Source organism: Gastrolobium bilobum, unplaced genomic scaffold (assembly GCF_033153095.1).
Source record: "Gastrolobium bilobum isolate Gb01-03AN ecotype WA unplaced genomic scaffold, APGP_CSIRO_Gbil_v1 utg814, whole genome shotgun sequence".
Lineage (NCBI taxonomy): Eukaryota > Viridiplantae > Streptophyta > Magnoliopsida > Fabales > Fabaceae > Gastrolobium > Gastrolobium bilobum.
In genome coordinates this window covers 1-72089 of record NW_026897615.1, presented here as the reverse complement: position 1 = coordinate 72089, position 72089 = coordinate 1, and the positions used below count along the sequence as shown (strand labels likewise).

Genomic DNA, 72089 nt, shown 5'->3' with positions numbered 1-72089 from the left:
ACATTTCTCCAGGTCGTGTTTTCACTGTAAATATTTCAAGGGTGTTCGGATGAGATGGTTTAGTGTTGAGAAAATATATATAGTAGCTATAGGCAAGTAAAGAGTGGGATAAGCCTAACTTGTATGCAGGTCCATCCACTAGACGATCTATTGTTATGAAATAGGTAAAGTGTGAATTTTACAAGTGTCACAAAACGTCATCACAGATATGTTATGAACTGTTTAGGGAATCATCTCACTGAATCATGTATTTGATTCAAAACAAAGGAAACATGAAAAGGAAACAATTTTTAAAAACATTTAAAGTGGATAAATTAAAACAAATCGAAATGCTTTCTAGATATTCAAAAAACCACTTAATATATTATGCATACCAAATAAAGTATTTTCTGAAACTCGAAGCTATGAAAACCACTTACTGTAATAGAACAAGTGAATAAGGTTACAATTGTTCTTAAGAATCTTACTTGATAACACAAGTTAATAGGGTAAATTCATCTTTGTACATATAACGAGTTATAATATTTTTGCCATGAAAAAAATATCACACCTAAGGATATTATATTCACGTGAGAACTAATATGAAACTAAGCGAGAAAGAATTCACGTTGAGAGCACAAGTGAATAAAGCATATTTGCATCGGCAAATATCACATTTTTACATATAAAAATGTTCAATCAAACAGGCTTTTGAAAGTTCTCTAAGCTAATGAAGAATAAATTTTTGGCCTTTAAAATTGCACTCGTTCATAACATATCCAGACAAATCAAAATAAATTATCACAAGAATAATGATTCAAATAATATGTGCTCCATACATCGATTGAATATAACAACAACAAAATACATGCAAAAAACCCCACAAAATACAAACATTTTGCTTTCATTGAGAGTTGAACTCAAGACCTCCCGCTTACTAAACGGGTGCTCTAACCAACTGAGCTATGAAAGCAGTTGGCACATATACCTTGGAGTTTAAAATTTAATCAATAGAATCTCTCGCGTGTAAAGTCAGACCATTCTCTAATGGTCTACTTTATAATTAAGGCTATTAACTCCTGAATATGAATCTTTTTCTTCTTTCGTTAGAGAAATAAAGATGAACATTTTATTAGCAAAAGAGTGAGGCATTTCTCACTTTATATTATTCTTTAGCTATTGTCCTTGGGAGTTTAGGGCAAAAGCTTATAACTCTGCTAATCGTTTGGCCTCTATCTACCGTTGCAGCACTTCGAAATATTATACAAAACTTGCCCTCTTGAATATTGAATATGTGCGCCAATTTAATTGTTTTATTTAAATATATTTTATTTTTTAAGTAAAATAATTATGTAATTATTTGTTTGCTAATTTATTATTTAAAACCTTTATTTGTGACATATGATAATTTATTCTATTTATTGATTATAACGTGTGAATTTTTTTTCCTTTTTCTTAATACATGATAGTTTTTTCTTAGGAGTAAGAGTAAGTATACAGATGTATTCAGAGGCGGATGCAGGTATGGGAGAAGGGGGCAAGTGTCCAACCCTTGAATTTTGATATGAAAATACCAAAATATCCTTCACTTACAAATTTTATTCCTTCTATCTCTCACTTTCTTATCACACATCTATCTCATTCTTTTCTAATTTAAGTGCTACGGCACTTTGTGCTTTTCTTCCCTCTTTTTCTTTCTATTATTTTCTAAATCCTAATTCCACTTACTCACATATCAAACTACAATATACACCTATATATAGACTTTACTTACCGACTTTTTCTTCTATATAATATAATATTCTAAACTTTTGCTACTTGGACTTTTCTTTCCTTTGCTACAAGTCTACAACTTTCTACATCTTTCTTCAACGACATGTTTTGTTTCATCTTTGCCAACTTGTCTTCTTTTTCATTTGTTTATTATTATTTGTTGGCAACCCATCTTGAGTGGCGTAGATTCTTCTGGTAAATGGCAAGTCTTTTATTTATCAAATTTTGTAGATTCTTCTTGAACGGCGGTGGTAGCTTTCTGGTTGCTTCTTTGATCTTCCACGCCTCATAGCTTTAGGAATTTTCTGGTTTAGCAACTCCTAATTCTTCTATGATTTTCTAGATTGGTGGTGGATGTTGCAAAGTCAAATTTGATTTCTAACAGAAACATAGTTTGAGCTTGTTATAATAATTATATTGTTTCGCAGAGATTCTTTCCTTCGGAGATTGGAAATGATGTGGACAGGGCTCATGCTGTGGATCCAGCAAAGAGTGCATTTCAGGTGAAGGCCATTGAGGCTGAAGGAATTTCTCGTACCTTTGTGTTGGCCAATTTATTTGCTGTTTACTTCCTTCTCCCTTTGTCACAGCCTGGAGTCAAATCTCAACCTAAAGATAAAGTAGTTATTCTTGGTGATGGAACCGCAAAGGTTAGATCCCATTTTTTTGCATTTCAGGTGCAGATGTGCCCACCCTTTATCAAATTCCTGGATCCGCCACTGTATGTATTATGTCAGGATTGATTACAAATATATATATATATGTGTAAGGATTAGTTGTGAATAAAGTATTGTGTGAAAAACAAACTGCTTGTTTAATTGTTTTTAAATAATTATGAAAAAATTAGTAAAATTTGAATATGTTAATTTATAAGTGATTTTAAAACAAAAAATCATGTTTTTATTATATTAAAATAATCATTTCTCACATATTACATTAAATAAAACATGTGAAATTGTTGGATTTTTTGTTGTTGTAAAAACGGAGGGCCAAGACCCCAAATAGCAAAAAAAAAATTACAAATAATGACACAAAGCAAACGACTTATAAACATCCTTCAACAGGAGTTCCCTAAGATGATGAGAGGGATTAGAATAAACAATAAAATTCCTATCTCCCTTGTGAGGGCACGTAGCAAGCCAGTGAACGCAAATATATTATTCTCCCTATTAGTACGTTTACAGCACACAACCTAATCCTGAGAAAGCCACTTGCGAATCTGGATGACAACTCGAGAATCTCTGGGATTAAGCTCACTACCTTGGAGAAGTGAAATGGCATTCAAAGAGTCACATTCTAGTATTGATTTTCTAGCTCCAATACCCCATGCCAACTCTAATCTTTTTAGAATACCCCACAGTTTCGCGTCCAGGGGATTAACATAACCAAGCTTTTGTTTAAAGCCACCAAGGAAAGCACCATTATGGTCTCTTATGAGACCCCCACAACTAGCAAATTTTCTAAGATAATAAGAGGCCAATCAATGTTAATCTTCAACCAACCTTCTTCTGGAGGGATCCAATCCATATCCATGCAGCTGGATAAACTATCAGCGCTCTTCTTCAATTCACCTCTAGCTGAATTTATATGGGAAATAAAATCAGAAATGTCAAGCTTACCTTTATGGGATCTTCGAAAATATTCATCATGGATGTCTTAATTATGCCAAATCCAGAGATACCAGCATGTTGGGATGAAAATATCTATCCAATTAGATTGCCCAGTATAATTCCAAGCTCCACAAACATTTCTTTGAAGTCAATCTTTAGTGTCCAGGGTAAAAAACTCGATAGGCAGACGACTACCAAACCAATCCCTCTAAATATTATGGGCATGTCTACAGTCTCGCAGAACATGGATGATAGTCTCCTCGTTGTTTGAGCAAATGTTGCAAATATTGGCCCCTTTATTCTATTTACTCATTCTACTACTAACCGGGAGTCTGTTAAGCAAAGCCAGCCATATTGTAGTCTTCATACGTTCCAGACCTCTCCAAGTCCAAATTTTCTTCCAAAGAACATCAACATGCGTCTTTGGAAAGCCCATCAAATTTGTATATGCAATCTTTACTAGAGAAGAAAAGACATGGTTTTTCAACCGTACTAGCCTGTCCTCTGTGTGATAGCTAGGCCAGAAGGATGACCCAGAATCTTGGATGCAATTTCATCATTTAACTGTACTGGTTGTCCCAAATCCATTGAGGAGCCATATCAACAATGATTTTATGAATATCTATCGTAGGAATCTGAGGTTAGGCAAAAGAGCTAAGGTTCTCATCCAACCCCAACCAGTTATCCATCTAAAATATGATTGATTCACCATTTGTTGGAAAAATTATTTGATTAATAGTAAAATGGTATTTGTCTAACAAAAATGACTTTTTTAATGTATACAAATTTGTATAACAACTTTTCTTATCCATAGAAAGTCATTGCTAGATAAAATACTCTTTGTTTTTTGGGTGTAAAAAACTGTTTTGAAAAAAAAAATTAAGCAGAGTTGTTCTATACTAGACAACCTTGGGCCCGAATGCAATTAAACTCACAGGCCAAGGGCTAGTTACATCAGTCTATAAGCACAATGTATGTGTACTTCCATTATTGATCGAAGCATGATCCTCGCGATATCCTCTTTCCAAGTTGACAATGGAATTTGTCTCTCTAATCCTATTAACAGTTTAGCAGGGCTTGTTCATTAACTTTTCTCTAATTCAGTATGCTTCTATATCTATTATTCAACACTTGACATTTAAATTGGTTGATGGTGCAATTTCTTCTGTCTTTTTCATAATGGCTCCATTGTGTACTGAAATATTGTGGTAACAAAGGATGAAGTATCTCAATGCATGATTGTTTAAGGCAATGGTATAAATTAGAGTTCAAGGAGAGTCATCATAACAGTCACATAAGATACTATGAAAATGGGAGAAAATGTGTGAAGGTTATTGTAACCCTAGAATTCGTTAGAGTAACAGTTCATAAAGTATATGATAGCAAGTGTCTCTCCTGTCTAAGATGAGGGGTTTATATAAGTAGGGGAATGTTCTCTAATGATTAGAGTCTGAGGAAAAAACTGTTAGCCTAGGCTCCACTCTTACAATGAGACACGTCACCATCATGCATATATGATGGTGAGCTGTGCAACGAGAGGAGAATTCCCTAAGGTGAGGTTCACAAGCTCACCTGTGGTTATGGGTACTATTGGACTGGACCCTTAATGGGTCTTGGATGGCCGACCAAACTTATTGGGTTTGTGTGGATCAACTAGAACAAGTACTTTATTAGACAATGAGAGATGATGCTTGAAAGGATCCCAACTCTCGATTCAACGAATGATTGAGGAAAAATGTGCAAATAAAAATGCATATTATGCCTTTATATGTGGAGGAAAATATCACATCGTAATTTACCTAAGATCATGGAGACACTAACAATCATATAAAAGATCTTTGCATTATTTATCAATAGTTATTTGAGAGATTCTGAACCTTAATATGGATCAAGAAACATTGGAATTAATTGTCTATAGTTATCCGTGAGAATTATCATATAGTCGTATGCTTGAGAGATATTAGGTTGTGTTTTGGATTAAGAGATATTTGAATTAACCGTCAGCAATTATTAATGGAATTTATCATTTGTTTGAGAGATATTAGGCCTAGGCGGCACCATAAATCAAAATATAGGACTAGATCACCAATAAAGAAATAAGCTTCCCGTATACCAAAGGCACCCTAACATTCTTACCAAACGCCCTCTTAGTGCGTATCATTGGTTTGAGCATGGAAGATGCCATTACAAATGTTCCTACCACTTATAATCACCTTTTGCATCCTCCGTATGCTCTAGATCAAGTATTGTTTAATCTATGGAAGCAAAAACTCACCGCTAATTATGTATTATCATAAGTGACAAGTAATTATTTCAAATTACAAAGTTGTAATTTAAGAGAATGCGTATGGAACATTGATAAAGTTATTTATTGATAACCAAGAGATCACGGGTCCAAATTCACAAAATAATATTTTTGTAAAAATATAAGGATGAAGTTCATTTAACTGTATCCTCCAAAATAAAAGTTTTTTGAAATTATATATATATATATATTTTGTGAACAAAATGCAAAAAATATTATATTTTGTTATTTAAATTTTTTTTACAACTACAATTAATTACGTAATAATTTGTATATAAAATTTTCCATACAAAATAGCATTATAAAATTTATAAATGTGATAAAAGTTAGTATAGTAGATTTTTTTTTCTTAACTCTCTTTCACAAATAGTATAATATTTAATGAAAACATTAACTTAAATCCTAAATCATAATAATTATGTTCGCCGTAGATATGATAAATAAGATTTTTTCTCCTTCATACATATGTTATTCTAATTAATATATATTAAACTAGAAAATAGATAAAAAAAGTATTCCCCATTTAATTGTGTTTTCATCTTATCCTTTAATACAATATTAAAAAAAAATATATTTTCTCGAATTACATGAGATAAAATAATTTTATGCATATACAAAAAAATGGATGACATTATTAAATTAAAAAAAGAAAAAAGAAAAAGAAAAATTTCCCATATTTTTTATATACGCGCGAGATAATTTGTGTCATATAATATAAGAAGCTATATTCCTGCTAATGAAGTTACATTTTTTAATAACTCGTTCTGAAAAAGGTGTAAAAAATAATAAAAGTCAAGTTTATTCAATACCAACACACCACTATGACATGCAGCCTAATCTGACGAATGCACTTTATTCCAGTATCCAAAGTCCAAACCAACAATACCGACGTGCGATGCACCTATCTATATGTAGATTTTAAAAAATCCTACTCTTCAAAAACAATTTATTTTATATTATTTATTTATAGCTGGCAACGCATGCCTTGAAATCAGTGTCTTAGCCAGAGGAGAGAGTGACCATTTTGTCACATTTAGACAAAAAAATTACCAGACTGTCACGCCAACAGTAAATTTTATCAAAATGCCACGCGGCATAATTCGCTACTCAATGTAGCGAATTATGTATGCAAGTAATTCGCTACACAGTGTAGCGAAATATGCCACGTCAGAACAAAAAATGTCACATGTCAAATTTTACAAAATTCGCTACCCTATGTAGCGAATTTTGCGAAGTTTGACGTGTGGCATTTTTGGTTCTGTGCGTTCTGACGTGACATATTTCGCTACACTGTGTAGCGAATTACTTACATGTATAATTCGCTACACTGTGTAGCGAATTATGCCGCGCGACATTTTGACAAAATTTACTGTTGGCGTGGCAGTCTGATAAATTTTTGGTCCAAACGTGACACTTTAATCACTGTTTCTAGCTAGAGGTTTACCAGGCCTAAAGTTATTGTACCGAACCCAAAGGGCCGCTTGCTACATATTCGTCGTGGTTACGGCGGGCAAGAGGATGTTTGCATTTTGTAAAGAGCAAACATAGGGGAATGCAATGTTGTTTTATTATAAAGTGAAGAAATGTCATATATGGCATAAATAACATATCAATAAGAAGGTTACCATCAATAAATTGTTTAAAATTTATACAAAACGAGGCAAAACTAAAAACCGTTTTAAAAATGTGAATGAATAATTTTATTAAAATTGTTATATTTTTAAAAGATAGCTTATAATTATAATATATATTGGTATAGCTAATAAGTGGAGATCAATGAACAAATTATTAAGGCTGAAAGATCCTTGGTTCAAATTCTATGCAAAATAATTTGGACTAATACACAAGGTCTCCGTATTTTATGCTATGAAAGAGATTAATTTCATCTAAAAGAGTGAAGATATTATTGGAAAAAAAAAAACTTATTAAAACGTGAATGACAATTTTGTGGAAATATGGTTACATTTTTTAAATATATCTTGTAATAAATATTGAATTTTTTAAATAATCTTTAATTAATTACTATAGATAATCGAACATATGAAGATTATAACACTGTAGCAGATTTATAATAATGTTTAATTAATCGTATAATTTAGTAAATTTAATATCTAATTTGTTATAGTGTCAGATTCATTTGCAGTGGTGATGTTGACCCCTTTTTGCAGCGTTACCCATTTGCGGGTTTGCCTTTTTTGTTGGTCAAGTTGGTTCACCATTCACCAAGTTAGCAAATTGCGTAAGTCGCGCAGTGTTTGGGACGAGATAGTACTTATCCCGCACGGTCTGACCGCATTATAATGATATTATTTTTGAAAAATATATTTAAAAAGGTAATTTTTTATTATAAATGTACTACAGTGGTCAAAAAGTCCATCATCTATTCATCTTACACATTATTTTACATAATATTATTGGAAAATAATTGGGATTTTTGACCATTATAATTTTTTTTTAATAATTAATTACCAAATTGATCTTATTTATAAATTATTTCAAAAATTTAACCTCTCCACAAAATATAATACCAATCTGCCCCTGTTTGACCGTTGATCTTGAAGCCTATCCGGGTACACCCCTACCTATCCGGGCATATTTTGAAATTTTTTACCTATCCGGGTACACTTCTCCCTACCCGGGTATATTTCGTGAATCTGAAAAAATGCTTGAATTATTTACCCGGGTAGAACCCGGGTAAATATTCATATCTACGCGTGCACTCATTGCTTTTCAAGCCACAGACCTCTTAGAAAATCAATGGCTATTTCACCTTTTAATGGTGTGTTGGGAGATGTTTATGTTGATGACTTTATCTCAAGTTGTGGCAGTGTGCTAGGCTTCACAAAACCTTCTGGTGTGTACTTCAAAGATAGAACTCATAAAGGTTGCCTGAGAGCTAGTGTGAATCTAAGAAGACCACAACCTTTGTATGATCCTCTGAATTTTGGATGTTCCTCTTTTCATGGACCATGGCTGAAGAATTTCTCTACCCCTTCTTCTGCTTGTTGTTCAGTTGGGGCTGCACATGATGTCTCATTTGATGGCTGCACTCCTGATAAGCAACTTGCAAATTCCTCCGTTTCGCATGACCAATATGTGATTGTTATTATTTCTTTTTTGAAATTCTGCTTCTGCACGAATTTTTTCACAAAACCTTCTGGTGTGTATTTCAAAGATAGAACTCATAAAGGTTGCCTGAGAGCTAGTGTGAATCTAAGAAGACCACAACCTTTGTATGGTCCTCTGAATTTTGTAAACTTTGACAGTAAGGGTGTTAGAGAAGGCTCACTCAAGTACAAAGGCCAAGGGTTCATCAACAGCTTGTATCATTGCCCTTACTGATAAGGTATTATATTTTTTTATTGTAAACTTTGACAAGAAAAATAGGTTTGTCCATTTGTGGGTGATCTTAATCTTGGTAGCACGTTTCATGTCTACTGAATATTAGATGGTTTGTTTTCTTCTCATATGTATCAACAGAAAAGTTTTCTACAATTTCACTTACCTACATCTGGAATAGTGAAAACCATGATCATGAATTCATGAATCACAATATAAATATTTGGTTGACTTAATCAATATTACTTTAGATGTTGCATCAGCCCAACACTTTTGTGTTTCAAAATGCATGCTATTTGAAATTTCTCAGAAACCAAACTAAGGCCGGTACATGTAGAAAGTAGAAACTGCAAAAAAAGGTATGATTATTTACCCGGGTAAATAATTCAAACATTTTTTTAGATTCAAGAAATATACCCGGGTAGGGAGTGGTGTATCCGGGTAGGTCAAAATTTTCAAAATATACCCGGGTAGGCTTCAAGGTCAACGGTCAAACAGGGGAAAATTAGTGTTATATTTTCTGGAGAGATTAAATTTTTGAAATAGTTTATAAATCAGGTCAATTTGGTAACTAATTATTAAAAAAAGGTTATAATGGTCAAAAAACCAAAAATAATTGTCTCATGTTGCATGGGATAATTATCCCATGCAACAGAGATAAAAAAAATAGAGTCCACTATTTTTTCTTTTTTTTTTAAAAAGTAATGGATGCCACAATCTTATCCCTGTTGCATGAGATAATTATCTCATGCCACATGAGATTAATAGACCCCAATATTATTTACCTAAAAAGTTATACACAAATAATTTAATATTTTTTAATAAATTTATGTGTTATTCAATAATTTTACATGTTAAATATTTAATATAAGTTTTTACAATTTCAAACAAGTTGTCACTCTCGGGTATATATATATAATCTTTTGACACGGGTGTCAAATTTTGAAATTTGACACCAAATTTTAATCGTTGATTTTCGTCAATCAATGATTTTATTTACTGAGAATTAATAATTAATTAATGAGTTTTATTGACTAAAATTATGACCATTGATTTATGAAAATCAACGGTTAAAATTTAGTGTTAAATTTTAAAATTTGATATCAGTGTCAAATGATTCTGTTCTATATATATATATATGAAGAAGGTTATAGTTACAACTTTTTTTTTACAACCTCTTACAACCATATACCATAACCGTTGATTTTCGCAAATAGAGGAAGGTTGACCAACATTCCTATTGTCATGCATTCACCTACGATCATTATATAAGATTCAAGCCTATATAAAGTATTAAAAATAGATAATTTATTTCATGATATAAACTCATTAATTAATTATTAATTAATAATAAATGACAACTGTTGATTGGCGGAAATCAACGGTTATGATATATGGTTGTAAGATGTTGTAAAAAAAAAAGTTGTAACTATAACCTTCCTATTTTTATTTTACTCATATATTATAAATTGGGAAATGTTATACTTACAACCTATTTTCGTTTACAACCTCTTACAACTAGGGGTGAAAGTGGGCTGAGCTGGGCCAAGCTTTGCCCCGAAAAGCCCAAGCCTACGTAAAAAAATTTCAATTTGGCCTGGCCCAATCCTAGTATGAGTCTAACTGTTAGCTTGGTTTGACCCGTTTATAAAAAAACAAATGGCCTGGCTTGACCCGTTAGCCTGTTAATTTTTAACTTCCAAGCAGAACCATGAATCAACTTTACAAAGTACTCAAATTCAGTTGCTACACCAAAAATCATAATTTCAACGTTCAAACAAAATCATGAATTATAACAAAACTCATACAATATGCACTTAAGTCATTTTCGAAAGCAAAATGCTCAAACTAAATAACATATATTTCATCAGATCCAATAAACAAATTCATACTATGTAAATTAAAATAACTACATGAATCCAACAAACAAATCATGATGCTTGTAGTAAGTATAACTCTCTCAAAAATCTTTTAATATATTCATATATACAATCTAACATGTTGAGATGTTGGTTCCTCTTATATAAGAAATAAAATGAGATTTCTATTAAAATATAATCAAATATAATTAAGTTATAAATGATTGCAATTGATTAAATTTATATCTTTTGTTTTTTCTTCAAGACATACTTACTCTATTTTATTTTATTTAAAATAAATAGTACAATATAGGTTAGCCTGTGGGCTTATAGGCCCGACATTTTGAATGTGGGCCTACGTCCTTTTTATTAAACAGGCTTTTTTAAGGCTCAAGCCCGGCCTATTATACAAAATATACTAGGTCAGATCTGGCTTGATGTAGGCCGAGCCGTAGGCCCCTGTAGGCCGGCCCGGCCCAGTTTCACCCCTAGATTTTCGTCAATTAACGGTTAAGATTTTTGCAAATAAAATTATTTATTAATTATTAATTCATAATAAATTATAACTATTGATTTGCAGAAATCAACGATTAATAAGATATAGTTGTAAGAGATTGTAAACGAAAATAGGTTGTAAGTATAACCTTCCTCAATATATATATATATATATATATATATATATATATATATTGTATATAGTATATTTTTAATATCATATATTGTCGTTTTACTTCTAATCAGGTTAGTCAACCTTATCGATTACTGGGTCACGGCAATTATATGAAATGGTAATGGCGTTCATATTGGACTGTTTGCTTTTGCCTGCCATTTTGGACCGTATATGATGTGGACTGGAGTTATTGAATCATAAATTGATATCAAATCCACTTGCATCATTATTGATTCACATTCAATTCACTTGACGCCCGGGCAATGACTTGGTCTTTGAAAGAGACCCAGTTATATAAACATTATTAAGAACTTCCAAGTATAATTTTATCTAAGAATGTGGCGATTAGGTTGAGAAATGTTTCACTTCTTGATGATTGTAACCTATAGTTTATACTTTCTAAGGACAGTTGCACAATAAATGGTGGCAATAACCCGTAGTTAGTAATATAGTTATTAGAATTGAAAAAGCGATTTAGTTACAAGAACGCGATTGATTTTGTGGCATTACCTGTCATTTAGTACGGCTAACTAAAAGCAATGACTGTTTTTCCAGTAAATTCGGATAAATATTAATATGTTTGATTTATAAACCGGATAAGGCAAGATGGTTGCCGAAATTTTTTGACTACACAAATTTGTCGCACAACTTTGATAATTTGAGTAAAATAGAACATAGATAAAACATATGTGAAATAGAATATTAAAAGATGTTAACCATTCTCTTAATTTTAAATGATATAGAATTATGTCATTTTAATTTAGAAAAATGCATAACTTAATATTTTTTATTTAAATTTTAAATTATAAAAAAAACATTCATTTTCTCTCTTATAATTTTTATTATTTATGTTTTTTTTTTAATTTAAAATAATATAACTTTATGTCATATAAAATGACATATTAATGTTATTAAAATCGATTCGGTCGTTGATCCGATCAAGGTATCAAGTCATTGGATGAACTGCATGACTCGATGATTATATGTAAATCTATAATTTATATTAAAAAAATTATAAACATACTTAAATAGTTGAAAAAATAATTAAATTCTAAATATTTTAATATAAAAAATAAAAAATTATACATTATTGTTTAACGTGCAATTATGTCATATCACTGTATTAAAGATATTTGTTCATGCAGATTTTTCACCGGAAGACATGATTTATCCAGTTTTCCCTCCAAATCTAGCTTCTTTTATAACATTCCTTTATAATAATATAGGGAAAATGATTTTTGCTTAAAAAACAAAAACGTTGTCTCGACTGTAGAGAAATAATAGTAGAGAGAGAAAGCATAAATTATTTGAAGCATGGCAGACAATAATTTATGCTTTTAAAGCATAAATCATTTTCTCAATAATATAACATCATATTTATTCGACAAAGTATATAACGTATAATTTTCTGGACAAAAATAATTTAATAAACTAATTTTATAATGTATGCCCAATCATTTACCCAACTAATATTATGATAAAATAATTTTATACCTATATACAACCAGTTCATTTATTAATATCGATTTGAACAAAAAAGGATTCAATTAACTCTAACATTATATTGGTTTAATTTTTGAGAAAAGTTTACCGGTCCCTCTGTGATTTGTTTTAAAATTATTTATGTTCCTGTGAATTTTTTCTTATCACTTATGACTCTATGATTTGTAAAATTATTGAAAAATCTCATACATAACACAGCACGATTGCAAAGCCAGTGGAATTGAAAATTAAGGATTATTATATAAATATATTTGAATTGTATTTTTTATTGGTAAATGATTGAATATAATTGCAAAGCATACCAATCCAGAATTCGTCACCCAAAATAATACTAATAAAATAAAGAAGGTCGGTGATTTATAGTTACGGACAGATGTTAACGACTGCTATTTTATTGTCGCATCCCGAATTGCGAGAGCACAAATGTAAACGACATCTTCCGTGCAGTTGTTGCCAACCAAAACGACCCCACACCTCACGCCCAGTACAAATCAGGTCTCAACCCTCGCCCTCAAGTTCCTGTCTCTTCGCCTTCATCGCTCGCCAATCCTGCTTCGTTGACCTGCAAATCTCTCTTCACCGAAGCAAAATCATGTGGTCCTAACTTTGAGATCGGTGAAACTCAAGCTTCGTTTTGGCCACTGCAAGGTTAGATTCCTTACTCTTAACTAGTTCTCGTTCTGGTGTTCCATTTCCAACCCTTGTTCAGTTCTAAATTCTCAGAAGTAGTCCTGGCTCTTTAACGGTTCTTCTATGCTTCGATTTGTTTCAGATCTAGTTGAATCTCGACCTCACACCTGTGATTCGGAGCTCCACTCACTGAAATCCTCTTCAGGTTTCAGGACTCTGTGTGCTTGTAGATTTGTTTCAGGATTTGTTAGGTTTTGAGATCTGAACGGTTTGGGCGTCTTTTGTTTGCAGATCTGGGGGGTTTGATTGTGGATTTCGGTTTTGTTCATCGGAAATGTCGATTTTACCGAAAGGGGATTCGGTTCAAATCAGGGAGGTTTGGAACGATAATCTAGAAGAGGAGTTTGCGTTGATCCGTGAAATCGTTGACGAATTTAACTATGTAGCCATGGACACTGAGTTCCCAGGGGTGGTTCTTCGCCCTGTGGGTAACTTCAAAAACATCAATGACTATAACTATCAAACTTTGAAGGACAACGTTGACATGTTGAAGCTGATCCAATTGGGTCTCACCTTCTGTGATGAGCACGGAAATCTCCCTACTTGTGGCACTGAAAATTTCTGCATCTGGCAATTCAACTTCCGGGAGTTCAACATCAGCGAAGACATCTTCGCGAGCGATTCTATCGAGTTATTGCGCCAATGCGGAATTGACTTCAAGAAGAACAGCGAGAAGGGGATTGATGTGAACCGATTTGGGGAGCTTCTCATGTCATCTGGGATTGTGTTGAACGATGGTATACATTGGGTAACATTTCACAGTGGTTATGATTTTGGTTACCTCCTTAAGCTGTTGACATGCCGAACCTTGCCCGATACTCAAGCTGGGTTCTTTGATTTGATCAAGATGTATTTCCCAATGGTGTATGATATCAAGCATTTGATGAAGTTCTGCAACAACCTCCATGGTGGGTTGAACAAGCTTGCGGAATTGTTGGAAGTGGAGAGGATTGGTGTGTGCCATCAGGCTGGATCTGATAGTTTACTCACTTCTTGTACATTTAGAAAGTTGAGGGACGCATTCTTCAACGGCTCTACTGAGAAATATGCTGGTGTTTTGTATGGTTTAGGTGTTGAGAATGGACAGACTAATTGAAAGATAAAAGTATAATTTGTTGTAGAGTAAGTCTAAGTGTGAGTTTTTTTTCTTTTTCTTTTTTTACTCGTGTACACTTCTGCCAAAAAATGGTTGTTGTTGTTTACTTGTAACATTTCATCCTTGCATGAACTGTAACTGAAACCTTAGCTGGTTTTGTTAGCTTTGAGTTCTTTGTAAATCACTTCAGTTTAGTGCTTCAATAATAATTTATGATGATTCCTTTAGTTTGTGGCCTTCTGTTTCTTGTGATCACGCCCCGTGTTTCAATCTTGTTGCTTATTACCAGGACAGTTTCAATTCTGAACATGTTAACCAAATCTGTAGTCGGAATGGAAAGTCATGTGTAATGGTTCTGGTTGAATTGCGGAAGGGTTGGACCGTACAGATTCTTCTTTCAGAATAATCCGAGGTTTTATTATTGGCTGTATTGTCTAAACTGATTTCTGTCTATTTTGTCGTGTGCTCTGCAACTCTAGCGCCTTTGGCTTGTAATCGACCATACAGATTTCTGAATGTAGTTGAAGCGTTGCGCGCTATTTATAAATTGCTTTTCGAAGACAGTATCAACGAAGATGTAATGGTTACAATATTTCATTCCGAGGTATTGTTTACTTTGCATAAGCAGTTTTGCCGCACTATAGAGATGGTTATAAAACTATAGAAACTTATAAGAAATTAATAAAAATCAAAAGCCAAACGAATAAAAACTATCAAAATCTGTTTAAAACTTAAAAGAGAAAATGTAAACCATTCAAGTAGTTAAGGACCATCTAATCTATTTTCATCTTTCTTTAAGTGCCGCATCAGTTTATTCTTGAATTCTTCCTTATAGGCCCCTTCATCAAATTTTAGGCGCTTCTTTGAGACATGTCTTTTGAATATCTTAATTGAATGTCCTTAATTGAGAATCTGAATTGAATTATCATCAGCGATTGCATTCTCAACCCCAGCTATAATGAGTTGTGATACTTAACAACTGCTATGTTGTAGAAACCATTATTTAAACCCAGCTGCCGGAAACTTCTCGTGCTCATAGGCCAAAAACAACTATTCACTAATTTATTTTAATTTAATTACTTTGAGCGGTGATCTAACCTACTCAGTTTTAAACCGTAGTGACTTTTTCTCCATGGATTTTCACTTATGAATTCAGACAAATCTAGGATTAAAAGGTCCGTTTCAAACTGATCGAACTTGGCCTTTGTATTTTGGGGTGATAGCTTGGTGTTTGTGGAGGGAAAGAAATAAGGCGATCTTTGATCAAACTAGCACATCAAAGTATGGTCTCATTAGGCGCATTACCTACACTTGTGGTAATATTCAATTGGCTAATGAAACCCTTATTAAGATTAGTCATCAGGAGCTTAGAAGAGAGGAACGTCTTATTCACTGGAATTTTTCCTCTGAGGGTTATGGTAAACTTAATGTGGATGGTTCCAGCATAGACAGTGGGCAAAGGACTGCATGTGGTGGAGTCATAAGGGATGCTGCTGGGAACTGGTTTTACAAAATTTCTTGGGAGTGGTACTTCCACTTCAGCGGAAATTTGGGGTTTTTTGACAGGTATGGATCTGGCTTGGCATAAGGGATTTAGGAGAGTCTTTGTGGAGGGTGACTCCAAGATGGCTTTGGAATTTATAAGAAAAGGGTGTGACGTAAGTCTTCCTCTTTCTGCTTTAATCATCCGAGCTCGTAGCATGCTTCAAAGAGACTGGATTATTCAGCGTAGTCATACTTACAGAGAAGGCAATTTTGTTGCTGATTGGCTTGCTACTCATGCACCTCATAAGGATGGACAATTGATTGTGCTGGATGTCCCTCCAACGACTTGTTTGGAATTGCTTCGTAATGACTTGAGAGGAGTTAGTCTCCTAAGATTGTGCCCAGTATAGGGCTTTTTTTGATGTTGCTTTAGTTTCATTGTATTTCCAAAATAATAATAATAATAATAAAAAAAATAATAATAATAGGGATATATTATTTTACCTATATATTTTTTTGTCTACTTTTACTTATCACTCTCCAATATCGTTAGATCAAAATTTCAACTACCTTTATCATTTATCTCTCCTATTAATATCTAGCTATTCTGATCTAATAGTGTTGGAGAATGATAAACAAATATAGGCAAAAAAAAGTAGGTAGAATAACTAATCCCAAAATAATAATAATAAAGGGTGTTGGAATTTCCTTCCTAAATTTAAATTAATATTGGTAGCTACACATTCCAATGCTAAACTTGAACCCTTGAGCTTCCAATAATAAAAAAACAACCTTACCTCCAAGACTTACCATATAGATAATAATAATAATAATAATAATTTTTTTTATATATTTAAATCATTTAATAAATTTTAATTCTATTTAATGAATTATAATAACATCTTCATTTATTATTTTTTAATTTTGTAATATAGCATAATTTTTTTATGATATCAAATTAATAAATCTAAAATATTTCAATATGATATTTAAAATTAAAAAAAAAAATTAACTTATAAATGATTTAAATAAACCAAATTCAACTTTTATAATTTAAAATATTTGTTAATTTAACCCATTCAAATAAAAGAGTTAAGCTCAAGTATAATTGTTTTCATTTTTCTTTTCAAGCCTACATCAATTAAAGTGTTCAACTTACTTCCCATGAGTTCCGCCCATTTACATTGTTATCTGTCTTGATGCATTTATAATTATGATATCTTGTATAGTATACTAAGGAGTTAATTTGTATGTGCTAATGATATGATCCCGTTGATATAAAACATAATATCCAATAACAAGTTTGGAATCCCCGTGAAATAACTATACCTAAAGTAAAAAAGATAACCTGTTAAATTGATCTATTAATTAAGAAGATGCTCCTCCGAATCAAATCTTAATATAGAAGAGTTGTTTAATTCGATTGCATTAAATTAACGTGGAGATGTACTCTTAAAATTGCAAATGACCAATAACACATTAATCCAAAAAAAGGTTAAGAGTGACTGACATATATATATATATATATATATATAACATTGACTGACATATATTTAGTAACAAAAGATAATAAATTTAAAGTTTGTTACTATAAACAAATATGAATTTGTTAAGCTGTGATTTGGTTTTTGATTAAAAATAAAAAGAAAAATTATTATATATAAAGTAAATTTTTCTCGATATGTTAGGAACTCAGAAAATAATTTTTTTTGATAACTAAAATAAATTAATAAAAAATATTCAATTCTTAAACGATTTAGTTGGCACATCAAAATATTATTATTTTCTCATAATTCAAAATATCATACTAATTCCAAAAGATATTTTTCTTTCATACTTATATTACATATAATTAACAAATAAATTTTTAAAAAATTATTTGATTTTTATTAGAAATCTGTTATTATTTTTTTTACACAGCCAGAAATGACAAAAGCAAACCCTATGATGCTTAATTTCGTATTTCCTAATTTTGAGAGAAAAAAAATAAATTAAAAATTGCATATGTGCTTTCGTCATTACCAATTTTTTAATATACCTTATCATGTAATTTCACCCCGAAAATTTCAGTGCTTGTCTAGTTGTTTTTCCAAATTTTCGATATAAACAGGCTCCGTGTGGCTGTTAAATCTCGTCACTGTCCTGGTGAGTCTAACATCTCTGTTTCTCCCTCAACGCCTGTTTTTTATTTTCATTTTTTATTCATTTTCTTATTTTGTCAACTCGTAGGCTTGGGTTCCCGCGAAATTCCGAAGCCCCTTTTCTCAGATCGCCGCAAAATCTTGCACTCTACGGTACATCTCACTCTGAATTTTCTTTATACTCTTCAGCTAGATCACTGTTAGCTAAGAAAATGGCTGATTAGCTTTATAAATTTATCTTGTAACCATTCTGGAAATGGTGGATGGGTTTCGAGCAGTCTAGGGTTTCTGCTTTGTTTTCTTGAATAGGAAGTGTTTAAAGGTGATACCATACTTGTTCACCAATAATTAACAATAATATGCTGTTGTTCTCAAATCGCTTCGTTTGTTAAGTGTGGGATTGTGAGTGGGATTATATACACATTGTTTTAGCATGTTCTTATTTTTACCGTTTTGTAGCTGTATTGACAATGGTAAGTGGAGTTTTTAGTTTGAAATTTTTTTAGTGTTTTGTTGCTATTATTTTACTGTTCTGGAACGGTGAGGCGCACATATGACTAATTGAAGCATGTCTGCGTACACATCTAGTTACTTATGCCCCGTTTTTTACATTTATAAAACACATATATACTGTACATTTATATATCCATTTTCCCTGTTGTGAGGAATTCGGCAATTCTTCATATGTAGACTGACCTGTGACGGAGAGTACCTTTGGCCTGGTTATTGATCTAAATATGGAAGTGATGAATTAATTATATGCATGTTTTCGTTACTTAATTGGATATACCAAATGAATTTTTCTACTTTTTTTCCTCCCGATTCTTACAATGCATACAGTCACATTACCGAGAACAATTGAATCATAATCTTAATTGAGAAAGAAAAGGAAATAATTTCAGAATTCTAGTTGGAGTAGTATGGAAGCCCTTATAATTTTTTATATTTTTTCAATGAAAGGGTTTTTACTCAAGAATATATTTTTTATCTCAAGAATATGTTTCAAATCACATGCCTTGGAAAATAATGTGTCTGATTTGATATTTCGACAATTAAAACTTAAAAGCAACCCAAGTTCTCAACTTTTCTTTGAATGGGTTTTAGAAATTTCTCTAGTATTACTCATGCACAGTTATTCTACACCTCATTGATTCATATCAAGGAATACTTGGAAACAGAAATTAGGGATCTAGGTTTCCACTAAATTAAATCACTTAATGAATGTCGAAGGACTAGAATTCCCCCCCCCCCCCCCACCCCGCAAGATATGGATAGTTCCTTTTAAAATTCATCCCAACATATTCTGTCACACAGAGTATGCACTGAAGGCATTCACAAACTTTTATTTATGTTCAAGCAACAGCTTTGTTGGAATTATGTGGGTAAAGCATTCTTTTGGAGAGAAAAGATACTAAAGGATAATAGTTTTATCCCTTGATTTAGGGCTTCTGAAATTTTGATCCCTTTGTTTCTGATTATAAGCTTATTTCATGGGCACAATGTTAACCTAGTTTGCCATGATTTCTTATCCCTTGGATGATTATTGGTTCATTATGAAAGTTGGTCACTCTATGGAGGGTCTGGTTGATAGAATTGACAGATTGTTCTTTCTTCTTCCTGTACACTTCAATATTTCTATCTTTTGAGCAGAACATGAGTAGCTTGGTCGAGAGGCTTCGTGTAAGATCTGATCGTAAGCCAATTTATAATATTGATGACTCGGATGATGATGCTGATTTTTTGCCAAGAAAACCCGGGACAACTCAGGAAAAGTTAGAGAGGATTGATAGAAGTGATGCGGTATCTTACTTCCTCTTTGCTTTAACGATTTTCATTTGAGCTTGTTATACTTATTTCTCTTCAATCTTGTTTACATCTTAGGTATTATAATGTTCAGCGCATTGATCCGCGCTTCAGTTGGTGACTGATAGCTAATATTTTGCTGTAACACAAGAAACTCATATACTTGTTTGTGTTGTTTCCATGTATTGGGATATCTGGTCTAGTTTGAGATGTCCTGATAGATTTTAAAGATGTGGATATCTCTGACATACCAAAGTTATCAAATGCGGATTGCGGCAATGTCGCGGCCAGCCCCTAATGCTATAGCGGGTTGCGGTTGCGAAAATAGAGAAATAGATATATGTCAGAAATAATGACAAAAAGAAACATTTTTTAAAGGCAGAGATAACAGAAGTGACAGAGAGACGTGAATAGATTAAAAAATCCTTAAAATTTTTCTGTTATACATTTAAAATTAGGATAAAATTGACATTTTGCCTTATGACAACAATATGGCTGTGATTTGGCCGCAAATGCGATCGCAATGGCCGCTATTGCGTTCTGGTGTTGCGCGGTGCGGTTTCTTGCGACGAGACACCGCAATGCCTCTACGGCGCGGCTCGCGACACTATTGCGGTGCAATTAACTACTATGTGACATACTATTGATTGGTGACAAGTGTGGTGGTGCTAAATTTCCCCTTAAACTTTTCATTCTAATCCTGTATAATTTGATATGAAATTATAATCACTGATACTCGTGATTAGGTATGGCCAACGTAGTGATGGAAAAGGCACCCTTAAGGTGCTAGGAAGCTTTGATGGCTTGAGTTGAGAGGTGACAATAAGCGTATGCCTATTTGAAGAAAGGCATTAACACTAGAAAAAGAAGTAAGCAGTAAAATATTTGACTATTTTACATTAATTCCCATATAAATTAAATGCTCAAGCAGCCAAGCATAACATTCATATTTCATGGTAAAAATAAAAGATTAAGATGTTCAATTTACTAGGCTAAGTAGCTTGCTGCTAAGAGTTCCAAAGAGTGTCAATTTATTGTTTTAATCATCTGATGATATTACTCCCTTTAATATCAGACTTAGCTAGTTAGACGGCTGGGCTTTTTGGTTTTTTTCAGCTACCGATAATGTGCTAAAGGCATGACTTGTCTTAACTAGAGGTGCGCCTAAGTTGCTAGAGGTGTGTGCCTCATTGAAGGGGCAGTGCCTCAACCAGCAAGAGGTGCTGATTCCTCTAGCTTCTCGCCTCAGCATCGTAGGAGTGCCATTGACTACCCTGGATATAGCATGTTTTGCAACATAGGTTTAACCCTTTCTGAGAAGTAACATTGAGTAGTCTTCTTAGCTTCTTTGTAATGATCTGATAATGGCTATCTAAGAATTAAGGAGTTTCTTTATTGGATGTCAAAAGTGATCAGCAAACCTTGCTTACTTGATATGTTTCCTTGGTTATTATGATTTTTTCCTTTTTTGGTTTCTCTGATGAGTATGCTATCCTCTGCTCGTGTTTCTCTCTTTTTCTTCTCTAACAATTTTCCCTTTAACCAATGGTAAGAAATGGAGTTTTTTCATTGCATACACATTAGGAATATTATTATTCTCATTATTAATAACCATTAAAGCTATTTTTCATTTTTTCTAACCGTAAATGCTGTATATTTGCCGTTGTTTGATATAGTTGGCATCTTTGCATATTTGGTCTTCTTGCTTTAAACTAGTAAATATTTTGTACTCTTTTTTTCCTCACTTGTTGTTTTGATTTTTCTATTCCTTCTCAATAGAAAGAGAATTCATGTCAAGCCTGTGGAGAAAGTGGAAATCTTTTGAGCTGTGAAACTTGCACATATGCTTACCATCCTCGGTGTTTACTTCCACCACTTAAAGGTACCCCTCCAGACAACTGGAGGTGCCCTGAATGTGTAAGTTTTTATGCAGCAATAATTATTTTAGATCTCTGCTTGAATGATAGCCTATACTTATATATATTTTCTCTTTTCAGGTTAGCCCCCTTAATGATATTGATAAGATATTAGATTGTGAGATGCGCCCTACTGTAGCCGCTGACAGTGATGCCACAAAATTGGGGTCAAAGCAAATTTTTGTCAAGCAATACCTTGTTAAGTGGAAAGGATTATCATATTTGCACTGCACATGGTAATTTGTGGGATCTCATCCTTTATTATGTTCCACTTTTCCAGTGTCTAGCAAACCTTCTGCAATTCTTATTATGTGCTACTTTCCATTCCTCACTTTTACTGTCTATGTATTGCTCCCAATTTTAATTTTCTGTATTATTATTATTCTTTTTTTTGCCTTTCAAGCCTGCTTTGTAGATTTTATTTTCTCTATTTTTTTTTTAATTATTTTGAGTATTTTCTATTTACCAGCTACATGTATTTTTTCTTTAGGGTGCCAGAGAAAGAGTTTCTGAAAGCTTTTAAGATTCATCCTCGTCTAAGGACCAAAGTGAACAACTTCCATCGTCAAATGGCATCTTTCAATACTTCTGATGATGACTTTGTCGCCATTCGACCAGAATGGACTACAGTTGATCGAATACTTGCTTGCAGGTTCAACTGTGTGGGAATTTATTTTCCTCATTCTCCATATGCAAAATAACATGAGACGATTCTGTTCCAAATTTCTGGATAAATTCTGAACATTGAATGTTTAAATATTCATACCCCAGTTAGCTTGGATTAAAGGTGATGTTGATGTTGAATGTTTAAATATTCATTCATTCCAGCATTTGGTGACAATTAGAAGGTTTAAGAGGAATTCTGGTAGTGTTGGCGTGTTATGTTAGGTCAGGTCCAAAATCTCATTCTGGACTTTAGGTTCTCTAACACACACACACACACACACACACACACACACACACACACACACACACACACACAGGGGCAGGATATTCTTACATATAAGAGAACTCTTATACCAAATCTTGATCATTGATTTGCTTGAATCTAACGGCTCAAATATCTAATAAATTAGAACCGTTAGATATAAATAGGATTAACGATCAAGATTAAGAGTGTAACTTACACTGGTGTAAAATAATCCTGACCCATATATATATATATATATATATATATATATATTATAAAGAACCAATTCAACCCAAAAGCTTAAGCTATTGGGTGAGGTTACATTAATGGTTTTATATATTTCAACACGCCCCCTCACACGAGAGTCCATTGGGCTTGAAGGGTGGATAATGCTTAGGCCCACCTACCTGTGTTAAGAAAATTCCACAAGAGAAAGTGTGGGGGGGGGGGGGTGAGAATCGAACCCGGGACACGAGGCTCTGATACCATATAAAAAACCAATTCAACTAAGCTATTGGGTGAGGTTACATTAATGGTTTTATATATTTCAACATATATCAACATCTCCTTTATCCCAAACTAGTTGGGGTCAGTGGCAGATGAGCCCAAATGAAAAGTATGGAAAGATTGAGGGATAAAGATAAAATAAAAATACATATATATAGCAGTAGAATTTTTTTAAAAAATAGCTGTAAACGATTAAAAATAGAAATGAAATAAAATAAAGTAAAAATAGAGATAAATATGTAAGAGAAAAAAGAAAGTAAAAATAAGAATAAGTAAAAAATTAAAAGAAATAAGAGGAAAAATAAATAAATAAGAGGAAAAAAAGGGCGGGGGGGGGGGGGGGGGGGTAAAGAAGGCAATAAAGGGAGATATAGAGGAAAAAGACTGAAAAGGAGGAGCATGCATGGTACAATCAAGGTGACAGTCAATATTGATTCTAGAAGGAAATTCTCAGGCAGGAGGAATTTTTAATCTTCATTTTAGGTCTCAGTTTTTCTTCTAGTCTTCCCATCTTATATTGTGGTGAATCATATTGGATTCTATCCTAGTCAAGTAGTGGAAAATAGTATCATCAGAAAGGAAATTATTCTGGTATAATTTTTGGAGGATATTTTTGATTTCTGATTATATCTTTACTCTTCTTCATCAATACTTTTCTTCTTTTAGTCTCCCCAACCAAAAAGTTAAACATATAATACTATTGTCATTTGTTTGTCATGTAATCATGAGAATGGTGACACTGCAATGTGCAACCTACTAGCTTAGAAAGTTTGCTTAATTATTTTGCACTATTTTTTCCTCTTAAAAATGTCAACCAATGCATATGTTTTCATGGAATGTGTTGCTTAAACGGTTCAGGGGTGATGATGATGAGAGGGAATATCTTGTGAAGTGGAAAGAGCTTCCATACGATGAATGCTACTGGGAATTTGAGTCAGATATTTCTGCATTTCTGCCAGAAATAGAAAGATTCAATAAATTTCGTTCTAGATCCAGCAAACCTTCTTCCAGTAAGCAAAAAAGCAGTATTAAGGATGATGCTGAATTGAAGAAACAGCAGAAAGAATTTCAACAGTATGAACATAGCCCGGAGTTTCTTTCTAATGGTATTTTTTTTTTGAATGATCTATTCTTTTGGCAATATTATGCTTTATGTTTATTTTAGATTTTAGATGATCTAGACCAGCTAATTTCATTTTCATGTTAATGAAGGTACACTACACCCATATCAGCTTGAAGGCTTGAACTTCTTACGATTTTCTTGGTCCAAGCAAACTCATGTTATACTTGCTGATGAAATGGGACTTGGTACTGTCTCTTTTCTCTCTCTTATTCTGTGCCTGTTTATTCTCTCCCTTTTGGGGTAGTTAAAATTGTTTTGGAGGATGGGAGGCTACACCTTGCCTAAGGCAAGCGCATACCACAAGCCTCAACAGGACTTATAGTGGTACTTAACTAAGCCTTTTAATCAAAGTGCTTTGATCCGTATGAGCTTGTAAAGAACCTTAGGATACACCACCCCAAAAGCTAGCTCAAAGGGTGGGAGTGCCCAAGGCCTTATAAACTTCACATTAGTTGCACATACAACCAATGTGGGACTATATATCTCAACACGCCCCCTCACACGAGAGCCCATTGGGCTTGAAGAGTGGACAATGCAACAGGCCCAGCCTACCTGTGCTAAGAAACGCCACAAGAGAAAGTGGGGGGCGGCGAGGCTCTGATACCATGTAAAGAACCTTGGGATACACCACCCCAAAAGCTAGCTCAAAGGGTGGGAGTGCCCAAGGCCTTATAAACTTCACATTAGTTGCACATACAACCAATGTGAGACTATATATCTCAACAGAGCTGAACCAGCAATGTTGGGTTTATATCCTTTTACTATTTTTTCTCCCCTCCCTTTGCCTTTGACTTGGGGTTTCTAGAAAAGTATTTTATTGCACCGTGATGGTTGAGATTTATGCTTGCAGGAAAAACTATACAGAGTATTGCTTTCTTAGCATCCCTTTTTGAAGAGGGTGTTTCTCCACATCTGGTAGTAGCTCCACTTTCAACATTGCGAAACTGGGAACGTGAATTCGCAACATGGGCACCACAAATGAATGTTGTATGTGTACGCGGGTTTCTCAGTAATATGTCATTTAGGTAGTTACTCTTTTAATTTTATGTTTGTTTCTGCAGCTTATGTATGTTGGATCTGCCCAAGCTCGTGCTGTTATAAGAGAGTATGAATTTTATTTTCCAAAGAAACAGAAGAAGATCAAGAAAAAGAAATCTGGTCAAATAGTTAGTGAAAGCAAGCAAGACAGGATTAAATTTGATGTCCTTTTGACATCATATGAAATGATCAACTTAGATACAGCATCATTGAAACCTATCAAATGGGAGTGCATGGTAGGATTCTACTTGCCATTATAGTGTACTGGAACAAGAAGTATTATTAGTTTGCCAGTTGCTTCTATGCTATTTTCATTACTGCTTTCTTCATAATGCTGATAGCCTGACATCTATTTCTATATGTAGATAGTTGATGAAGGTCACCGTCTCAAAAATAAGGATTCAAAATTATTTTCTTCATTGAAGCAATATTCTAGCAGACATCGTGTGCTCTTGACTGGGACTCCTCTTCAGGTTCACTTTAACTTATGTCACAGCTGGTTTACTGTGTGGTTATGTCCTAATTTTCTATTATTGGTTAATTGAGTTGTTTTTGTTTTGTTTTTTGGGCTTGCTGGATGGATTTTTTTTGGAAAGATTGTGTAGTAACTACTGACTAGTACTAAGAGTTCCATTTTCTAAACTTGGGTCATATAAAATTTTTAGAGCATTGCTGATTTTTATATTGCACATATATTTTCTTAAAAAAACATGTATTTAGGTTTGTTACCTTGACTGTACCATGTATGCTCAGCATGATATTTTTGTTCACTTAACAAGGAAATTGTCTACGATACATACGTGTGAGTAAATGGTTATGATATAGGAGTGTTGCACGCATAATATTGTCATTATATTATTAATATAATGTGAATGTAATTGACAAAATGGTAAGTTTATGTGGAGGTGCAGCTTCAGAGGTTGAGCTTTTTCAGGATAAGGTGCACATTGAGACTCACAAATTCATTTATTAATCAACAATTGAACCAATTAAGTTAACTGAAAAGTCAATTCCTCCACCAATAAGAGCTCAAACTCTCCATATAATTATCCATTGTTCCAAGAATATCTGAAGTCAGATAATAAAATCACATGAAGATTGGTTATACTTTGTGTGAGTCTTAACTTTGAGTTTATATTTTGTATTTCTTAGTGTCTACAGCAACACTGCTATACAATTTTTCATTTGAATAAATTAATTTCTGTTTTGATTCTGGATTAGCAAGTCTTACCAATCTAAAAAGAATGGTTAGATTTTTTTTCGTATTGAAATTTACATATGGCAATTTGTCTGGTACACTTTACACCTTGTAATGCAGATAATATTGATTTAAACCCTGGTTGCTATATTGGATTTATATGCTGGAAATCTAAATGTACTAATGACTGCTCATCTGATGCCTTTCAGAACAACTTGGACGAACTTTTTATGCTTATGCACTTCCTTGATGCTGGGAAGGTTAGTGTGAGGACTGTACAATAAGATAAACCATAATTTAAGTTATTGAATTTGTTCATGAAGGTCAAGAGTATCTAATGGACTTTCTTTTTGACTGCTGGTAGTTTGGAAGTTTAGAGGAGTTCCAAGAGGAGTTTAAGGATATCAATCAAGAGGAACAGATTTCAAGGCTTCATAAAATGTTGGCCCCACATCTCCTGCGAAGTATGCATCTCAATTTTGAATAAGTAGCACAATTTCACATCATTTGCTTGTCTGGATTATTGTTCAATCTCAAGATTTGTAATATAGCACTGAGCCTATTGGGCTGGAGTTACTTCTTATGCTAATTTTGTGTTGCCTATATACATTCCTTGCTTAAACTATCCTGCGTGTGGTAACAATGAGATTTTGTAATACTTGAGCATTGATAAAGAAGTCTTTCTTATAAAGAACATACATAAGAATTTCTTATTAACGTTCACTTTAAGAGCATATATCACATGATTCTCATCAAGCGTCTCAGTCAATATTAAGCAAGTGATTGGCTGTTTTTGATGAGCTGTTCCTTTGTTAAAGACTTATGTCATTTTTTGAAGTGTTGATCCTCCTTTCTCAATCTGTGTACTCTGATGTAATCTTGTTCTTTGTAGAAGTTGTGGTATCTGCAATAACTCTTGAAAAAGTGGTAGGAGCCTAGCAGAAGTTGTAGGTTTTTTTATGCGTAAGGGATGGTTGTCTATATCTCAGCCAGAAAAAAGTGGTTAGCAGTTGTTGAAATGATCCATATTGGAATTGGTTCATTAATCTCTTAACTTTTCTTGTAGAAAGAAATTGATGTTTGATTGCTGAAGGGCTATTACTGCTGTTTGGCTTAATGCTAGGCGTATAATTTGACGTGCACAGGGCTACTGAAGATTCTGATAATTTGATGTGGTTTTATTAATTTTTGCATTAATGAAAAGTTTAAGAGGGCTGTTAGAGACTTGGTTGTTCAATGATTTTGATAATAAACTAAATAGTTGGTAAATTGTTAATAAAAACGTGTATTGCCCCTGCAGGAGTGAAGAAAGATGTCATGAAGGAACTACCTCCTAAAAAGGAACTTATTTTACGTGTTGAATTGAGCAGCAAACAGAAAGAATATTATAAGGCGATTTTGACCCGTAATTATCAGATATTAACTCGCCGTGGTGGTGCACAGGCAAGATTCATGCTGTAGTGAACTACCTTCGTGGTTTTTTCTTAATCTTAGCTTCATAAGGAAAGAGCCAAACCATCTTAACAGTATTGGTATTATTTCGCTTTGTATGATTTTGAATCAGATTTCCCTTATCAATGTTGTAATGGAACTGCGTAAGCTCTGTTGTCATCCTTACATGTTAGAAGGAGTTGAACCAGAAATTGACGATGCAAACGAATCATTCAAGTAAGATCTTATTTCAGTTTTTTTGAGAGGGACATTGTGGTTGTCTGTTATAAATACTGGGTTCTGTGCTTATTTGGTGCTAAAAATCTTGTTTCTGTTTTTATGTTCTATTGAAAATTGTTAGCTTTTATAAATCTCAACTAAAACGAAATATTTGGTTATCATTTGGAAAGGCATCATATTAGTATAATTTGTACTGTAAAATTATTCAATTAACTGTATTATTTATTGAGTTCATTTTTTTTTTTCTTTTCTATTTGACAGACAGCTGGTGGAATCATCGGGGAAGTTGCAATTGCTGGACAAGATGATGGTGAAGCTTAAAGAACAAGGACATAGAGTCCTCATATATTCCCAATTTCAGCACATGCTGGACTTGCTTGAAGATTACTGTTCTTACAAGGTATTCATATGAGGTTATTCTGTGTTATTAACCTAATGGTTTCTCTTGATTGCTTCAGTATGATATTCATTTTGTTTTTTCTTCTCTCTCTCTCTCTCTTGACTAGAAATGGCAGTATGAAAGGATAGATGGCAAGGTTGGTGGAGCTGAAAGACAAATTCGGATAGATCGTTTTAATGCCAAAAATTCTTCAAGATTTTGCTTTCTTCTTTCTACTAGAGCTGGGGGATTGGGGATAAACCTCGCAACTGCTGACACAGTTGTTATATATGATAGGTGAACCTTTAAATTCCTGTAGTTGTTTTTCTTTTTCTTCTAGAATAATAGCCAACAAAAGTATATATTAAAAGTTGGCCAAAATGCAAGTTTTAATCTCTCTAGGTTTTTCTTTTTTGGGTCAAAATATGTCTTGGCTTTTACAATTACAACTACTACTATAAATACATTTGCATTTTCTTCTGGCAAAACAAACGAAAATAGCTGCAAGATAGTAGTTTCTTGGTGCCTGGCCATTTGTTGTTATTGTTCCATTGTATGTGAGTAATTATCATTTGAGGAATTTCTATTTCACTTCTTTATTGCTATTGTTTGCGTGAATTCTTTTTCTTTTGCCTATCTCTATTATATTTGAGATGTGACCAAGTTACCTTAAGCTCTACTTTTTTATGCTATTAGACTGCTAGTAGTCTAGTTAAATATGACAAGTTGAGCTGTTCCTGGTTGGCTAGCTTGTAAGCATGAGGGATTCATATATGGTTTTAGAAAATTATGTGGGAACTTTGATTAGAGCAACCCTGTAGTTTATTTGAGACTGTAACCTCGTGATCAGGTTGCCTTTCTTTTTAAGATTTGGCATCTAACGTTGCTTGGATTGCCTGAACTTTTTTATTGATTTTGGAAAGATGCCATCAAATGAGTTTCTGGAGACTACTAAAGCAGGTCCTGAAAAGAAGCATAATTTTAAGGGAACACAAAGCTGTCCTGCACAAGATTTTTGTATGTGTTTTACCTTGCCCTGTTTAAAGGGAATTCTAGATTCTTGCATTGCTTGTTATAATGTTTCTTTTAGGAATAATCTAACTAGAGAAGCTGGTGGCTTATGTTTTGAATAAATCTACAACTGTTAAATGCTTAAAGCACATACATTGGCATTTTCTTCTTCAATTGATGTAAAATTGTTTTGCACGGTAAGTTTGTTTCTGTTGCCCATTTCCGTGTAATGAATCTTTACGTATTGGGGTTGGGAGAGGGGGGGGGGGGGGGGGGGAGTATACTCATTAACATCTTGGCTGTTTTGAAGTTAAATAATGGGGATCCTCATCATAGTCTTTTTTTTTTTAAGTTGACAATCCATATGATACTGAAAGATTAAGCTTTTATTTTTGTGTATTTTTTCTCTAATTTAATCCAATTTTTCATTGAACTCACTGATCAAAATATCATTCTATAGTGATTGGAATCCTCATGCTGATTTGCAAGCTATGGCTAGAGCTCATCGACTTGGACAAACTAACAAGGTTTGAGTTTTTTCGTTGATATGTAGTTGGTTATTATTGTTGACTTTAAATGTCATAGTAGTTCTTGGATTGTAGGTGTTGATTTATAGGCTTATAACACGAGAAACTATTGAAGAAAGGATGATGCAGTTGACTAAGAAGAAAATGGTGTTAGAACACCTAGTTGTAGGGAGGCTAAAGGCTCAAAATATCAACCAGGTAAATAATTACTTTTTGAAAAGTAAAGGCTTATGTTGTGACAGCTGATAACAGTTTTCCGTCTCATTTTTAAGGCATCATTAATTAAGATTGGTTAGGTGCTATCTTCTTGTCTTCTTTTACTTTTGTTTTTTACAAGTAATGATATGTTTAGGATTCCAGAAACCAGATGGAAAATGGATGTTGATTAGTAGTTTAGCATTGGACTTAGAATTATCAGAAATGTCTTATTTTTTCAATTCATGATGCTCATTTGTTGTCATTGTTCGCAATCACTGTTAACTACCTTGTTATTTTACCTTTTAGTCAGAATAAGTCTTTTGGTATACTCGTACATATTTGATTAGCATTGCTGCACTTTTGATTCTCTTTGGTTCTTCATCTCCTAGCCCCCCTTCTCTGACAAGTTTTGTAGGATATCTTCACCTCCCCATAGTTGTAATTCCTTTGTGTTTTCTTGAATAAAACTTCTTTTCCTATTAGTAGAAAAAGCCTATAATATGCAGTGTGGCTGTTGATGTGGATCTGAATTCGAATAAGAATCATGTTAGGGGTTTAATGTGAATTTTTTTATTAAGAGAAGAAAATTTTATTAACACGAGGGAAAACAAAAGCATCAAAAGTGAGGATGAGGCATATACTCCCGAAAAAGATACTAAAAGAAGCTACAACTTATGAAAACAGAGGCACATCAACAAAGTAAAGAACTCAATTCTCTCTGCATATCAGACAAAGTTAATTCCCTAAAATGGTTGAACTCCAGAAAGTGGGCAGAGTCAGATTCTGGAAAACATCAGACATTGCGCTTCTGCACCAAAGACTAACCACTATATAAAAATAAACACACAGCTTCCTATATGGTCGAATGCGTTTCTAGTGTATCCTTGAGGGTCATTGTCATTAATCATTTACCCCCTTCCCATTTAAAAATTTCCTGATTATGTATGTGTTGCAAACCCTTATTTATTTTGTGTGTATTGATTGAATTTGATTGACATTTTATAAAATATTAAAGTTAAATATGGGATAGGAGTAAGTATTTGATAACAAATTGAACATTTGACCAATATCCAATTGAACATGGTACTGTTAAAAGATTTGATGGTAGCTTTTTGACTTTCAATTGTGCTTAGGAAGAATTGGATGACATCATAAGGTATGGCTCAAAGGAGTTATTTGCAGATGAGAATGATGAAGCAGGCAAATCCCGCCAAATCCATTATGATGCTGCTGCTATCGATAGGTAATCAAGCACTTTTGCCCAAGTATGAAATATGAATATGCTTGAGAAATTTATTTCTTGTATATTTCTTTCATACTAGATTGCTGGACCGTGATCAAGTTGGAGTTGAAGAGGCTACTTTGGATGATGAAGATGAAAATGGATTTCTCAAGGCCTTTAAGGTTGACTACAATCATGCATCTACATTTTTTTGCTCTTAAATATTTATTCAATCTTGTTTTATCCACTTGTCATTTATCATTTTTAGCAACAAATGTATATGGACTTATAAATATACACATGGACACATAAATCAATCAAAAGAAAATTGGATCTGGGAAATACAACTGAGTTGGCCTGTCCCTGCATAAAAGTTTCTGCTGCTACTTTTATTTTTGGGATTAATTTGTTTTGTTTTGAAAGCATTACTACCATGTCTTGCACAACTTAACAACTTAATGCTTGCAGTTCTTGTTGATGGAGCACCCTGCATCCATTACCTTTTCCTGCCATGTCTTTCAACATCAATTTGGCCGTTATTACATCAAATAACTGCACAGAATCTAGTTACTATTACTCTTTTTTTGGGTTTCTCTTTGGGTTCTATGTTTTTGACTGACTGAGTGGATTATATGATCTAGGTTGCAAATTTTGAGTATGTTGATGAGGTTCAGGCTGCAGCTGAGGAGGCAGCACAAAAAAGAGCAATGGAGACTGTGAACAGTTCAGAAAGAACACATTTCTGGGAGGAGTTGTTAAAAGACAGGTTTCAAGAGCATAAAGTTGAGGAGTTTAATGCCTTGGGCAAAGGGAAGCGAAACCGCAAGATGGTATGTGGTTGTGTTTGTGCCATTTTCTTTTATTACAGTGCAAAGGAAAGATTATTGGTTCTTGCTGTCAATACATATTCTGTTTTCTCTCTAATGTTGCTTTATACCTGTTCCTTTTTCTTTTCCTCTCAATATATGACACATGTTAATGATTTATATAACTTGAGATTGAAGTCTAGGATTGTGGTACTTGGAAATCTGTTTTTGTGTTTCTGCCCAGAGAAAAAGGGGCGGGGGTTTGTACAACCTGAGTGGTTATTTTTGTCATTTTAAGTTTCCTTTCCTGTATCCTTTTTTTAAATTCATGTTTTTGTTAAGGTATTTTCTATTTTTCCCTGACTTCCCAGATGGTTTCTGTTGAGGAGGATGACCTTGCTGGTCTGGAAGATGTAAGCTCTGATGGTGAAGATGACAATTATGAAGCAGAGCTTACTGATGGTGATTCAAACTCAACTGGAACTGCTACTGCTAGAAGGCCTTCTAAGAAAAAACCACGTAGTATGTACCAATATTTGATTAATTTTTGAGTTTCTAATACCATTGTTGTTAAAACGCCGTTCTAACTCGTAGAAACGTCCATTTTTACGTTTTTTTGGCCAAAACCGTTTCAGAACAGTGGTAGAAACGGAAATGGGGTAGAAACGGTTGAAACGCTGAGTTGACTCGGTAAACTCGGTTGACTCGACGAGTTTACCGAGTTGACTCACTGAAAAATAAAAAACACAAACAGAGGGTATTTTGGGGTGATCTCCCCCAACTCAAAAGTGCTATGCAGAGGGTGGTGGTTGGCGTTTTGAGGTGGTTCAAGGTGGTGCCCGCGGTGGCAGAAGAGGTGGAGCACAAACTTCATTACCTTCATCATTTCACAAATGGAAGGTGGGTTCCCTGTGAGGATCGAGGAAAGGTTTGCTTGAAGGTAGAAAAACGATGAATGAGATGAATAGATTATGATCTTAACCATTGATTCCTTTAGAAGGGAATGGATGGTTGTCATTTGTTTGTAGTTGTGGCAGCACGCGGATCGGTCACGTGGCGTGTGGAGGAGTAGGGAGTGTTCAATAACAATCGTTGATCTGATAATGATGGAAGGTTGAGATTGAATTAAATGGGGTGACACGAATCTATGAATTCTTGTGCGGGAGAGTCAAAAGAAAGAAAGAAAATTTTGATTTTTTGGCTGTTTCTGAAAATGGGAGCTCAAGTGTCAAATGCCAAAAAATTGGGCTTTGGTTTGAACCCGTTTCCCAAAACCTCAAATACTTGAACTCAGATCCTTCACTCGTTTGTAGGTGAAATAGATAAAAACATTAACTTAATAAACAATTCTAATTTTTTTCAACCCCATCATTCTAATAATCTTCTTGATTATTAAATAAAAATATTAAGCATTAAAATGTTTTTAAAATACTAAAACAATTATTTTCTTTGGACTTAAATTTGTGATGACTTGTACCAAAAAAAATAAAAATTGTGATGACTTATGTATTGGTGTGTTTTGATTTTATATATATTGGATATATATTTTTTTGTATGTAGTAAACTCTTACGTTTTGTTTACGTTTTAAGATTTTACGGTTTTGCTCACCCCTACTGTTTCTACGTAGACTCTACGTTTTAACAACATTGACTAATACGATGAACTTAGATCATCCGGCCTTGACTATGATGTTAAATATTCCTTTAAATTTATTAGCAGCAGATAGCACAGAGCCACTGCCTCTGATGGAAGGTGAAGGAAAAGCATTCAGAGTACTTGGATTCAATCAAAATCAGAGGGCTGCATTTGTACAAATTTTGATGAGGTTAACTTTTTCTTCATTTTATCTTTTATTTATTGAATTGATAGTAAGAGTTTTGCATGGCAATATTTGTGGTTTATCTACTTTGTACGTCTATTACAGGTTTGGGGTCGGTGATTTTGATTGGAAGGAGTTTACTTCCCGCATGAAACAAAAGACTTGCGAAGAAATCAAAGAGTACTAATATGATTTTTCTTTAATGTGTTACGGTATTTAGGATGTTTTATAATATTATTTGAAACATGTTTTTGCTGTAGATTTATAACTTTCTTTCTGCCTGAAGGGTTGGATGTGATTTGATAACCCATGCATTCTCAACATAAAAAATAAATAAATAGCAACAACAATGTGGGTAACTTATGAGGTTAAGAATAAGGTTATATTTTTTGATTTAGTAAGGATGATCCTGTGTATTCTTCTGCGTATAATCGTTTATTAATAGCTAGTCTCTTCATGTGGGTGAAATGTGAGGATTTTGTGTTGTTTTCTTTCTATTTTATTTAAATTTTGCGATTTGTCGCTTCCAAAAGTTTTGCCCATAAAAAATGTCTAAAGTTGGTTAAAAGCTGCAAGAAAGATATGTTTTATTATTCCCTTGGGCAAATCCTGCACAATATACGCCTCGGGTACTTTCACTTTGACAGGAGTATCAATGACCTTTGTGAATGAACAATATGTTTTTTGTCTTTTAGGGTTCACTATGAGCAGGCTGGCTGAATTTTTCTCTTTCTCTCTTTTTGCCTTTTTCTTTTGTTTTTGGAAGGATTCGTGATCTATCAGCTCTGTATTTGGTTTCTTTCTTAATACTGCATGTGCTTTCTGTCTGACAATTTATCTGTATGTGGCATGTGTGCATATTGTCATGCAACCAACTCTCGCAAAACCTTAAGCTGTTGGAGGAAGACACATTAATGATTTTATTACATCTCTTAACAATCCCCCTCACTCGAGAAGCATTTGGGCTTTGAAGCGTGGATAATGCACAACTCGTTTTCTGGTTTGCCTTGTGCTGAATTTCAACTTTTGTTAATAGAAAATGTCAAATTCTAGAACACTTGATCATAGGGCAAATCCTACACTATATAGGCCTCGGGTATTTTCACTTTAACAGGAGTATCAATGACCTTTGTGAATGACAATGTGTTCTTTGTCTTTTTAGGGTTCAGTATGAGCATTATGGCTTAATTTTTCTTTTTCTCTCTTTTTGCCTTTTTTCTTTTGTTGTTGGAGGATTTCTGTTCTCCCAGCTCTGTATTTGGTTTCTCTCTTAGTACTGCATGTGCTTTCTGTCTGGCAATTTATCTGTATGTGGTATGAGAGCATATATTAGGCATGAGCTTATATTTGTTATTGGATGTGTAATATACATGAATGAAGAGCACATGCATGCGCATGTGGACCTACGGTAATTAGTAAACTTAAGGTAAAAAGTTTGACCTACACAAATGTCAAAATGATTTAAACCTGTTTTACAATATAATAAGCATTACCCTATGGTATGATATGGTTTTTATAACGTTGTTTAATAAATTTAATGCCTATCTTATAGTTTGTATCTTACCTTAAAGTCGCTCTTTGTGAGTGAATTTGATATATATTTATATATATTTTGTTACAGTTACGGAAACCTTTTCTTGTCTCATATTGCTGAAGATATTACTGATTCCTCTACATTCACAGGTGGCAGATCCTTATTTTTTTTATATCTTCATTCATTTTTCCTTTATTTATTTATTTATTATCTGTAGTTTCCCAATCTTTGCTTTTTGTTTATAATTTGCTTGTAGATGGTGTTCCAAAAGAAGGACTCCGAATCCAAGATGTACTTGTTAGGATTGCAGTTCTTCTCTTGATAAGGGACAAAGTAAGTTCCGAATGAAGTTTCTGTATGATATCATTCTAAGAAAGGAATTCTTGGTAAAAATATTTAGTTTAGTAACAATTAACCACTTAATTGGTTTCCAATGTTCAAAGAATGATTAAAGAGTAACCACTGAATAACTTAATAACCATTTGAGTGGTTAATTGTTCTGATACTAGATATATTTCTACCGAGATTTGTTTTAATAATTTTCCCAAAATTTTTTTCATGCATGTGGTGTCATTTGATGTGAAGCTGTTCTTGAGTTCTACTATTATTTTAGGAATTTGTATTAGCATCTGGATGTATGACCAATTTATAGATGCTGCTAATATCCTCTTTACCTTATGCTTCAACACCCTTGATTAAAGTGTTTTGGGATTTGATGAAAAATGAAACTTTATTCTTCTATATTTATGATTTTAATTTTGATCCACTGGCTGTATAAAAGTTTGGCACTATCAATGAACCATATGGTGCCACCTATTTTAAAAAACAGTTAAAAGCTTTTGTTTGAAGTAAAAAACTTAGTTTCTATAATAATGTGGTACTTCTTTTGTTGATGTTTGATAGTATAAAAAACTTTACATTGAATCAAATTTAAACTCGTATTTTATTTTATTTTATATTATTATTTATTTATTTTTTTTATTTTTTTTGGGGGCGGGGTGTTGGGGAATGTGTTTCTGAAGTTAAATTTCCTCCTCTAGCTGATGAATGTGCTTTCTTCGTCTTGGGATGTGGAATGACAGGTGAAGTTTGCATCAGAAAATTCTCAAACTCCACTGTTTTCAGATGACATCCTATTACGCTATCCAGGTTTGAAGGGTGCAAAGATATGGAAGGAGGAGCATGATTTAGTTTTGCTGCGTGCTGTGTTGAAGTATGTATTTTAATAGATAGCTTTTTGTTTTCTTGAACAATGCAACAGATATTACCTTCTAATACCATGATAATCATTAAATATTTGTAGGCTTAATTACCTGCAAAAAAAACAGACTTCAATACCATAAGTCTATTTTACATATCTATTTTGTGTTTTTGTATGTTGGTTTTTCAATCTCCTTTACTATATTTTATGTCATTTGTGATATATAATTGTGGATGTTTGGTAGCTTGCTAGTTGTAACCTTTATGGATTTTTGTTGTTGATATTTTCCTTAACACAATTCTCTTCTACATAAGGCATGGATATGGAAGGTGGCAAGCTATTGTTGATGATAAGGATCTGAAGATTCAGGAGGTCATCTGTAAGGAGTTGAATCTTCCCTTTATAAATTTACCAGTACCAGGACAAGTTGGCTCTCAGGCACAAAATGGTGCAAATTTGACAAATGCCGAAGTACCCAGCAATCAATCCGGGGAAAATGGTGGGAGTGACATAGCAGCTGATGGTGCACAAGGTTCTGGTGATGCTAGGAATCAAGCCCCGTTGTATCAAGATTCCTCCATATTATATCATTTTAGGGACATGCAGAGAAGACAGGTTGAGTTTATAAAAAAGAGGGTTCTTCTCTTGGAAAAAGGGCTCAATGCTGAGTACCAGAAAGAGTACTTTGTAAGTGTATTAACGTTTCATGGTGCATAAAATCTTGTAAAGTACTTAAGTTTCTTCTCTTTTGAATGCATAGGATTCAAGTTCAAAACATTAGTCGATCAGAAGTTGATCATTGATGTAGAATTTTTTTGTCAGAAGTTTCCATGTTAGGTACTGCCAATCAAAACAAACTGCTAATAGTTTTGGGATTGCTAGGATGCAAGATGCAAAAAGGAAAAATTCTAGGTTGAGAGATCACATGGCTGTTATGTTTTTTTTTTTTTTTTTTTTTTTTGTTGTGAGGGAAGATGAAAAAAAAATTATTGGAAAATGCAAGAATAGAGGACAAGTGATCTTTCTGCGTATATACCCAAGTTCAGTTACCTGAGAACCTATTATCTTGGCATTATGGCTGAAAATGTTGGGCATACACCACTTTCTTTACTATCAGAGTGGTGATTGTTAGTGATCATTGTCTATGTCCAAGTACCCTTTTTTTAATCATGTATAATGGAAGGCCATAATTTGGTACCATTGTTGCTATGGTTGTTGAGTCACGAGCCTGCCTCTTTTAATATTTTCTAAAGCATTTTAGGTTTCCGATTTCCATGTATTACTTCCTGCCAGAAGTTCTTTTTGCATCCTTCCACTCTTGCATATATATCATTTTTCACTATCTTACTCGTAGCTTGAACTTCATGTTTACTTTGGTTTTCAATTACTGCTGTGAAATAGTATTTTGGGTTCATATCCTTAATCATACCTATATTGCACTTTCATTATGTATAGGTTTTACCTGTGGTACATCATACAACAATACAAAATGCATGATTTGTCTCTGAAAAGGTTTGCTTTGCTTGCTTGTTGACTGACATTTCTTCCTCATGAACTTTGTTTGCAGGGGGATCCAAAAGCAAATGAAGTAACAACTGAAGAACTTAAAAGCGAACCCAGGGCCACTAACTTTCCAAGTTATAAATTAGGAGACACTGACACCCAAATGATTGATCAACTGCCACAAGTAGAAGCTATAGGTATGATTCTATTGTTGTTAATCGGATACTTTGTCTCAAGATCAGACAACAGCAATTAGCTAGTTTGCATCAGATAATAGAGGAAGTCTTGCATACTCCAAGTGTATTTCACCTAGACAAATAGATACGACGTGTAGCACAGAAATTGAATCTGTGCTGTTTGATTTGCAAAAGCAAATTCTGGAATGTCAGGTGCAATACCACCAGGGTGTGCAAGAATCTCTCTAGATGTTTTATAATGTGGTCAGTTTTTCTGTTATTGTGTTTTGTGATTTTTCCATCAATTTTTTCTTTCTTTGAAGACATTTTCTTACCTTGTACGGTTGCTATGTGCATACCCAACTGAAAATGTGGGGGTGGGGGGGTAAAAGACCAGAAGACTTACTTGTAATGCTGCCATTTTCTGCAGCTAATGAAGAAATTTCGGTTGCTGCTTGTGATGATGATCCAAATCGATTGGAATTAGTTCGACTTTACAATGAGGTAAAAGTACTATTGTACTCTCTTCACGAGCTGCTCTTTGTGAAGGATCACTTCATCATCTCATACAATAAAAACAGAGGTGGTGGAAAATACTATTATAATGAGTATTTGTATCAACAATCTTTTCTTTGTATTGGCAGATGTGTAAGATAGTGGAGGAAAACCCCGTGGATTTAGTTCGAACATCTTTGGCAAGAGAACCGGCAGAGTTCAATGCGGTGAAGAATCTCCCTCTATTAGAAACAATTTGTGAAGATATCAACAGAATTCTAAAACCCACCCAAGAAGAACAGCCTATTGCAGAAATGCCAATATTGAATTCAGATATCAAATCAGAGGATATATCACACGATGAAGTTTTGGGCTCCAAATCGTTGCCTAACCCTCAAGATGACTGCAAACATGATAATTCAGCAGACAACGAGAGTAAAGATATGGTAATAGAATGTGAACCTAACAAAGAAAGCTGCTCAAGCCTTGTAAATGAGAAAAATGAAACTCCAAGTCTTCCGGTGAAAAAAGAAAGTGATACAGAAACGGATGAAAGTAAGAATGATGCTGAGTTGAATGAAAACACACAGAAATCTGATGCTGGGGTCATTGTATTGGATGATTAATCGCAATATCTAGTAGAGAGATATTTGTTGTACCGAGTATCATAGTAGTCTCAATCAACATTTTTTTAACTCATTAGTACGAACAAAAAGGCACTATAGCATATGCGGTGATTCTTAAATCCCTTGCAACCAAAGTTGATGGAAATTGTTCTTTTTCTTCAGTTGCTAGTATGAGTTCTTTATTTTGTAAGTAATTGTATTGAAGACTGATTGTAGCAGCCCCAAACCCTGTAGCATGATATTGTTCGCTTTGTTCTCGGGCTCACGGTTTTGTTTCTTGGGACACCCCACAAAAGACCTCACACTAGAAGAGGTATCCACACCCTTATAAGGCATACTTCGTTCCCCTCTCCAACCGATGTGGGACATTACATCCTCCCCCACTGGGAATACAGCGTCCTCGCTGTACACACCGGTCCAGGGCCAGGCTCTGATACCAAATGTAACAGCCCCAAACCCTGTAGCATGATATTGTCCGCTTTGCCCTCGGGCTCACGATTTTGTTTCTTGGGACACCTCACAAAAGGCCTCACACTAGAAGAGGTATCCACACCCTTATAAGGCATGCTTCGTTCCCCTCTCCAACCGATGTGGGACATTACTTGTAACGCCCGACAACTCGCAAGAATCAATGACTATCCCCACACACTAACACGAGACTTTTCAGCGTGCTTTGTCCTCACTCGCACACTTTCCGGGAAAACTTCCCAGGAGGTCACCCATCCCAGAATTGCTCCAAGTCAAGCACGCTTAACTGTGGAGTTCTTCCGATCTGGGCTACCGAAAAGTAGATGCATCTTGTTAGTATAGGTAGTACCAATTAATTCTTATAAGCCATTCCCAACTGTACCGTCTCATACCAGCACAGTCTCTGGAATCCCTCTCTTTCGGGTGTTGATTCGATTCATTCATGCACCCCCGTCCCTAGAAGCCTGCCAGGAGCCGCTCCTTGTCCATGCCCTTTCGCACCGGCGATCACTCCCCGCCCTCGTCAGCGCCCGGGATGTTACACTGATCAATTGTACACTTTAAGTTTTAATATGAAAAATTAATTATCCAATGTCATTTTTCTCTGATCAAGGTGTTTCAGTTTGCAAGAAGATTATTATTAAGAGGGAAGCGAAACAAAAGGATTGCACACTTTGGACGACTTTATCGTGGTTAGAAGTCGGATTGTATGTTAATTGAAAGAAAATCGAGGTTGCGTGTGCGGGTTCTTCTGGAGATGAATTTTAGAAATCAACGACTTTGACAACGTTTTGCTACAGTAATTTGAACAATTGAAAGTTCCCTCAAAGATCTCATCTATTTATGGTTAGCAGATTAAAAAATGTTTAGAAATCCAATCCAAGCTGATTTGGCATCCTTCGGCTCGGGATGAACTCGCTCAGAAGTAGCAAGAATGCTCAAAAGTTTTCTAGTGGCATGGAAGACCAAATTGAGAGTGTTGAGGCTGGCCTTCCAGAGTGCTGCGGTCATATTCAGCATCAGTAGCTGTTGCTGTTGCTGTTGCATATGCCATGCAAGGAAGAGGCTATTCGGTGATAAGGGTGTTAACCAACGGTGCATGAGAAGGACCAAGATCCAAAAGGTAAAGAGATGGAGAGAGCAATGATGGGGCTGCTTCAAAACTCAACTGCGGTTCCTGTAGTGTCATGGGAGGCAACCTAGTTTAAGTCATCGACAAGGTTTTGGCTTCCCAGTTCAATAACACCCTTACCCACTTCTCAAAGAAGATGGAGCTTTGTGGCTTTAATTCTGAGTCCAGAGACTTGGATGTAGAAATATCAGTTTCGAAGTTGAGTCACATGCTAAAAGAAAATGTAAAGCACTTTAATTCAAGGATGACATGATGTTGATATATACTACCAAACTTGCCGTCACATAAATGCCCCACCAGAGTGACGATCAGAATTGAAGTCTCCATCCAATATCATCGAATCTTGCTCCTGCTTGACATGAATAAGGTACTAGATGAGTATGGAAGGAAAATATAAGACAGGTGCAAGATACAAATCCGATAAAAAAGCTCACTAGAGACGCTAAACCACAAGTTAAAATGCTACAACAACAGGCTACATACTCTACATATGAGTTATTTTACCAATCCAGGACAGACATGTTGGATATTTGTTATACTCCAATTGTTTAATTGATTTAAAATATGTTTTGATGATTACAATCAATTTAATGTTAATTTAATTAATAATATTTTATTGTCTTGAAATTACTAATGAGCTGATTGTTTGAGATTTCAGAATAATATTTATTCTGATTTGAAATAGTATTCAAGATAATTGAAGATTGTATGAAGATTGAAAAAGATATGGAAGACATCATGAAGAGAGAAAAAAACATGGGATCAATATTCAAGATAATTAAAGATTGCATGCAGATTGGAGAAGATATGAAAGATATCAGGAAGATATATAAAAGCATGGAATCAAGTATAGATTAGGAAAGATTTTATCTTTTTAGATTTCATGTAAGAGAAATAAAATATTCTTTGTGAAAGATTTGATTAGGATTGCATTGGATAATAGATTAAGATGTTATTATTATAAATAGGACTCATTGCATATTATTTCAGTGTGGAGAAAAAACAAGAGAGAGAAGAGAGGAAAAAGTACAAGAGAGAAAAGAGAGAAGAATATACAAGAAAGAAAAGAGAGAGTTAGTTTTTCAAGATTAGGATTCTTTCTTGTGCATCAATTGAAGAGTTTTCTCAAGAACATTCATTCATACATTCATCCTTTGGCAAAGTGAATATTTCTCCATAGGAATTCATATTACCTATATGCTTGAGGAAAAGAAGCACTGAGGTAAGTCATTTAATTTGTAAATTTCTTCTTGACCTTTTTGAAGGTCTATACTGGGAAACTTGGATACCAGTTCTTGTGCTGGGAAACTGGGATACCAGCATATCTCTTTTTCTTGAAAATTGAGAGTAAGTTGAGAACCCTTGTGTGATAGGGTTTCAGAATCCTAAAGGATTAGGGTTTCATACTGGGAAACTAGGATACCAGTTTGGGAATTTGTGTAAGGGGTAGACTAGGAAATTAGGATACTAGAGAACTTTTTACATAAGTTTCATAGTGGAGTTGCCCGTCGAATTTCAGTATTCGATTTTAGGGCCCGTGATTTTTATTCCCTTTTGGGTTTTTCACGTAAAAATTATTGTGTTAATATCTCTCTACCTTTATCTTGATTTATTGCTTTGAGTTAATTTTTAATTAGCGAATTATTTTATAAACTCAATTCACTCCCTCTTGAGTTCATCTGGGACCAACAAGACAAACAAGATGTTTACATCCAATGTGAAAGTCTTGTTATTTTGGCCAGGAGATCTTCCACAACAAACATCAATGAAATATATGGCACAAAAAATTTAACGAGCAGGAAAGACAGGATTTCACCAAATTTAAATTTTCAAATATCAATGCTGACAATGTAATAATTTATATCTCCTGTGCGAAAAAATCTATAATACTACCCTAGTAGTAGTAGGTACATCTAACCAATAATAATATCACAATAGCTTATATGTGTATTGGAGAGAAAGATAAAAAAAATAATAATATTATAACTATATACTTCTCATAGTACATAGTTATACTATTATAGTTGCACCAGTGAACAGTGTGACTGTCGTACCCGAGTTGCGCTCCTCTTGTTCGTATAAGATAAATATTCAATATATATGAGAAAAGTGTTTGTCCTTTTAAATAACACAATTTGTGTCATTTCACTCTCACAAAGAAGTGAGACCCACACTTTTATTTTTTTTGTCCATTCTCTCTCCTGCATAATCTATCTCTTTTTCTCACTTAAAATGACATAACTTTACATCCTTCAAAATGACACACATTTTTTTCTCTATATATATATAAGATAAATATTCAATATATATATATATATATATATATATATATATATATATATATATATATTACTAAAGCACCCTTCATTAATTCACCTAAAATTACAGAAACACTCTTCATTAATCAAAACGACGTAATTTTTGGAGTAGCTTTAGATAACCTTATCTAAAGTGGCTGTAGAAATGTTTTTTTGATATATATATATATATATATCGAAAAAAAACTTTGGTGCAAGGAGAGTATTAAACTCGGTGCCTCCTTTTGCTAAAAAGCAATTTTTATTTTCTTTTTTTACCCATTTTTTTCTCCCTTTAAGTCCAATTTCCCTCTCCTTTTTTAGTAAAAGGAAGCACCAATTCACCAAAGTTTTCCTAGTATTCCCACACATTTTTATACGAGTGTAGGAGACAAATTATTATTTATCTCGGATAACATGAGAAACACTAATACTTAAAACTAATCAACTAAAATCAAAATAATAAATTTACAAAAAAATAAAATAAATCAAAATAATAAATGTATTATCTGGCCTGTGTAGGTGGGCCCGTTTAGATGGGCTTATCAAAAAAGTGTTTTTTATCCCTATTTTGACTAGAATCTATTTGGTGTGATGTATAAGATCTGATAGTGTAAGATATTATACGTTATGACATTTTTATTTATTTGGTGAAATCATTGTATAGTATAAACTTTATACAGCAAAATTCTTTAATATATCAAAATAATTTATAATTTTTTTTTCGGTAAATAAATGATTTATAACTTAATTAGACTTTTTTTAACACAAATTTTTATAAAAATTAATATTATATGATATTTTTGTAAGAATTATATAAATTCTGTATTTTTGTGCGCCAAAGATTGATATTATCATAGTATACACCTGCACACACGGGATTCATACGAAGATACACTTCAGATAATTATTGATTTGATTAGTATTTATTTGCAGCTAAGAGGGATTCGAACCCTTGCCTTGTCCTCTTTTTGAAATTTTCGTTTTAAGATACGCGCTATACATACAGCATGAGGTATCCCTCTCCGTTACAACCTACTATGCTACTGGGTTCACCTTCTTTCCCCAACGCTATTGCTTGGTCTGAAGAAAACCTCATCGCTATTGCTTCCGGTCACCTCGTTACCATTCTTGTACTGAATCTTCTTTATCTTATTTAGTTCCATACAAATTATATAAGCTGTTCACATCTTTGTTTAATTGAATGCTTTTTTATATTTTTAATTTTTTTTTTATTATTTCAGAAACCGGACTCGCCTAATGGACCACGTGGTGTTATTAAAGTCTCCCCAAGTGAGCCTCTTCCAGTTGGTTTCATAGAAAGAAAAGGTATTGCAAACTCTATGAATTCAAAATCAATGGTTAATTAATCGTTAGTTTTTTTATTTCTTTTACTTCAGTTGCATTAACGCCAGGAACTTTTATTTTTGTTGTGTTTGATTTGTGCGTGTTATTCATAACCATTATTAATTTAAAATTAATTCTAACATATTAAAGGAGGGTGTGCGGCATGTGTTTGTTAGGAAATATTTACAAGTCTTATGTTTATAATTAGAGATTCGTTTATGTTAAATGAGAGTTTAAGAAATTGACTTGCCACAGTGTCAACCACAAAGTATTAACATGATTTTACATGTTCAAATTGATTTATGTGCAGATTTACTCTCTGGATGCCTCCTGCCTATATCATTGTACCGGGATGATAAGCCCGTTGTTCGATCAATATCATGGTCTCCGCTTGGCATGGCTGCAAACTCAGGGTATGAATATTATTTTTCCTGAATTATCTCAGATGGTCCCCCTGCCCCCTCCCCTTTTATGCCTTGAGTTGAGATTAAGAGGGTGAGCCTTGAGCAATAAGTTGCTTCTTTGTGACCGAGGGGTCAGGGGCTAAAATCCATGAAATAATACTTTGCAAAAAAAATATGTATACAAGAATTTTCCTAACATCTATTCTTCTAAGTCGGGGTTTAATGGAGAATGGTTTTTTACGTTGAGACTCAAACTAATCCTGGAAGGAAGCAGAGTCATAGGTTTTGGTGGTTAAGGTGGTGACTATAGGATTTGAACCTCTGATATTGTAGGTAAGGTTAGCCTGGGGTTATGGTCTACTTTTGTTTCGACCGACCATTGCTGGGTAGCAGAGTCATAGTTTGTTTATTCATGAAAAAACAATGTTTTAACGGATTTAAATAATATTTATGATTTAATTTGCTGCAGGTGCTTGATAGCTGTTTGCACCACGGAAGGACATGTGAAGATTTATCGTCCACCATTTTGTGATTTCTGTGCTGAATGGATTGAGGTATGTACAGTAGAAGTGGATAATCCTGCAGATTTGGAATTGATGCCATCTGTTTTTGCTTAAAGACAAACATGATATTGAAACTGTAAAACATTGCAATCGGTCATATCTTTTCTTTTTCAAAACAAATTTGTGATTCAAAACAGGTGTAATTTGTATCAACTATCGATAAAATTTAAAAGGTAGTGTAGAAAACACATGTCAAAAAGAATGTTATTACAGATTCTTTTGTGTTTCCCATTTATGAAATTGTTGCAATATAAAGAAATGAAATTTTTTAATATTGTACACATACATTGTTGTAAGTATAATATGTTATTCTTATTCTGTTTAGGTTGTGGACATAACAGAAAGGCTGCATGAATATTTTCAATGTACTGAGTTTCGAGGTACAGGGATTCCTTCATTAGATTTTTCCGAAGTAAGTTTTCTTATTCATCCGCTTTCTTGGTTGTTTGGGGTTAATTAGTCGGTTGTCAGCACAGATCATGCATATGATCCATATTCTCTTTCTTCCTTATTTATGAATTTCTGAAATCATCTGTTAGATGCCAATAGAGAAGCTAAGATCAGCTGATAACATGCAAAAGGTTCCTTTAAGGAAGGGACATATGTACAGTGTGTGTGAACTAGTTTTATGTTACTTATATTATATTTGTACATAGTCTAATGTACTTGTATACAAGTACATGCATATTATAATTTTTTTTTTCTCCCTTGTATACAATTATCTTTTGCCTCTGTTTTGATGTTTGTGCAAGTGTCCAGAGATTCTAAGTACAGACTTTTATTGCCATCGAGTAGTGAACATTAAAATGCTTGTTCTAGCCCCGTATAGATATGAAAGGAAAGGATAGAGATTTAATACAGTACAAGTTTTTATTTTTTATTTTTAAAATAAAGTCAGTAAAATTCCTTTGTACTTTCTTATCTGTATCATAAAAAAATGCTTCACTTGTTGGTCTAAACTATAAGTTACATATAGTTAGTTGTACTTTCATCATTACAGCATTGTTCTCTTGCAAATCATGGTTAAGTTCTACCTGAAACAGTTGTTTTCATCCAAAACATCACTACTATTTGTGTTTATTTGATTTTTAGGTGGGTAATATTAGACCGTGCCTGCCGAGAAATGCATCAGATCAAACGGATTCTATGTCTAAACCTAATGGGAAATTGTTGAAAAAAATGCCTGAGAATCAAACGGATTCTACTATAAGTGCTGATCAATATGCTTCTCGTAGTGCAATGCTATGTTCGCTTGTTGTTTCCTGGTCTCCCTTGCTGCATTTAGCATCTGAATTTTATCCAGTTCCTAATACTTGTGCTTCTGTCAGTCTGCTTGCTGTTGGAGGGAAGTCTGGTAAAATTTCTTTATGGAGATTTCACCCAGCAGATTGCTATACTATTGTGGACAGAAAAGTCCCAACTGCAGTGAATTTCATTGACCTTCTTCAGGCTCACAATTCATGGGTCACAACAATAAGTTGGTTCTTGTTTGCTTTTGATTCTTCAAATCCTCAAATTTTATTAGCTACTGGAAGCTCTGATGGGAGGTGAGTTAAGCATGCTTACGCAAATGTGTTATATTTGTATTCTGATTTCATTAATTTATCTTGATACAAACTTCTGGAGTTACATGACAGATATTGACAAGTTTTAAAGTTGTATTAAGCTGGACAAGGCTTAGAATTTAGAAGTCATACAAAAAGAAGAGAATTACTATAGGCTTCATATAAAGGGTGCATCATGTTGATGATTTAGTTGAATTATACATTTACAATCCAGAATTGAGTAATCTTGCCATCATATGTGGGTGCCTCTCTCTCTATATATATTGTGCACGCGTGCGCGTACGTGTGTGCGTAGGCGTGCATGTGGATTTAGACTTCCTATTTACCCAAAACTAAAATGAATGAACAATACTTAGACATTTATTAAACCCAAGAAAGCCTGAACAGCATAATTGCTAAATACCCAAGGTGTATGTAATAAGAAAAACCACTTTTGGTTGTGCATTTAATAACTAAAGCTTTTAGGAATGATTGATTCTTGACATGGCACCTAAGCCTTGTTGACAAAATGGTCAATGGTTTGATCTTCACTTCCCTCACTTTCCTAATTAGATTAGCTTTTTGTATGATATTACATTTTGCACCTAATATATGAGCTAAGTTGAAATGTATTTTGCAGTGTCAAGGTTTGGTTGGGTGACAATGACAAATTGCTAAAATCATCAGAAGTGGAGCAAACTTCTTTCTCGTTGTTGAAGGAGGTACTCCCTACTCATTTTCTGCATCTCGTCATTTCTATCTCTTCTTGAATAATTCCTTTGTGCAAATTTCTAAACAGGTTATAACTGCGAACGTTGTACCAGTTACTGTGCTGTCAATAACTGTGCATGTTCAGTACTCATCCAAGATGCTTTTAGCCATAGGCAAAGGTTCTGGTTCCTTTGAAATATGGCTATGTGACATATCTTCCAGGGAATTTGATAAGTTTGGCTCATTCGATGCACATGATTATGCTGTAAGTTTTTTTTCTCTTTTTTTTTGGAGTAAGTGAAGTCTTGAGGTTGCATTCCTCCGTTGATTTCTACATTTTTCTCTTTCCTTCAGGTTACAGGTTTGGCCTGGGCATTTGGTGGAAGATTTTTGTACAGCTGCAGCCAGGTTATATGCTTTTCTTTTGGTGATTTGACCAATTGTCTATCAAAGTGATACCATCAAGTAACATCCTAGTATCTACATATTACTGTTATTTTATTCGACCATTTTTTTTAAACAAGGTATCCATTTTCGATAATCCGTAAAACTATTTCTAGTTAAGAGGTTACCTATAAAATTTTAGTAGTCATAGTGCCTATTTGGATCCTCTTTTGGATCCTCTTTTTTTTAGCTTTTCTTCTTCTTATAAGCAGAAGCTAGGCCAAACAGGTTTTTACAAAAGCTCTTATAATAAAAAGAGTTTTTTTAATAATTAAAAAAAAGCCAAAAGCCAAAAGATTTTTTTAAGCTGTATCAGTTTTTTTTGAAATGTGTGTGTTTTTTTTTTTTAAATGAACAGTTTTTAAGCTAAAGAATTTATATAATTATCAAACAACTTGTAGCTTTAGCTTAAAAGTAGCTTGTAGAAAGAGAGGATGCAAAGAGTCTCATAAAATGTAACGCCTTTATTGTAAGAAGATCATCGCGCTAAACTGACTGAGTATGAATAAAAATAGTTATCTATTAAATTTTTGCTTCTTTCTTAAGGCTGCCTAACTAATCCTTAATGTAAAGTTATTTAGATTTATTTTTAGTATAATTTTATATAAACTTTCTGCCTAGGGATATAATCATTAGGTTATTATTATGTGGCAACTAAAGAAATTATAATTACATGGACATTCCATACCAAGTTTCTTCATACTGTTGTTTGCTTTATCATCTTTGAAGCTAGATTGAACTGATCCTTTTAAGATGACTTAAAAAAATTACTTTTTTCTCTCTCTGTAAGCTGAAGAGGAAAAAGAAATTAAATATTGATGTGAGCTTTTAAAAAAGAAGAAGATGAAATTGCTTACTCGTCATGAACTTGAAGCTCTGAGCTCCTTTTAGGATTTCAACTGGTTGATTTCTAAAATGGAGCAAAACTTTGGTATCGAGAATGATTAATTTTCTGTTTATCTTAAATGAAGAATTTTAAAGAAAGATTAGCTAATTAAATTAAGCATCAAACCCCTTGTTTAAAATACATTCACCATTATGTTGCTTGTCCTTCTTCCATTTTTTTTTGGTATTGTTGCTAAGATTTCCATTCAAATATTTATTAGTACTTCTTATATGTATTTGAGTAGATGTTTTTATGATTGATAAATGGTTGTTCAACTGTTGGTAGGATAATTTAGTGCGTAGCTGGATTTTGCATGAGAGTTGTCTTGATGAAGTAACCGTTTGTTCTGATATGCCCCATACTAACAATTCATTTTGCGTACGTTATTACTACCCTTTTTAGTTTCTATTTCCTTTTTGGTGGGATCTTTGTTTTTTTCTACTAAATAAAATGTCTATCTTTTTTCCTTGCAGCCTTCAAGAGATACATTTGATTCATGTTTTGGAGTAGCTGTGTCTCCCGGAAATCTTGTCATTGCTACTGTACGATATTTTTTATTTTCATTTTAATCTTTGCATTTGTATATCAATCCTGATATATTCGAATTTTTTAGTGCATCAAAGTGACAGTTCTTAAATGCCCGGATAATAGTCAATAGCAATGCCCCAAATCTCTAGCAATTATCAGTATAGTCCTGAATAGAAAAAGAAAAAAAATCGAGCATAAAATTACTAACCATCCTATGGATGCTATATTTTATAATGTTTGTCTCTCTAGTACTTATTGAATACAAAGAACCATATTCATTTTGAACTTGTGATAGTTTGCAGTTAATAGCGTTCAGAGAAAGGAAGGGAGAGAAGAGAGGAAAGGCCACTGAGAATATTCTAGATGTTGAGATTATGAATTGATTAATTGAGAGATTACAGAGAGCTATATATTTATATAGTAGTGCTGACTCAGTGACTAATTAACAGATGGTTACTAACAGTAACGGAAAGCCTAACAGAATATTAGAGAGATAATTACATACATCAGGTGTAGGTTAGCAACAGTACACCAAACACAATTAAACTAAGTTAAGGAGCAGTATTCTATATACTCCTAATAGCAGTCATTTTGCGACAGTGTGGTTGAACCATCTGTGATGAGGGGAGCAAATGCACTAGGGGGAAAATTCTGTTGCAATCCTGACTTGAAGTGTTTTACTAAATCCAAATAGTCTTTGGTCACTTCATAAGCTAAGCAAATGGTCTTGGGCTCCTGGCTTTCTAGAAACATGAAATCACTCACTTTTGTCAGGGATCCTTAATCGTTATAATTATCTGTCCTCAATCCATGTCAAGTTTATGTTGTCTTTTTAAATAGAAGTATATATTGATTCCCTACAGCAACATCCTATATCTCATCATTTTCTTTGAATGATCTTCTGAATTATGATGTTGTATTCTTGATTTACTATTTAATCTCTTATTCTAGTTAGCTAAAACATAGAAGTAAGAGGTGACCTTGTAGTTCAGCATGGATTCTGATGAGCCTGAAAGTGAGGGTTAGTTAGTCAATTAGGGAATTTCTTCTAGAATATTCTTATGGGATAGGATAAAAGGGAGGATAATGTGGGAAGTGAGGTAGGCATGAATTGAGTGAATATTGGGGATTTCTTGGAGCCTAGGGTAGTTGGTTCTAAGGGTGAGTTGGGGTCTTTTGGTATTTTGTTCTTGTATTAGTATTTGTAAGAAGAGGCTATGCCTCCATTGTTTAAATAAATTCAGTGTTATAATTTTGGGTTCCATCATATTCCTTAACCCTAATCAATAGAGGTCCAACAATTTATGTTAATCTTAAGTTCCAACCTGCTAAACATGTTTTTTTTTTCAAATCTTTTTTTCAAAGAGGCTTTTTGTTGGATAGGTTAATTTGATAATTAACTAAATGACAAGAAGTGGTGCAGGAGAAACAAATATATCGGCTGAAATTTTTGCCCTTGCTTTTGCTTTGACCATATTTTTATGTTATTTCTGATTATTTTTGCATGTTTATTGCAGGTTCATTGCTTTGATGGTGAGAAACTGAATCGAATGTATGAAGCAAGGTATAAACATGATTTTCCTGCTACAGTGTTTTTGCCATCCTTTTCTTTTCTTTTCTTTTTTTTGGAGGGGGGGAGTTCAGGGATGGATAGATATTTACCTGGATAATTAGAATTTGGCACCAATTGGAATTATAACGCATACAAAAATTACAACTCACATCACTCCAGCCCAAAGTGGCAAGAGAATCTTCTATTTTCTTATGATTAGGCTGCCATTGGACCTTGAAAGTTGAAACAACATAAGAAGCTTAATGTTTACTCTCCTGACTTTTCCTAAATAGAGGCTTCATGAAAGAAAAATCTACAAATGTGGAATTTGACTTTTTTCTTGAACTTAGGACAGGATTCTGAAGGCAGCTATTGATTACTTTTGGATTGGTGGGCTACAAGTGGATGTTCCGTTGAAATCTCCCTTTTCATGTAACATTGAAGACGATTCCAGTCTTCCACAGAAAGAATTAAATTATTGGGGGACCAATATCATCTGGTCTTTAAACCAATATCAATGTCTTGATAAGCCTCTGGTTCTTTGGGATATAATTAAAGCATTATTGGCTTTCAAGGATTACAAGTTGAAATATGTAGAACATTTACTGATTAAGTGGCTCTCTTTGTCATTTCTGGGATCTCATATCGACCTTCCTCCTGAACAAGTTTTATCACTTGTCTCTTCAAGTTTGTCAAACATTCCTTCTCGACTGCTACACTTGCTCAATATAATATGTAGACGTGTAATATTAGCAGAGCTGGATGGTGATCAAATAACTAGAATATACAGCAAAACTCAAAACGTTGAAGGGGTTTGTTCTACCATGGAAAAGGAAGTTACTAAGTGGATAGAAATTCTTCTGAGCAGTGAAAGAGAGCTCCGTGGAAGGCTTGTGGGTTTTAGTTTTTCCGCTCTCCGAACTAGCATGTCCCATTCTGAAGCAACTCCTTCACAACCTGGCCGTTGGTATCCTGTTGGGCTAGCACAGATGGAACAATGGATTGCTTTAGAACAGGAACATATACGTGACCAGTTGAAATTCATTGCATCAGAAGTTACTCATCAGAAAAGGTACTGCTTGCCAGTAAGTGTATATTTTAAAATTTTCCTTTTTTCCTATTGTCTTACTGCATAGTTGTTGTCATAGCTTTGTTCATGCACATTAACTTTTTTCTCCACCTATTGAGGATAACCAGATGTCAATCTGAGTAACATATATTGATATTTTCCCAAAAAAGGTGGAGAAACACTATCTGATTGTATTAGAAACTAAACATAATTGCATTTTTTTTTTCAGTTTTTCATAGATCTTGATAGAAAGTAATAATCGAAATGGAAGAATAATTCATTGGAATACTAGGAAATTGGTATCACAAAACAAAATGGTGTCGTTTCTAAAATCATACAACTCATCAATCAGTAAATTGCAGCTGATTCCCATTCATGATGGGATGCAGCAGTTTCTTTTTGTTTTGGTGACATTTTGTTCCTGAATAAAGAAAATTCTGTTTTGCCTTTTCTTCTCATAACGAGCAAAATAAATATTTAATTATAATTAATGAAACAAGAAAATATTTGAGGAAGAGGTTTTTCCATAATAAATTTTAGGGAAAATAAAAAAAAAATTGTAAAGAAATTGTAAATGTTACTAATTGCATGTAACTATGTAAATAATATCCTGCTGATAATGTAAATAGGATAGTCAGAATCTCCTAATTATGATAATTAGGATATAAGTGATACCTATATTTATTTTTATTAAAAAATGTGAAATAAAGGGTTTATTACATTGATTCTCTTGATTTACACTGATAGGAGGTATTTATATAAGTGTAAATGAGGAAAAAAATAGATAAGAATGACTCAGCAATGAGTCGTCAGTATTATCTTATGACTTAGCAATCCTATCCTATCATGACTCAGCAAATTCAAAATTTCAAATTAAGAAGAAAAAAGTAAATCAATTACTAATCTCCTACACTCTCCCTCAAGCTGGAACATATAGATCATATGCTACAAGCTTGAACAAGAAAGACTAAGTAAATTAATTACTAATTTCCTACAATTTTGTATTTTGGCTACATAATCTAGAGCCCTTGTGTAATTGAGACACATAGATTTACTAAATCTCTGCTGTTTCTTCTTACCTTGACATGTTATCTAAAGCCTGACTGGAGACAATCTTAGTCTATGCCTACATGATATATCTAGTTTCTATTGGTGAAAAACCTTTTTTTGGAAACTGTGTTTCAACTTCTTTTTTGGGTCGCCATTGTCGTATCTTCATTCAAGTTACTTGAAACCCCTTTCCAGCCATAGTCTGTTGTTGGCCGATGACTCTTTTGGTCAGAGACCCCGGGACTTGAATTATCTCCTTCAGACCGATCCATCCTAAAGGTTCCAAATCCAACTTCCACTGCACGTGCCATTTCTCCTTTGTGCATCACCTATTCCATTACAACTTTTGTCACTTATGGTAGCGCTCTGCTGCACGCAGCCGTTTCTCCGCGGTGCATCACTTGTTCCATTGCAACTTTGTCGTCTATGGTAGCGCGAGCCACTGTATCAAGTGGTGCTTTATCTTTTAATGCTCATCGCGATATTTTGTACTTAGAATTGCTGTCTTCACCTTCAACCACCTTTGTTGGCAATTTTCGAGCACATTCCGCTACATATTTTGTTTTGTTCTATACTACCAAGATGACCCATGACTGCATTTACCTCCTTTGAATTTTCTAAGGATGCATACAAGGTTGAGGCCCATGTTTTTACCAACTACGTCAATGCCCCTCTCTCCTTTGATAAGTTGGATAGGAGCAACTACAAAACCTGGGCTTTGGATATTAAATATGGGCCAGACTACATTGATCACCTCACTACCAAGACTGAATCTATGTTTGTTGTTGAGTGCCCTAGCTGGACTATGATTAATGCCTAATTATGCATCATCGTTAAATCCTTTATTCATCCATTGTTGAAATAGATCTTACAAGCTCATGTCATTTGCAAGTTTGTCCGGGTAGGAGCCAAGGTCCTTAATACTAATGATACTTAGCACCTTTATGGAATTTGCCATAACCTTTTGAGTATCATAGTGCCCTAGAAATTTGATGGTCCTATGTTTGCATATTTGGCGTAGATGTATTGGACTCTTAATAATTTCAATAAGCTATTGTCCCTTGCGGAGATGCCAATGTAGGAACTTGAGCAACATGCACATTTTCGTGTTGTTAGCCCTCTATGACTTGCCTCTAGAGCATTTTGCCAACCTTGATCAAATTTAATGCCCACCCATTGTCGCTACTCTAAAAACAACTTGGTCCTCCTTGCTCTGAATCCCAAAGCAACCCAATGAGCCTGACATGTTTCCTTTTCCTATTTATTCCATTGCACTTGTGTCCAAGATTTCTAGTTGTGGCCGTAAGTCTAGCAATCATTGTCATCAATGCAACCATTGCCACAAGTGGTGTGATACAAATGACAAGTGTTGGGTCCTTCATGACCACCCTCTTGCCCATGCCTCTTCGTCAAAAACCCCTACTTCTGGCATATGCTGACTTTTTGAAATGGTTCGAGTACTAGACCTCCAATTCCACTGTACTTGTTGCGCACTGATGATTTCGTCGCCTTTTTCTCCCAATCATCACCTATGGATGGGGCCTTAGTTCTTAGATTCCAGGGCCATTGAGCACATACTTGATAGTAAATATCTTTTCTCCGACATCTCTCGGGTTTTTGAGAGGTTCTCCAATAAGTTACATATGTAACTAGCTTGGAGCATATGACCTATGAGTTTAACAATATCTTGTTGATTATGTATGTCATTAACCATCTATCCCAAAAGCTTAAGGTGTTACGTGAAGACTCATGAATGATTTTTATATTACATTTCTGATTCGCCCCCTCATGGAACAACTCTTTGAGCTTGAAGCATTGGCAATGCATAAGCCCATCTTCATCATGCTAAATCTCAACTTTTTTATTTTAAGAATTGGGGTGGCAAGGATCTAACTCTAGACCACTTAGTCAAGGAGGCTCTAATACCATGTCATGAATCAACTATTCAAAAGTTTAAGTTGTTAGATGAAGATATATAAATGGTTTTTATATGGCATTTCTAACAATGTAAGTAGGGTAGTCAAAATCGTGTAATTACGTTAATTACGATAGTCGTGATATCTTTATTTGTTTGTATTATTATTTTTTCACGACATAATCTAGACGCCAATGCGCAGTTGAGACATGGATTTCACTAAATGTCTCTCGTTTCTTCTTCTCTTGATAATAATGTTCCTCACAACTAGAAAAGAACTGCTCACATAAATTTGCTGAGTAATCGTAAACTTGTTACTAAGCTTGTAAAATAAAGTCATACAATGTTGTAGATTTGGTTCAAAACTTAAGAAATGCTAATTATAATATTGTGTATTTCTCGAGTTGCAGGTTTCCGACCAGTAGATGTTTAGCAGTGGAGCCATGCATTTATTGTTCAGCATCTGTTCCATTTGAATCCCCTGAGTTTGGTTTTTGTCAAGGTGAAAATTGCACTGGTGGCAATGGTAAGCGTCACAGGTTATTGAGATGTGCTGTTAGTATGCAGGTTTGCCCAGGTACTCCCCTATGGTGTTGTGTATGTTGCCATAGGTTGGGGTTTAGATTGGCGCCAGAACCACTTTTTAGAATGTCTTCATTTCATCTAGATTCAGATTCTTCATCTAAATCTTCCTCTCAAGCAGTATCCTCAACACCGTTCTGTCCCTTTTGTGGGATACTGCTACAGAGACAACAACCAGACTTTCTACTTTCTCCTACACCTGTATAAGAATATTTAACAGTATGTTAGATGATGACGTTGACGTTGTTAAGAGGTTGTCACGCTTTTATCTCAAATGCAGAATTTGTCTTATATGTATGATACATAAAGTGAAAGAAGAGGGGGGGGGGGGGGGGGGGGGGGGGGGGGGGGGGGGGGGGGGCGGGATTTAGAGACAGATTACTTGTATAAAACCACTAGAAACTAATTCAGATTATTAATTTGATGTAATACATTAATTTTTTAATGTTAATCATTATTAGTGTATAGATAGTAGAAGAAGATTGTAGCTTAGGCAGCTAATGCTTTGGTACAATGTAAGAAGGAAAGCAGCTGTGTCTGGACTTGCTCTCAAACCGCCAGCAGTTGTCCCACCACGCAGGAACAAGTAAAATGGGGTAACAGACTAATTTTCTCAGTGGACCATTTGTATCGGGTTTTAATGTTTCCCTGTCATATCAGTTCCTATATTTTTTTACTATTGTATTATAATAATTCTTTATTTCTGTGTATAAGGGTTACCCTTACCTTTGTTTGTTGGGGTTTAATGAAGAGTGGTTGGTGTTATAATAATTCTGATGAACCTGTGTTGACGGTAATGTTTAATTGTTTTTGGTTTGGGGCAAGGAATTTCTTGAACTAGCATGTTGTGGGATGAGAACAAGCTGTTTTATGAAACGACTGAGTCATTTTTTTTTTATTTGTTCTGGCTATAATGGCTAGGGTAGTTATTAATGTATTGATATGATAATCTATTTTGATTAATCTTGCATATCAAATGGTTATTTAGGGTTACAATGACATGATTTACTTGATATGTCGAATTGTCCATATGAGATGGGCAGCACATTAGTGGATGATAGCGACAAAATGTAATGTATTCCTAAGGTAGCGAAATTTTCGGGTAAGTTCTGGTCCGCACAAAAGGCATAATGATTTGGGCACCTTCTTAAAGAGAGATTCAGTGAAATAGACATCTTTGTGAATATGCGGATTATCTCTACCCGAATCATTGAATCAAAATCATATTCAATGAATAATTACTCTAATAAAACTGTTTGAATTAATTTTATGAAAGTAATTGATCTTCTTCTGTCATGTTAATCACGATTATGCTTTATTGTTGTTGATGACATTATAAGGAATTAAATTGTTGTCTTGAAATACATATCTTCAAAATTCAAGTTATAAACAACCATGTCTTGCGTTATTCAGAGCTGAATATAATTGTGATTTTATATTTGTTTGTATCTAAGAAAAATAAAATATTGGTATACTAAGCATATAAAAAAGGGTAGGATATTGTAACAACCAATTAGGATTATTACCAATGTTACTACCAATTAATTTCAACGTTAGATCAATATGTTGATTCAACAATTATATTTATTTTCATCTTTGTATAGTTATAATTCTCCATATTTAAGGTGAAAGCATTAAATATGGAGAATCATAACTATACAAAGGTAGAAATAAATATAAAGTATTAAATTTGGGAATCATAATTATACAAAGATGAAAATAAATATAATCGTTGGATAAACATATCGATTTTAGTACCTGAAATAAATATGGTTATGATTACTGCACCGTTGGCACGTTTTTTCAAAAATTCACCACTAATCCTATTTCTTGGTTCTAAGTACATTTTACAACATACATTCAATCCTAGAGCACTAATCTCACTTTTCATATTTTTCGGTGCAATTGTACCGTAGTATTTTTATCCGGTCAAAATATTATTCATCAATTATTCAAAAATTTGCCTAACTACTCATTTTTTTTTTCTGAATCCATTTTCATTATTATTTTCATCAATTGAAGTCTAATTTTATCATTTTACAATTCAAGGTTACGTATTTGTTGATTTACCGTTTTACCCTTCGTGCGTATTTTTTTTCAGAATCAGGATTTTGACTAAACATATCCTCTATCCCATAATTTAACTATTAATATGCATTTTAAATATGTGAGGTGTTATACCTTGGGTAAGCATAAGCATAAGAAGTGAAAAATTCTCCATATATATATATATGTATGTATGAAAAGTTATGTATGGTCGAATGAGGGTTCAACATGTTTATCCTGTTCTAGCCCCACCTCTAGCAAGTATAAGATAAGAAATAAGAACTCTCTTTATAAATTTATGTTAATTCCTTCGTGCATTACAAGCTCTAATTTTTACCAAGTGTTTATTTTTATTTAAACAATAACTGGGAAAGAGTTAGGAGTTTTTATTCTCACTTGGAAATGAAACACCAGTTTGATTTTAGTGCACTCTTTGTGTAAACTCTTTGAACAATTTCGTCCATTCATGTGTTGTCATGTAAGTTATCTAGTTTGACAACCATACAGACTACTTGAGGATTGAAAAACAATATCATAGATGCAAGCACAATAACGGTTGAAAGTTTACAATATTTTACACTCACATTGAATACGAATCAAGCTAATCAAATTATAATCAAGTGAAAAGTTTGAGTTAGTTAGTTGAAGTTAGTTCATCTTATTCCATCAGTATAACCACATTTGTGCAATTGTTTGAGGTGTTGATGAAAATATATGTAAATTGAATATATTCTTGAAAGATTCACCAATAACTCAATCAAAATTTTGAGTTACGCCAAACCCGTGATTCATCCATCAGTATAACCACATTTGTGCAATTGTTTGAGGTGTTGATGAAAATATATGAAAATTGAATATATTCTTGAAAGATTCACCAATAACTCAATCAAAATTTTGAGTTACACTAAACCCGTGATTCATCCATCAGTATAACCACATTTGTGCAATTGTTTGAGGTGTTGATGAAAATATATGAAAATTGAATATATTCTTGAAAGATTCACCAAAAACTCAATCAAAATTTTGAGTTACGCTAAACCCGTGATTCATCCATCTAATCTTAAGGAGACATACAAGAAGCGAGGCCATGCCGTTAAGATTATGGTGGAGATGGTATCAACTTTATTCAAAAGATCTACAAATGCCGTAATTGATGACATAAAATAATGTAATTTCATCTGAATGATATCTACAAAGCAGAAAGATCACCAAGTACCTGAAACAAAATTTCAAATGGTTTACTGCCGTTAATCATGTGAGAAGCAATTATGTAGTCAATATGTTAAAAAGAAGCCATTGGGAAAACCTTAATCATATTGCATACAAGTTATTACCTTTGAACTGACCAAGTCTTCCGCAAAATCATCATGCTTCATTTGTAACAAAAATTAAAGTCCATGTTTCGGTTTAAGGTTGAGTTTGATGGAGTAAGACCTGCTGGAACAACAGCACCATTGTCAGGAGTCAAGGGAGTTTATTGATCCACAAATAACATCTGAATGGTAAGTAGCATCCTAATTATGGCTATCCCACCCTTGGAAATGGCACATTACCACTAACATGACCAGATCCATCAGTAAAAATAAATCACTCTTTGGGAGTACATATCTGTCATTGAATTTAAAGATTGACTAGACAGTGAAGTGATGAATGAACCACTTGGATTGCCCCTTGCAAGGCTACAAAAGTCATTTTACCTGTAGGAGGTATAGCTGTCTGTCTAAAATATTCAATAATAGTGGTCAGGTTATGAACAGAAATAGCACCCTTATTGTTATGCAATTGATCAAGCCTATAGATACTGGCATTCCCTAAACACCATTTTAATTAAAAGGAAATATGGATGTCTCAAACTTGAGTAGATCATTGCTGCAATTGTTTAAATTTTGTGACTGACCTGACTGAAGTACTCCTCCAGGAGAAGGAAATCCATGCACACCAGGACTAGCATGATTGTTCAATCTACTAGTTATCCCACCAGGTGGAAAGGATCTGAAAGCATTGTTATGAAACTGTTCAGAACCACTCGATGTTTGCAAATGTCCATTACCACTCACAAAATTCATTCCTGAATAGGATGAATTAGCACTTCCTAAATCCTAAGGCTGCCACCGTATTAGCATGTTGATTTGCCTGGCTAAGATGTTTAAGATAAAGCCTATACTTCTGCCGCCAATTTATAAAACATGAAACATTCAATGAATGAGAAGGTTTATGTAATATTAAAATTATAACGTGGAGAATGGAAAAATACCTGGAGATGGCTTGCCACATTTTCCCTTGTAAGACTTTCGTTATTCATCAAATCGAGAATTTTCTTAGGTACAGCCTCTGCCAGAAAAACAATAATATCACGAGGCCCGTACTCATATTTAGTAATGAAAATCTTAAGAATAATTGAAATTTTTTTTTCCATAATAATTAACATAACTACTATATTATAAATTATTCTTAACATTAGATTGAAAATGCTAAATCTATTAAGAAATATCTTGACAATATAAATTGAGAAAAATAATTTGACCAAGCCATTGAAGAAAATGATAAAAATAATTTCAGACAAAGTACAAAACGTACTGTCAATTCCTAGCTGATTAACAGCTGCCATAAACTTTCGGTGTAGCTCTACTGACCACACAACCCGAGGCTTCTTTTGGGTAGATGGGTCCTGATCATCGTGAGGATTCTCTTCATTATCAACTTCATCTTCGTCATGATTCTTTCTTTTATTAGGAAGCATTCCATTTTGATAGGAAGCGTTCTCTTGATTGTATTGTCTGAGTTGTTGATTTTATTCTTCTTTGAATCAAACATCTTCCTCCTAAATACATGCTGCCAAATATTCTGTAATTCCTCCATTCTCACAGGTTTCAACAGATAATCGCAAGCTCCATGATAAATTCCTTTCATCACCAGCTTCGTATCACCATTTATAGATACCACTGAAATCAAAATTTTGTAACTTCAAAGGTTTACCAAAGGCAAACAATCCTTAAAGTAGCACTACATTACAATTTAAAAAAACCCTTCCTAAACAAGTTTATTTGCACATCACAGTTTCATATTTATCAAAATTAAATATGAAACTTAAACAAATCCGTTAGTAGGACTAGGACTAGGACTAGGACTAGGACCATTATGAAGTAAACATAATATGGTTGAATATTTATACAAGAATATTAGAAAACCAAAACCTCATTATTTAAAATCTAAATATCTTAAGTACTTAACTTGAATAATAATTATATCATAAATAATGGGAGTCAAAAAGAGGAACTGCTGAAGATTACACATAAGATCCCCACTTACTTATGACAGGTAGGTCCATCTCAAGTCCAACAAGCTCAAGCAGCTTAAATCCATCCATGTCTGGCATGTGCACATCACTGATTACCAAGTCAAACTTGTTTTTGTTTTCTCTCAACAACTTCAATGCAACTTTTGCTTGAGTAGTTGTGGTCACTGCACCCAAGCCAAAACTAAAATAAATATCATTCTGAAAGAGTACATTAGCACTGCATGCATCCGCGAACACAAAATAATTACCGAATGATAATCAAAGAAAAATACTAATAATCCTGAAGAAAACTAGTTAGATCCTGCATTGAAATCCAAGCAAGAACAGACAGTAAATAATCAAAGCTGGGGAAGAAACAAGAAACAAAAAAATGGTGAACTTCAAAGTGCAGACTCTATTCAGTCACTAAAATTACCACTACAACAATTGAACCAACATTTCAGAAACAATATAAAATATGGTTTCATGTTTCTTATAATGTAACATAACTTATAACTTTTTTACACATAATTTTATGTGAATTCTATCTCTTATTTTTCTTTCTCCTTTTTTCTCTCTCCTCTGTTTCTTCTTAATTGTGTGTATAAGAAAGTTACGTTACATTATGTAACATAACAAACATAAAATCCTATAAAAAAATTAGGGAGAGAAAACAAAAACCGGATCACAAACAAAGGCGTTGGAGTAGACTAAAAATTTGAACTGATATTCCCTACAAAAACAACTTTGTTAATAGAAGTATGTATTTATCTCATGTTACATGATATAATTATCTTAATTATTTGTTTAGAAGTATTCATATTACTAAATCTTGAAATCTAAAAAAACAAAGCACAAAATCCCAAATTTACAGTTTCGGAAATGAAAAAAAAATGATAAATCAAAAGCAGACCGTGATATTGACATTTCCGGAGCAGAGTTTCCAGAACAAAGAGGAACGTGGGATCATCGTCCACCGCAAGAACCCGCATTCCAATGGGAAATGGGTCACTGGGATCATCCACCTCCATTGTACTCTCTACTGACATTCTACCTTCAAAATATTCAATCAGTGAAGCAATCAGCCACTAGATATAGACTTAAAGACAGAGGAGACACTATATCTGTACCTAAAAATATAACGACAATGAAAAGGGAATTATGAATGAATAATCAAAAACAATAAATGCAAAGAAAAAAGTTCTCTTTTGTGCTTGTTTGTGTGTCAGTGTACAGTCATCTGATGATGAGAAAAAAATGGAAAATGTAGCTAAGTAATGGAAACTATATATTCTGTCATTTAACTAATAAATTCATAATCCGGTGATGCAAATATGCAAATTCAAAATTTAGGGAAAACGGAGCATCATGTTAACTTATTACCACGCTCAAACTGGCTTTTTGACCCTTATAACTTTTTATTATTAATTAATTACCGATTTGACCTTGATTATAAATTATTTCAAAAATTTAACCTCCTCAAAAAACATAACACCAATCTGCCCCTGTTTGACCGTTGACCACCAAGCTTACCCGGGTACACCCCTCTCTACTCGGGTATTTTTTGAAAATTTTTGTCTACCCTGGTAGGGAAGAGTGTACCCGGGTATTGTTCTTCGCACCTGAGAAATTACTTGAATTATTTACCCGGGTAGAGAGGGGTGTACCCGGGTAAATCTTCGACCACCCATTTGGTACTTGCTATAACTGGAGCAACTTGTAGCTGATGGATATAAGAACAGATGAATGGTAAGATCGGTTGAGAGTGAGATCGGATGAGATCGACTTCTTAGATCGTAAAATCCCACCGTTCCGGAGATTTTGAAAAAATTCAGAAAACTGAACCCAGAAACCATTGAAGGGACTCAGGGGAGAGAGATAAAGGAAATGATTTAATAACGACATCTTTACTTGCAAGCTGACAATTTCTTGTTGACAGGTTTGGTGTGTTGTGGATTTACATTGCCAAGCTCTTCTCTTTCTTGCTAGGTAACCAAATGTTAGATCTCATCTTAGTTTCAAAATCGATTCGACGGTGATTGTGAGGACGAAGAAGGGGTGGTGTCCACGTTGCTCCTTTTTCCTCAAAATCAAATAAATCATATCTGTTCTTATATCCATCAGCTACAAGTTGCCCCAGTTATAGCAAGTACTAAATGGGTGGTCGAAGATTTACCCGGGTACACCCCTCTCTACCCGGGTAAATAATTCAAGCAATTTTTCAGGTGCGAAGAACAATACCCGGGTACACTCCTCCTACCCGGGTAGACAAAAATTTTCAAAAAATACCCGTGTAGAGAAGGGCCTACCCGGGTAGGCTTGGTGGTCAACGGTCAAACAGGGGTAGATTGGTGTTATGTTTTTTGAGGGGGTTAAATTTTTGAAATAGTTTATAATCAAGGTCAAATCAGTAAATAATTAATAATAAAAGGTTATAAGGGTCAAAAAGCCCGCTCAAACCAGAATCCATTCCAATCCATATGTAGTTTCTCATTCATGCACACAGACAAGTATTTTAAATTTTTAATTGATTGAGATTTCTTAACTATTTGGTATAATTTCATTTTAATATTACCAAAGTTGATATAATTTTATACCTTCTTAAATAATATAAAAGTAATAATAATTATAAAAAATTAATAGACTTCAACAGAAAATTAATAGGGATTTTATTTTTCAATAATTTTTTATAAAATCATTAACAATGACTTAGTATAAAATTTATTTTTAATAATAATTTATTTAAGTTGATATTTTTTACTACTTAATACTACATTTTTCTATATTATTTAAGTCAAGTTGGATGACAAAACGACCATATTAATGTCATTTCGAAAGAAAAAAAATTATTCAACTAATTATAAATTTTATACACCTGAATGGAATCATGGATCATGTGAGCAAACTCTATATGAACTATACGTATATTAGTATCTTTAATTGAGAAGTTAATTTTATGATTTTCTTCTTCTTCTTCTTTATGATCTATTTTATTTGCATAATAATTGAGGCTTTTTCACCCTTTTGCCCCTTATTAATTAATTAATAACCATTTTGCCCCTGATTCGAAACTATCTACCAATCTGCCCCTCTTTAATCAACTACCTTGCTTTTTTAATCGACTAAACGGTTGTTGGGAGATCTAATCGACTAAATCTCTCTACTTAATCGATTAAAATCATACTGACTTATTTTTTTTTTTTGTAAAATATGAAGATTTAGTCGACTAAATAGGGAGATCTAGTCGACTAAATCTCCCAGCAGCCATTTTTTGTCTGTTTTGGCCATTTAGTCGATTAAAAATGCAAAGTAGTCGACTAAAGAGGGGCAGATTGATAAATAGTTTCGAATCAGGGACAAAATGGTTATTAATTAATTAATAAGGGGTAAAAGGGTGAAAAAGCCTAATAATTGATGATTCTTAATTGCAGAGTTTTGTTTTTGGTAGATACATACAAAGTTCTAGGTGAGTGTTGTAGCTTTTTCACCTCCCAAGGTAGCACAAAATACTGACACGGTTCTTTCTTTTAGCGATTAACCAACGACAGATGCCGACAAAATTTTTGATCTTTTTTCTCCGTGCATTGCATGGGTACTGCACTAGTTTATTTAATAAAATAAAATAGATTATGTTTGGCAAGTGACTTCCAACAAAGAGAGGATAATACAATTCTAGAGGGGTGAATAGACTAATTCAATTTAAAAAAATAAATCAAAATAACCCAATTCAAGTATCCTAAAAATACATTTGGCATTTGTTGATTTTGTACACAACTAGATTTGGTAACCGTGTAAATTAACCTAGCGAATTATTTTATTAAGTGATTGAATCAATGGAGTAGAAAATTTATAGTAATTAAATATATTTATTAAGTGATTTAAAAATTTGAAGGTGATTGAATAAAATAATTTTTTTTTACAAACAAGTTTAAAATAATTCTGATTTTGTGTTGGTATAAACAGTTAAGAGAATAAATAATATTGATTAAGCAGTTTTGAAAAATAAAGATTTGAATAAAATAAAGAAATTTTTGGAAAGAACTTTTTAATATAATGTTGATCCTGTGAGATTTGATAAAACTTATTTCAATGATTGATGACAATAACAAAAGCATTTTAACTTATTTTTATTTTATTATTATTTTTATTTATTTATTTATTTATTATATATATATATATATATATATAGTAATCACTAAAGATGCTATTTTTTAATTTTATGTTAAGCATTAGTGCATTACAGAAGCGACATATAAAACAAAATAAATACAAGCCTACTGCATGATGATGTTAAAAAACTTATGCCACAAGTATAAGAAATTTCAAGATGAAATTATATGAAATTAGAATACCAAAAAGGTGCACCACTAGGGTTAGCCTAGTGGTGTGGGGTGTGTGTGTTAGGAGTGTGTGTAGTGTACGGTGTTGTGTTCAATTCCTTGTAACCTCCTAAAAAAGAATACAAAAAAGGTTTAGGCTTACTTGTTGACGACAGGATTCTTAATACCTCATTTGTAATGCTTGCTTCGGTATTCCTACAAAAAGGTTTAGGCTAAATTATGGATTTGACCTGTTCTCTATTAAAAAAATCGAAAGATTTGGCCTAGACCTCTTTGTTTATTTAAATATATCAAGTCTTTAATATCTATAAAAAAAATTTAAAAATAAAATAAAAGAAATAATATTATTTTATGAGGAAGGTTATTGCTTTTTCACCCTTTTGCCCCTCATTAATTATTTAATAACTATTTTGCCCCTTATTACAAACTATCTACCAATCTGCCCCTCTTTAATCGATTAAGCCAAAAATTTAATCAATTAAATGGTCAAAATAGGCAAAAATCGTTAACTTGAAAATTTAGTCGATTAAATCTCCCTATTTAATCGATTAAATCTTCCATGCATAAGGTTGTTCTTCTGATAGAGGAAGATTTAATCAATTAAGTTAAATATTTAATCGATTAAATCTTCAATTTAATCGATTAAAGAGGGGCAGATTGGTAGATAGTTTGCAACAAGGGGCAAAATGGTTATTAAATAATTAATGAGGAGTAAAAGGGTGAAAAAACCATAACCTTCCTCATAAAATAATATTATTTCTTTTATTTTTAAATTTTTTTATAGATATTAAAGACTTGATATATTTAAATAAACAAAGAGGTCTAGGCCAAATCTTTCGATTTTTTTAATATAGAACAGGTCAAATCTATAATTTAATTAACACCAGGCTAATAAACTAGGTTAGATTTAAAATATTGAGGTTTACATTCATCATTTAACATGATACAAATTTTTTTTCTACACACACAACATTTTGTGGGACTCGCACTTTTTGAAAGAAAAAAAAAAACTAAGGCACGCAAAACAAATCTCTATAACATTACACAATCATTTTTCCTACAACATAACTCTTATAAAACCCTAAAATATTTTATATAAACCTCACTTATTTATATTAAAGTCTAGCTTAACCTCACATTACCAAAAAAAAGTCTAGCTTAACCTCGTTTAAACATGTAACTAAAGTCTAGAATGTTAGAAATTTATTTTATGGGCAATATTAATTAATTAGTTTTGTATTTAAAATTAATCGAGTTAATGGATATTTCAATATTATTATTGTAACTAGCTCATTGTGATCACATTGAATTGGGCTTCTGGCATCTGTTGTTATTGGGCCTAGTTGGGCAGCAGTGTAGGCTTTAGTGTGACCCTGGTTTTCCATGATGGGTGGACCCAGTGGACACAGACTCTTTTCTAGGTTATTAGCTAGGTCCCCTCTCTAGCCTATAAATATTGGAGTTAAGCTCCATAAGCCATCATGCTCCCATCGCTGAGGCTGCCTTTATCGAAATAGGTGATAGAGAGGAAGATCTGGCATGTAGTCCTTTCAATCTTTCGACTTTGTGACGATCCAATAAGGTACACACAATCCCAACTTTGATTTCATATTGTTTAAGTATTTTATAATCATATACATGATCCAGGGTAAAATATTTCTATCATTTGGTATCAGAGCCTCTGTATATGATTGTAGAATCTATATTGTTGAATCAAATAAATTGGGGTTTTGTTTTTTATATATATAAAGGTCGAATCTCTATGGATTAATTCATGAATTTTTTTTTATTGAATCAAGAACCTTTAAGGTTTTTATTCAACATGTCAATATCTTTCCATAGATGTATAATATGCATATTTTTATGGAGCATTGAAGGAGAATTCGTATTTGAGAGTTCATTGCTCAAAAGTTCTAAAACTTTTCAAATTGATTGGACAATTTCACCCGAGTTTAATCTATGTTTGGATCGATGTTGATTTTCAGAAATAAAAAAAAAAAAAATTTAATTGAAAAGGTTGCTATATTTTTATGTAAGTTGCAGGATTTTGTCGTTGGATTATTTATTTTTTATGTTTTGTCCTATGTGATATATACACTGTTTGATATACTGTACATTAAAAATTATTTAGTACCTTTCGTTTTTCTTTGGATATTCAATATATATGAAAACACCTGGTTGAATGCATTCTATTTGTTGTATCTTTAAATTTTTATGTTACGTTTTGTTTTCTCTCTATGGACTTGAAATAAACCAAGCCAGATATATTTTACATACTAATTATAACTAACCGATTTTCAATAATAATTGTTTAAGTTCTAGACATTGGGTGCATAAATCGTTGTATGCAATTCAATTTCCATGTACAGTTGTACAATGTTATATGCTTTTTTCTTTATCATCGTTTTTCGTGTATTTTGGTATTAGGACTTCTTTCGGTGATTAGTGTACTAGTGTTATGCCAATTTTCATGTACAGTATTATATGCCTTCTTAAAAGATATTTATCATCATCCTTTTTTGCATATTGGTATGAGACTATATATCCAAGCTAGTGTATGCACTTTTTCCTCAAAATTTGCTTCGTGAAACGTGAATACTGAATAGTTACTGTAGATTCACATTTGACTTTGTCTTTAGGCAAATTTTTTGATACAAGTTACTAGAATCGTCTGCTATTGTTGTTCCGTTTTTTTATCAATTCCGAATTTTTTGGTCCCACGATTAGATGTTTGTTTCAAGAAGATATGATCTTATCCTTTGTATATAACAAACCGTATTTATAACAATTCCGATTTTTAATGGAGTAAACTAATAATAAATAGAATATAATAAAAATAGGCTATTTATATAACAAACTGTATATATCAATTCCGATTTATAAGGAGATGTAACAATCATCATTTTAGCCTATTTTGATTTGTGCATCCTCATCTAATTATCAATTCCGATTTTTAAGAATATGTAACAATAAAATATATATGGTTGTTTGTTTTGTTTTAGGGATATACTGTTTGTGATAATATATATATATATTTTGGATATACCATTTGTGATAATATGTATATATATATATAATATTCCTTTAATTGGTATATTATATGATTCGGCCTGTGACTCATATATATATTCTCTCAGTGGCCTATATATTCTTTTTGAGTTTGAGATTTGCTCACGTTGAATAAGTTACGAAATATATAATATCGATCGGTTTTTTTTCCCCTGAAAACATTCATCTTTGGTTTTGGCGTATACCAATGTGCATAAACTGCATATATTATTTGAATGGGACACTGTTTATAGTTTGAATTTTTTTCACATATTGATATGTGAATTGGACTTTGAATTTCACTTTTGGTGTTACTAGGCATCTTTAAAAAACTCTGCGTGAATTTTTTGGTTTTTCTCCGTAATTGTTTTTTCGATTTTTAAGTTACTGTTGATTTCGTTGGTGATTTCGTCATTTGTCTTATTATTGTTCTGTTACTTTATTTCCGTGAAGCGTGAAACATGTTTTGTTTCACATTTGGAATTAATCCATGTTACTGATATTTGTGAATATTGTTTCGACATTTCCGTTTAAATTGTGGTTTTTCATATTACCGTTCCGTAGTTTTAGTGATTCACGTTTGGTTACTGTTGGCGTGTTTTTAGAGTCACTATTAGCTATGTTAGCTATTGGCAATTTCAGTATTTTGATAATTAAAATGTTAGTTAGTGTAAATTGATTAATTTTGAATTTATGTTCCAATAGTATTAATGTTATTTGTTTCTATTGGTATTTGTCTTATATTAAATGTTGTGTCATGGCCACAACTGTTAGATATTTTTTCGTGATATTTGTTGCATGATATCAGTTACTTGAAGTAATATTCCGTGGAACATAACCATTAGCATTTTGTTTAGTGGTTTTACTGTTCCGATTTAGTAGATGATGTGAAACCCATGATATTAACTTGTTGAATTGTTGAGGTTGTTTCACGGGAATTTGTTACGATTTGTTACAATATTTTTTTTCTTGACCGTTACCACAATTTTGTTTTAATCGTCTCATATCTAAAATTTTTTGAAATACAAAAACTGCAATTTACGTTCATCTTCAAATAAAATACATGGTTGAATTAATTTTGCACTTGTATTTTTTTTTAATGCAATATTTTATTTGCATTTTATTTGAAGATGTTGGATTTTGTTGAAATACGATGCCTTTTTGGTTTTTTTTTTTTTTACATTTTGGAGCATGACATTTTTATTTATTTATTACAATGTGTAACGAATTTTAGTCATGCCATGCAGCACTATGTAACACCTTATAATTGAATCATGTTAGACTTTTTCATGTGTACAGTACAATCATTAGTGTATGCTATTTTATTTTCGTTATGTAGCGCACAAATGATTTTTTTAAATTTCGGTTTTCATTTTTTGAGTGCATTAAATGGGTCTTTATCACCATTTGAAAACTTTCACTTTTGTGCTGAATTTGATATTTTAAAATCGAAACTTCTTTTGATTGATGTTTTCGTGTTGCTGAGTCAACATTCGATGTTTATATAAAATGGCAAGAATGAAAATTTAGAAAATAACTACATTGTCATTAAAAAATTACAAAAGGCGGTTGAAAATCCTAGATTCCTAGTTAAAAATTTCAATATTGTTATTGAAAGATATTCAAAATATGGTTGCAGTTTTCATCTTTTACTATTTAAATTTTGTTGTTGTTTAGATTCTTTATATCACATAGGCCTCCAATATTGTTACGATTTTGATATATCTAAAAAGATATTTTTGTGCTGGCCTTCAGTATTGTTACGATATTTTTTATTTTTTATGGGAAAAGATTTTTTTTTGAGTTCATCTACCACCGATCTAATTAATTTGAGATAAAGATGTAATTGATGTTGATGTTATGAGTGTAAGTTATGGGTTTACTATATCATCATACTTTATATTTAGAATCAAACCTTAATTTTGGGGGCTAAGTTCATCTTCTTTGTGGCCTTGATTTGTGCACAGATCTATAAGAATGTATGTTTCCTATTTGCAGCTGTTCACATGTTCGTCTATCACTTAAGTAATGTCAAAAATTGTCTTAGAATTTGAATACATTGTAACGATAGGAAAACGATAGAGTTTTAATCTATTCCTATCAAATATTTCTAATATTATAATATTACGCGATACATTCAATGTTAATATACATGTGGTATTATTACTTAAGTTGCTCTCGGTGCACAATTTTAAAGTTGTGTTTGATATTGAATGAGAATTTTTTTTGGATTATCAAATGCAATAATTTTTAGAAACACATATTGGAAAAGTGTTTCATGTTGTTTGAGCATGTTTGGTTCACGAGATATTATTGTTGTTTAATAATTATTATATGTTAATTATCTGCCCAAAGGGGATTTTTAATATATAATAATAAATTACATGAAGATAAATATTATTGATGGGAATATCTAATTGAAAATTATTTATCTGTCCAAAGGGGATAAATTTCTTGAAAATTACATATGATGCATTTATGTTCGAATTAAGGAGATATATAATTTATAAAATTTATCTGCCCAAAGGGGATAAATTTTAGACAATTGTATATAATTTTCTCCGTTGTTAAATCTTCATGTGATGAAAAATAATTATATATTATATACTCTGCCCAAAGGGGAGTCTATGATATTTAATTATTTTTGTTATTGCTCATGATTAATTTATTACATTATGTGTATAACTTTTGGTGATAAAGATTAACTTGTGTTAAATTCTATCAATTATGAATTTTATTTTATTTTTGGGTATATTTTGGTGCAAAATGTAT

At 33.2% G+C, this 72089-nt stretch overlaps 5 protein-coding genes and 1 non-coding gene across 11 annotated transcripts; 4 read left to right on the top strand and 2 right to left on the bottom strand.

Moving 5' to 3' along the window:
* Positions 1 to 878: 878 nt before the first annotated feature.
* TRNAT-AGU (transfer RNA threonine (anticodon AGU)) lies at positions 879 to 952 on the bottom strand. The gene has a single exon. It is a non-coding gene; the product is annotated as a tRNA-Thr (tRNA).
* An 853-nt stretch (positions 953 to 1805) lies between these two features.
* Positions 1806 to 2544, top strand: LOC133308653 (phenylcoumaran benzylic ether reductase Pyrc5-like). Of its 4 annotated transcripts, none has more exons than XR_009751195.1 (3): positions 1806 to 1947; positions 2181 to 2255; positions 2343 to 2544. XR_009751195.1 is itself a non-coding variant. In XM_061509299.1 (3 exons), exons 1-3 carry the CDS (start codon positions 1952 to 1954, stop codon positions 2493 to 2495), a joined length of 291 nt encoding a protein of 96 aa, XP_061365283.1. In that variant the 5' UTR covers positions 1938 to 1951; the 3' UTR covers positions 2496 to 2544. The 4 variants fall into 4 exon arrangements, 2 of the variants coding, with proteins under 2 accessions (XP_061365283.1, XP_061365282.1); XM_061509299.1 differs by having other exon boundaries at positions 1938 to 2014; XR_009751194.1 differs by having other exon boundaries at positions 2181 to 2544.
* Positions 2545 to 13522: 10978 nt separating this feature from the next.
* LOC133308627 (probable CCR4-associated factor 1 homolog 7) lies at positions 13523 to 15058 on the top strand. Its single transcript, XM_061509267.1, has 3 exons — positions 13523 to 13686; positions 13811 to 13873; positions 13960 to 15058. The coding sequence occupies exon 3, from the start codon at positions 14003 to 14005 to the stop codon at positions 14822 to 14824; it is 822 nt and encodes a 273-aa protein (XP_061365251.1). The 5' UTR covers positions 13523 to 13686; positions 13811 to 13873; positions 13960 to 14002; the 3' UTR covers positions 14825 to 15058.
* Positions 15059 to 18492: 3434 nt separating this feature from the next.
* LOC133308624 (CHD3-type chromatin-remodeling factor PICKLE) lies at positions 18493 to 40254 on the top strand. 2 transcript variants are annotated; one of them, XM_061509264.1, is made up of 31 exons: positions 18493 to 18603; positions 20101 to 20250; positions 22033 to 22170; positions 22251 to 22405; positions 22660 to 22821; positions 24445 to 24692; positions 24799 to 24894; positions 25560 to 25696; positions 25771 to 25983; positions 26113 to 26220; positions 27155 to 27205; positions 27310 to 27409; positions 28246 to 28388; positions 28510 to 28613; positions 28878 to 29016; positions 29123 to 29292; positions 30467 to 30533; positions 30609 to 30731; positions 31865 to 31974; positions 32054 to 32135; positions 32595 to 32783; positions 33131 to 33281; positions 34480 to 34585; positions 34685 to 34759; positions 36201 to 36262; positions 36370 to 36446; positions 37196 to 37326; positions 37629 to 38001; positions 38882 to 39014; positions 39424 to 39497; positions 39638 to 40254. In XM_061509264.1, exons 2-31 carry the CDS (start codon positions 20104 to 20106, stop codon positions 40112 to 40114), a joined length of 4341 nt encoding a protein of 1446 aa, XP_061365248.1. In that variant the 5' UTR covers positions 18493 to 18603; positions 20101 to 20103; the 3' UTR covers positions 40115 to 40254. The 2 variants fall into 2 exon arrangements, with proteins under 2 accessions (XP_061365248.1, XP_061365247.1); XM_061509263.1 differs by having other exon boundaries at positions 34477 to 34585.
* Positions 40255 to 45016: 4762 nt separating this feature from the next.
* On the top strand, positions 45017 to 56922 carry LOC133308636 (uncharacterized). Of its 2 annotated transcripts, none has more exons than XM_061509280.1 (14): positions 45017 to 45144; positions 45256 to 45340; positions 45669 to 45771; positions 46232 to 46316; positions 46651 to 46737; positions 47418 to 47872; positions 48510 to 48591; positions 48669 to 48845; positions 48935 to 48988; positions 50196 to 50288; positions 50384 to 50452; positions 51956 to 52002; positions 52346 to 53062; positions 56435 to 56922. In XM_061509280.1, the coding sequence occupies exons 1-14, from the start codon at positions 45022 to 45024 to the stop codon at positions 56811 to 56813; spliced, it is 2556 nt and encodes an 851-aa protein (XP_061365264.1). In that variant the 5' UTR covers positions 45017 to 45021; the 3' UTR covers positions 56814 to 56922. The 2 variants fall into 2 exon arrangements, with proteins under 2 accessions (XP_061365264.1, XP_061365265.1); XM_061509281.1 differs by having other exon boundaries at positions 52346 to 53075; positions 56435 to 56577.
* A 3553-nt stretch (positions 56923 to 60475) lies between these two features.
* On the bottom strand, positions 60476 to 62978 carry LOC133308630 (two-component response regulator ORR23-like). Its single transcript, XM_061509270.1, is given in 7 exon segments — positions 60476 to 60742; positions 60744 to 60818; positions 60907 to 60983; positions 61230 to 61424; positions 61427 to 61594; positions 61962 to 62114; positions 62843 to 62978. Coding segments are annotated over 7 exon segments (1071 nt in total).
* Between the last annotated feature and the right edge of the window lie 9111 nt (positions 62979 to 72089).

Coding starts and splice junctions, on each gene's coding strand:
- LOC133308653 (XM_061509298.1), top strand. CDS start 1,952: ATGGCAAGTCTTTTATTTATCAAATTTTGTAGATTCTTCTTGAACGGC. Junction 2,015..2,180: donor ACGGCGGTGGTAGCTTTCTG/GTTGCTTCTTTG, acceptor ATTGTTTCGCAG/AGATTCTTTCCTTCGGAGAT.
- LOC133308627 (XM_061509267.1), top strand. CDS start 14,003: ATGTCGATTTTACCGAAAGGGGATTCGGTTCAAATCAGGGAGGTTTGG.
- LOC133308624 (XM_061509263.1), top strand. CDS start 20,104: ATGAGTAGCTTGGTCGAGAGGCTTCGTGTAAGATCTGATCGTAAGCCA. Junction 25,697..25,770: donor GGGCACCACAAATGAATGTT/GTATGTGTACGC, acceptor TTGTTTCTGCAG/CTTATGTATGTTGGATCTGC. Junction 29,017..29,122: donor AAGATTACTGTTCTTACAAG/GTATTCATATGA, acceptor TCTCTTGACTAG/AAATGGCAGTATGAAAGGAT.
- LOC133308636 (XM_061509280.1), top strand. CDS start 45,022: ATGAGGTATCCCTCTCCGTTACAACCTACTATGCTACTGGGTTCACCT. Junction 48,846..48,934: donor TCGATGCACATGATTATGCT/GTAAGTTTTTTT, acceptor TCTTTCCTTCAG/GTTACAGGTTTGGCCTGGGC. Junction 50,453..51,955: donor GAAATCTTGTCATTGCTACT/GTACGATATTTT, acceptor TGTTTATTGCAG/GTTCATTGCTTTGATGGTGA.